Raw genomic sequence first — 54,730 nt, forward strand, 5'->3', positions numbered from 1 at the left:
TAGGGCTGGAGGCAGCATACCCATGGGAACAGATACTGGAGAGGTAGGTCATCTCTGCTATCTGAGAGAATAGGGCTCGAGGCATGACCACTCCTTACCATGGTCCACAGGCCTATCTCAGAGAGCCCATGGAAGTCTTTATTTAGAGAATTTTTACATTGTCCTTCACTGAGGGCTTACAGTGTTGCAGTGTATCAAACACTGCTGTCACATGCAGGAATTTCAATCTATCAGCCATTGTAGAGTTTGCAGCCTGCAAAGTTAGGTCATAGGAAAGTTTAGGTACTCAGTGCACAGCCACCCTCTGTGTGTGAAGCTTTCCCAGGTGAGCAGAGAGCTGCTCACAGGGGAGGAAGTCCACCCACAAAATAACATGTATCCTCCTCTCTCAACCTGAAATCCCACCAAGGAATATCAGTCCTTAGGCTTAAAGCTTTCATGGTCCTTCAAAATGTCAGTAAGAGAGGACATTTTCTTTTTAAATATCAGTCACTTAGACTGTTTTAAGAATAATTTTCAGTTTATTTAATAGCATCATAGAATGTCAAGATGGGGAAGGACAACACCACCTCCAGGAGAGGTTTGAACTTCTTTATCCAAATTCTGCTCAAACAGGAAGCAGTTAGCATTGCATTCAAGTCTCTCTCTGCTGCTTCATGTGCCCCTCTGTGCCTTGGGTTGTTTAGAAATCTTTTACAGGAAAGAGAAAAGCAAACCTATAAGATTGTCTGAATATTAAATGAGCTAATTATAAAGTATGACTGTTTTTAAAGGTTTATTTATTTATTTTAGAGAGAGAGAGCAGGAGTGGGATGGGCAGAGGGAGAAGGAGAGAGAGAATCTCAAGCAGACTCCCTGTGGAGCATAGACCCTGATGCAAGACTCAATTCCAGAGATCATGACCTGAGCAGAAACCAAGTGTCAAACACTTAATTGACTGAGCCAAACAGGAGCCCCAAGTATGGCTGATATTTTGAATGGATAGACTGAAACCAGAGAGCAACCTTGTTTTGTCTTCCACTGTCATTCATTGAACACTCCCCATTCTTCCCAGGCCCTGGATGAGATGTCAGGTGGGTCTCCTGCCTTCGCTGGTCTTCCCTAAATCTTCCTTAGGCCCATAGATCTGCAGACACTGGAAATCAAGAAACACACTTTCAATATGGTAATTAAAATGTCTCCACCAAGGTCCCGGTGAGCAATCGAGACTGAATCCATTGCAATCCATTGCACAAGGACCAAGCAAGTGTCCACGTGGTTGTGAATGATTTTCAGTATCACCCCTGTAGTCAAAGAAGGAGTGGTGGTCTGTCTAGAAACATACATATTTCACACAACCAAGCAGATGTCTCTATTATTAAGAAGTTGAAAATTAACAGACTAGTCTACCTAGATGTACTCAAGCTCAGCTCAAGTTGTGTTTTGTGAAATTGATGGCTACCACCCTAAATAAGAACTCTTGTCCCAGAAAAGATGAGTGAAAATATTCTCTTTTTAAAGATTCAAAAAATTAATTAATTAATTAATTTATAGGGATCATGAGCAGGGGGAGTGGCCGAGGGAGAGAGAGGGACAGAGAATCTCAAGCAGACTCCACACTGAGGGCAAAGCCCAACACAGGGCTAGATCCCACGACCTGAGATCATGACTTGAGTCAAAATCGAGAGTTGGAGGCTTAACCCAATTATTGTTGAAAGCAAGAAAAAAACACTAATGTGGATTATCATTTTGACTGATTCAACAGAACACAGTAACTAAGGTAGATAGTAATTAATTCAACATTATTTATCTGCTTCCACCCTGTCTCATGTCTCTGTGTCTTATCTCATAGATCATGTACTTTTTATTAAAGACTTTATCAAGGTATAATTTAAATGCCACAAAACACACTCAATGTAAGTGTACAAACAAATACTTCTTAGTAAATGTGTAGGGTTTTGCAACCATCACCGTGATCCAGTTTTAGAATATTTCCATCACCTCACACAGTTCTCGTGCTGGTTTGATTAATCCCCACATTCATTTCCAGTCCCAGACAACTGCAGATCTGCTTCTTGTCTCCATATGTTTACATTTTTAAAAAGTTTTATGCAAATAGAAAGTAGAATAAGCACATATCAGCAGTCTATTTTACAATATTTACAAAAATTCTATTGTAAGGAATTTTGTTAATCTCTTCCACAGTTAGGAAAAAAAAAAATCTCTTCCACAGTTAGGGATTGTTTTCATTTTCTTGACTTTATAAATAAAGCTGCTATTAATAGTCACATACAAGTCTTTGTGTGTACATCATATATTTTGATTTTTCTTAGGTAGGTACCTAAGAGGGAATTTGCTAGTATATGTGGTAAGCATATGTTTAACTTAAAGGAAACCCAACTGTTTTTCAAAGTAATTACATTTTACTTTTCCACCAGCAATGAATGAGGGATGTAGCTTCTGCATATTTTCACCAACACTTAGTATTGTCAGTCTTTTTCATTAACCATTACAGTGGGTCTCTGTGGTATCTTATTGTGGCTTCAATGGGTAGATGTGCTCATTTCACTAATGGCTGATGATATTGAGCATCTTTTCATGTGCTCATTCCATTTGCATATCTTCTTTGGAGAAATGTCTATTGAAATATTTGCTCCTTTAGAAAATGGGATTGTTTGTTTTCCTGCTGAGTTGTAGTTCCTTATATATTCTGGAAACAAATCCTTTGCCAGACATATGATTTGCAAATATTTTCTTCCAATTTGTGGCTTTTCTTTTTATTGTTTTTGCACCTAGTGCAATAGGGACACTATTATTAGTGTCTTTTGCAAAGCAAACATTGTGATTTCAATGAAGTCAAATTTATCAAAGTTTTCTTTTATGAATTGTGCTTTTGATGCCAAATCTAAGAAATTCTTTGCCTAATGGAAGATCACAAAGAATTACTCCAATGTTTTATTTTAGAAGATTGATAATTTTAGCTCTTACATTTAGGTATGGTACATCTTGAGTTGATTTTTTGTATATGGGATGAGATAACAGTCTAAATTTGTTTTTATGTTTTTGCATATGATTATATGGATAGTCAGTTGTTCCAACACTATTTTTTTTTAAGATTTTATTTATTTATTCATGAGAGACACAGATATATATATAGAGAGACAGAGACACAGATAGAGGAGAAGCAGACTCCATGCAGAAAGCCCCACATAGGACTCCATCCCGGGACTCCAGGATCATGCCTTGGGTGGAAGGCAGGCGCCAAACTGCTGAGTCACCCAGGGATCCCCCCAACACCATTTGTTGAAAAAACTATCCTTTCCTCCATCGAATTGACTTGGTAGTCTTGTAAAAAATCAGTTGACTGTAAATGGAAGGATTTATTTCTGGACTTCCATTCTGTTCAATATATCTGCATGTTTGTCCTTAAGCCAAAACCACACTCTCTTGATTACTATAACTTTATAGTAAGTTTGGAAATCAAGCAGAGTGAGTATTCTTTCTTTATTCTTTACTTAGATTTTATGTAGAATTTTCAGGATTTTCTGTGTACAGATTCACATCATCTGTAAATCTGTGAACAGGTTTACCCCTTCCTTTACAATCTGTATATATTTAACTGATTTTTCTTGCCCATATTACACTGGGTAGAGACTCCAGTGTAATGTTAAACAGAAGTGGTGAGTGCTTCTCATAATAAGATAATAAGGGATCTGCCTTATTCCTGATCCTTGGTGGGGAAGGATCTGGTATTTTATCATGTCTCTTACCATTATGTATCATAGTTGTAGATTTCTTACCGATGTTTTTTTGTAAAGTTGAGAAAGTTTCCTTCTTTCTCAACTGTTTCTTTCTTTCAGTTTCCAAGTCTTCAAAATTTATTTATTTATTTATTTATTTATTTATGCATTTATTTAAGAGAATGTGAGTAGGGGGAGAGGCAGAGGGAAAGAATCTCAAGCAGACTCCCAGCCAAGTGCAGACCCCAAGATCATGACCTGAGCTGAAAGCAGGAATCAGATGCCCAACCAACTAAGCCACCCAGATGCCCCAGTTTCTTAAGAGTTTAGTTAAAGCACAGTTGTTGGTTAAGCATTTGACTCTTGTTCTCAGCTCAGGTCTTGATCTCAGAGTTTTGAGTTCAAGCCCTTCAATGAGATGTACTCTGGGTGTGGAGCCCACTCAAAAAGTTTCAATCATGGTTTTGTTGAACATTTTTCTGCATCTGTTGAGATGATTATATTTTTATCCTTAATCTCTTAGTATGGAGTATTACATGCTTTCATTTTGGGGTGTTAAACTAATCTTGCATTTCTAGGATAAATCCTTTGTAGCCATGTTGTATAAACTATTTAATATGCTGCTGGATTTGGTTTGCTAATATTTTGTTAAGATTTTTGAACTTACTGCAACAGAGATGCTGATCTATAGTTTTCTTTCTTTTTTTTTTTAAGATTGTATTTATTTATTCATGAGAGACCTAGAGAGAGAGAGAGAGAGAGAGAGAGAGAGAGGCAGAGACACAGGCGGAGGGAGAAGCAGGCTCCATGCAGGTAGCCGGATGTGGGACTCGATCCTGAGACTCCAGGATAGCGCCCTGGACCAAAGGCAGGCACTAAACTGCTGAGCCACCCAGGGATCCCCGGATCTATAGTTTTCTTTGATGTCTTTGGTTTTGAAGAGTTATAGAATGAGTTGGGGAGTTGTCCCTCTTCCTCCATATTCAAAAGGAGTTGTGAAAGATTGCTATTATTTCTTCTTTATTTATTATTTTATTATTATTATTATTATTTTAAAAGATTTATTTATTTATTTTATGATAGACATAGAGAGAGAGAGAGAGAGGAAGAGACACAGGAGGAGGGAGAAGCAGGCTCCATGCCGGGACCCCGAGGCAGGTCTCGATCCCAGGACTCCAGGATCGCGCCCTGGGCCAAAGGCAGGCGCCAAATCGCTGAGCCACCCAGGGATCCCCTATTTTATTATTTTTTAATTTCTTCTTTAAATATTAGATAGATTCACCAGTAAAGTTACCCGAGCCTGGACTTTTCTTCATGGGAAGAGTTTTTTTCTTTAAGATTTTATTTATTTATTCATAGAGACAGAGAGAGAGAGAGAGAGAGAGAGAGAGAGAAAGAGAGAGAGAGAGAGGCAGAGACACAGGCAGAGGGAGAAGCAGGCTCCATGCAGAGAGCCTGACGTGGGATTGATCCAGGGTCTACCAGGATCAGCCCTGGGCGGAAGGCTGCCCCAGGGTAAGAGTTTTTAACCATTATTTCCATTTCTTTACTTGTTAAAGATCTGGTCAGGACTTTCAGTTTCCTCTAAGTCCATTTTGTCAATTTCTTTCTTTCTAGGAAATTTTCCATGTCATCTAAGTTGTCTCGTTTGTTGGCATAATGTTGTTCATACTATCTTCTTATAATACTTTTCATTTTGTAGGGTCAGCAGTGATGCCCCTCTTACACTTCTGATTTTGTTAATATGGCCTTTTCTCTTGGTCAGTTTAGCTAAGAGTATATTGATATTGTTGATCCTTTTTTAAATTGTTGATCTTTTCTAAAAACAGTGTTATAATTTCCTTGAGTTTTTTTATTCTTCAATGTTCTAGTTCATTAATTTTTGCTCTGACCTTTCTTTCTTATTGCTTTCTTTGGATTTAATTTCTTTTTTCTTTCTTTCTTTCTTTCTTTCTTTCTTTCTTTCTTTCTTTCTTTCTCTCTCTCTCTCTCTCTCTCTCTCTCTCTCTCTCTTGGTCTCTCATGTTTTTGTTTTTTTAAGATGGAAGTTTAAATTATTGATGCAAGAACTTTCTGCTTTCCCAAGTCCTATCTCATCCATTTTGATACATTGTATCCTTGTTTAATTCAGCTTAAAATATTTCTAATTTCCATTGTGATTTTTCTTTGGCTCCTGGATTATTTCTAAATATGTTGTTTAATTTCGAAACACTGAGATTGCCCAACTTTCTTTCTATGATTTCTAATTTAGTCCTTTGTGGCTGGAAAACATACTCTGAATGACGTAAATCCTCTTAAATATATTGAAATTTGTTTTATGCCCTAGTATATGATATAACCTAGAGAACATTTAATCTACTTTTGAAAAAAAATGAGTATTTATTTTAGATAGAGTGCTCTAAAAATGTCCATTTGGTTGACAAGGTCATTAAAGTCTTCTGCATCTTTGCTGATTTTCTGTTTAGTTGCTCTATGAATTACTGAAATAGGATATTGAACTAATTGTTAAACTATTTCTTCTTTCAATTCTATGCATTTTTGCTTAATAAATTTTGAGGCTCTACTATTAGGAGTATTACATTTATAATTGTTATATTTTCCTTATGTCTACTATTAGGTGGTATTATATTTATAATTGTTATATTTTCCTAATGTATTTAGCCTTTATCATCAGTCTGACTGCATCAGTCGAGATGCAGAAAGAGGAATAGGAAATGTTGACAAGAGTCTTTATTGTGGAAGGAATGAGTAAGGCCAGATAAGGAGTCTGAAGATTGCCTAGTTTGAATAATTTCGGCAGGCTCTGGGGGCATAGGAGTATTCCCAATTGTCTGGTATCTGGCCCTGTGGCAATTAGAGAAGGTAGGTAGTGGATTGGAGTGTGAAAGTCCCATAGAGGAGGTGATTGGGTGTTGGCTCTGGATTGGTTGGCTTGTATATGAAAGGCACACTTGCAGGCAAGTTGTTTGCTATCTCTGGGAATTGATTAGCCCTGGGAGGAGGAATCCCTCCAGGATCAGCAAGGCCTCAACATGTTAAATATCAAATACAGAAACTAGAAAACACTGTTATTGCATATTGCTCCTATCACATGCCTCCATTGCTGGATGAGCTCAGGGAAGGGTTGAGAAGTGAGAGAGGAGACCCTTCCCCCCTTCCCTTCCCCTTTCCCTCTCTGCACATCCCTCCATTCCACCTCCCCTACCACAAGTATATAAATAAGAAAATGAGAACTAGCATTTACTGAGGCAATATTGTGTTATTTCCCATTATTCCAATTTGGTGGGCCAAAATAAGGCTTCTTTCCTGCTCTGTTCTTCTTCATCATGGTAGAAATGAATGCAATCCAGACTGATACAAATCTGGACTCCTGAAAAGAAATAACATTGCCCCTGGATCTTCTGACTCAAAAGCTTTAGACACAAAGAATGGATTGGACAGAGACTGACTACTTAGTTACCACCTCTTGGAAGAGGAAATAGGGATTTTCATATTGTTCCACTCTTACAAGTAATCATCCAGAATTCCCTGAGGTTTGCCCCCAATAAGGAAACATCTAGGATGAGGAAAGTGTTTAATTATGATGTCATACCTTTCCATTTCATCTCAGGCTCCAATACATTAATAAAAACTTTGTCCTGTATAGGATATTTGAGTATAATGATTGACACTCCACACCCCAAACCATAGTTCTGTGCACTGATTTACACTTTTGACAATTGGTATTGGAAAGAGATGGTGAAGGTAGGGGGAGAAATTGCTAGAAATGCCTAAACCTGAAGGTAAGGCACTGGTGGTGGCATCAGCCTATATTAGGACAGTGCTTGTACAAAGAAGTAGCATAAAATCAGAGATCATAGCTGAGTCCATTTCACTCTTCCAAGATTAAAGTGGTGGGGCAGGGGGATGAGAAGGTTGGATAATGGGAGGAGAGCTCTACACCAAGAAACATTCTGAAGTTCATGGCCCAAGAGCCAAGACTCAGCTGGACAGACTGTATCCTTGCCAGGGAAGCCTCAGATGTTCATTGTCAAGTTGATGAACTAGAAACAAAAAGAAAAAAAAAATAAAGTGAAGAGTTGATTATTCCTCTACTCCCCTACCAGCCCTGGTTTGTTTATGTCACAGCAGTTCTGCATCCAATCATATTGCCTAAAATATGGACTTCGCCTTCAACATGAAATATTTTAAAAAATGATTCCAAGCATTTTCAGTTTTCTGGAGGCCCTGAGCTCTTTCTGAATTAGCTCAAATCAAGTGCAGATGGTGAGAAAGAGAGTGAGAGAGAGAGAGAAATGTGCTTTCTTCCTGGCAAAGCAGACAGCATTCCTGAGGCACCTCAGGCAGGACAGTACTGGACTCATGGGGGAATTTAAAAAATATCAATGCTTGGGCCCCACCCTGAGAGATTTGGACTTAATTGTTCTGGGTTATAGCCAGGCCATTGGAGCTTTTAAATCTCCTGAGGTGATCCTAATGTGCAGCCAGAGTTGAGGATGATGGGCTTGAAGGGAGAGAGAGGGAGAAGACTCAAAGTTTTGTCCAGTTTTGTAACTCACAGTTCTCCATGTTTTAGAGATGGACAACTGTGAGTTACAGTGTATCCAGGGATCTGAGATACACATATGAGAACATTGGTGATGAGCCCACACAGTAAATGGCCAAATTACATGATATTTTTAGAAACCAAACTTTTGGTATAAGATTAAGGTCTTGATCTCTCTGCAGATGGGGAAACTGAGGCACCGAGCAGGTGAATTGACCAAAACCAAGGCACAGAGGGGAAGTTCCATCCCATTTACTGCACACTTATCAGCCTCTTTATCTTGATGGTCAATAAAGTAGAACCCAAATCCCAAGTTGTTACTGAATTTGGAAATGAGCCAGGGTTTGCAGTGTGAAAGTGGAAGACATTGGGGAGGGGGAAGAGCTCAGAGATGACAGGAAGGAGACATGGGCTGCCAGCTTTGCAACCCTTCTGTCTGAGGAAAAGCAGAGCTGGACAGGAAGTCATGGAGCAAGAATGGGAAAAAAATGGGCAATAGAAATTCTGGGAACCAGCAAAAGGAGGTGTTCCGTAGTTTCCTCCCTGCTTTTGGTCAGGAGAATGTCTAGCCAGCAATCTCAGACTTTAGTATGTGTAGGAATCATTGGGGATCCTCCTAAAACAAGATGGGATTTAGCAGGTCTGGATGGGGCCTCTGCATTTTTGTTCTTTTGCATAATTTTTTATTGTATTTATTTTTTTGACTTAACTGACATATAACACTGTACAAGTGTGAGGTGTACAATGTGCTGATTTGATACATTTATATATTTCAATGTGATTGACTAAGACCTCTTTCGGGTCACATGATTATCATTTCTTTTTGTGGCAAGAATAATTAAGATGTAGTCTTTTAGCAACTCTGAAGTTTATAACAGTATTGTGGACAGTTCCCCTAGGTGACACCCAGGCCACTAGTCCACAGACCACACTTTGGGCAATGGGGAGAGGACGGTCCACACCTGGGATGCCTCTTCCAAGCCTCTGAAACTCGGATCCTTGTGCTTCCCTTCATCACATTTGCTGTGGTTAGCCTTGTAACTGGCAAAAGTTGTATCTTTCTCAGGGTTTTTGAGGTGTGTGCACACGTGCGCATACACACATGTACGTGCATGTGCAGGCCAGGCCCCCCTCCCCCGAGGATCACAAGACCCACATGATAACATGAGCAAGGGGAGTGCACAAATAGGGAGCGAGAAGGCAGGCAGGCTAAGGAACCCATATGGCAAAAGAAAGAGAAGAAGGCAGGTTTTGCTTGCTCACTCTGTTCCAGGTGATTAAGCACCTTATGCCTCAGTTTCCACTTCTGCCAAATGGGCTCTCTGTTAACCCTAAGCTCATAGGAGTATCGTAATGATTGCATTGGCTGCTGACTGACTAGTACCTAAAAAATACTAGCAGTTTCATTGTTGTTACTACGCCCATGGCTAAGGGTGACCTTCGCGTGCATTCAGCAAGCATTCAGAGAGCAGGGCTCTGCGTAGCCTGGCCGGATTGTACCTCATTTATGTTCAGATGAATGAACTCCTCGTCCTTGTCCTTCGTACTGAGAGCCTGGAACACCCCTAATAGGAGAGACACAAGAAAGGCATCATTGTGGGGACGGTTCCTTCAACAGGTTTCTTTCTTTCCCAGTGACCTCGGGGCCTGCTGGGCAGCCCATGGAGGAGCTGCTCCATCTGGTGGTAAGCAAGGATCTTCTAGAATGGCCGGCCTAGACTCAGGCTGACTACATGGGATTTTCTGTCACTTGGTGGAGGTTCTTGAATTCCTGGGACGGCAGACCTGGTGGCCTTAGCATCGGGTGGCATGTGCTGTCATCTACAATACACCAGTCAGCCAGCCAGATCCTGGACCCCAAACATTCCCTCTATGTTAACTTTTCGGGGAGCTACAGAGCCCTTCTTTTCCACAGGCCTTCTCCCCAGAGAAAAAGCACATGTGCATAAAATTTTTCATGAGTCTTGAAAGCTGTTCAATCTCTACGAGTCCCTGATGAGCACTGTAGGTGCCCATACACGTAGGTGGAGCTGGGGGAGGACAGGAGCTGGCCGGACACCACAGCTGATGCACTGAATAACCTGAAAGTTACTTTCCTCTCTGGACCTCGGTCTCCCCATTTAGTTAAAGTGGCCAAGCCAGGCAATCCCGGCTTCCCCTAAGAGTTACACAGGAGTTTTTTTGTTTGTTTGTTTGTTTGTTTTTGTTTTGTTTTATTTTTAGGATTTTTAATTTATTTATTTGATGGAGAGAGAGCACACGTAAGAGAGCACAAGTAGATGGAGCGACAGGCAGAGGGGGAAGGAGAAGCAGAGCCCAACTTGGGGCTCAATCCAGAGGACCTGGGGTCATGACCTGAGCCAAAGGCAGATGCTTAACCCACTGAGCCACCCAGGCACCCCAGGAGCTTTAAAAATATAACGAAAAAGAGGAAGTGGCTGCCATAGAGCAAAGGAGACAGAACCCAACAGTCAAGTGCAGCAACTAGATCCTGAGACGAGCAAGCAAACGTGGAAAGATGGCCTGGGGATGTTCAGCGTGGACCAGGTCTTAGGTGATGTTGAGGGCTTACGAGAATGTTGTTGGGGTGCAGACGGCATGAGGGCTGGGTTGGATAACAAGCTTGCCTGTTAGAGATATTTACAAAGGAAAAGACTGGATTTCTGAGCTTTGTTATCAAATAATTCAGAAAAAAGTACTTGTTAGAAGAACATACAAAAGATTAGCAGGATGATAATTGTTGAGCCCGATGTAAGGCGCTGGAACTATCGGGGGGACTTTTATAAACATCAATGCTGCTTGCCACTCCCTACACTCTAATGGACTGGCCTCCTGTCCAGCCTGGTCATCACAAAACATCTTTGACTCCCCTTCCCCTATTTTGCCCACCCCCCACCCAAGGTCATCGAAATTTTTTAAAGCTACCCTAAGGGGTTGTAATAAGTGGCAAGATTTGGGAACACTGGTGTGGGGCACACGGGGACTAATTGTTATTCCTTATACTTAGTTGTATGATTAAAAATTTCGAGAATCGGGACACCTGGGTGGCTCAGCAGTTGAGTGTCAGCTTTTGGCTCAGGGTATGATTCCAGGATCTGGGATCGAGTCCCACATCAGGTTCCTACAGAGAACCTGCTTCTCCCTCTGCCTGTGTCTCTGCTTCTCTATCTGTATGTCTCTCATGGATAAATGAATAAAATATTTTTAAAAAATCAAAAGTTTAGATAATCCTAGGATAAAGCCCTAGCCTTGGTATTTTAAAAATGTTCTCCAGGTGGTGAATGGAACATGAAGATCCTGGAGTAGGATGGTGTTAAGACTGAAGTGACTTTTCCTTTATATTCCTTGAATATAAGAACTAGTTTGTAAGAACTAGCTGAGAGCCCCCTGCCTGGAAGGATCAGGCTGAGGGGATTTAGAAAGGACAGGGACAGTTGAGAGCAGAGAAGCCAGCAAATCTCATTATTTCTAGGTCAGTTTTGACCACTGTGTCAAACTTAGAAAGTCCCTACCTTTCACGAGGGCCCTTCTAAAATGCACCTATTACTAGCTCATGGTGACCACCTAGAGAAGCCCAGCCTTCTGGCTTGGTTGTATAAGGCCTTTTGCACCACTTGCCTCTCTCAAATCATCATGATTACCCAATACATATGCCTCACATGTCCACGAAGTGTGACCCTCCTGGTGATTACAGGCTCAACAGGTAATCACACATGTTCTAAGTGTCACAAAAGAAGTAGAGGGAGCTCTGGCACCAGAGATCCAAGGAACATGGACTCTGCCTTGGCTTAGCAAGTGCCTTGGGGTCACTTTGCAAACATCCTTTAGAAGATCCCAGACAGGATGAGTCCATCATTGGTGAGGCCCAGTGCAAGATGGAAATGTGGGATCCCTTCTTAAAAAGTGATTAAAATTCAAGATTTGACACCAAAGTGTTAAACCAAGCATGGGCCTCCTCAGAGGTGCAGGGCCTGGGCACTGACATATTTTGCTCCCCGCCCCCCACACCCAACCATGGCAGCCATCCTGGATGGTGCTGGGTTCCAGGCCCCTAGATGTGCTTCACTGAGCTTCCACTCTGTGACAGTGTGACAACAAACTACAAATTCTAAGGACCCCCCTACACATAATGTGTCTTTTCTTGATAACTGGGTCAGCCCCTAGGGCTTACAAAACACAAAGGTAGGGTGGAGGGAGAGGGAGGGAGAGGGAGGGAGAGGGAGGGAGAGGGAGGGAGAAGTTGGGGGGAAAGAGGATCTTTGGATTCTATGTGCTATGATAGATTTGACCCCAAATGGGACCTTTCCTCAGATGTGAGGCGGGAGTACCCCCTCCACCTGGTCCTCCTGCAAGGACCCTAGAATGTGCCCGCAGAGAATGACTCTTAGCAAGCTGAGTGGCCAGCAGAAGTGTGCTGGGCTCTAACCCAGAGTGGTGGATGAGAAGACTCCTAAGGACTGCAGGCAAAGACTCCTGCCCCCCCCCCCACACTAACCACACACACAGCACAGAGGTCACACGGCGGCGGCTCCCTGGCCTATTCTCCCAGGATTTCTGGCCAGCTGTCTCTCACCCGCTCCTGGGAGGGAACTGAGAGGACAGGGACCCTCCCCCAGGGCCCAGGAGACACAGCCCCACCAGACACTCACGGCTGGCATTCTCCAGCCGGACCAGGCAGTTGAGGAAGTCATCGAAGGTTAGCTGGAGGCCCTCGTCCGCGTACCTGAGGACAATCAGCTGCAGGAGGTGACAGCCCAGCTGGAAGCCTGTGGGGAAGGGAGATGAGACTCGGCCTGTCCAGACTGGGCCCCATGGGGCACACCCGGTCAGTGCTCTGTCAGCAGTGTGGGTTCCCGGGCACAGTGGGAGCCACTGTCCCCAGCATGGATGCAGCATGGCAGTGTGTGTCGACGTTAGGGGGGCTATTGGTGGACTCGTGACGTCATGCTCTTGGTTTTAACATTCACTTACCCATGGTATCTTGCTGACTTTTCAGGAAGCCTCACTTGGGAAGAACTTAACACTGAAGGGTGTCTGAGCTCCATCCCCGCCTTCCCTTGCCTCCATTTCTGGAGAGCATTTTAACCCAAAGATGTTGAGGATTCTAGAAATCGTGTTTCTAGAAGGGATGCTGCTGCCTACAGTGGGTGACACATGGTGCAGGGTCCCCTTCACACACCCAGGCTGAGCCAGGGTGGTTTGCTTCTCTTCTTTGGGATTCGAGTCCTATGGGTTGGTTGAGGGCTTTAGACAGGTAAAGTCACTTTAGATCCGATATTTAAGGCTTCGATGTCTAGCTACATCCCAGGGAATGGCCTCCCTTTGGCTTCAGTCTATGTGCTCACATTCCAGGCAATGTTCAGCATACTGCATAGAAGTCTCCTGGGTCTGTCCTGTTCCTCAGTTCCATCCCAGACAGAGAGGAGGCCAGTCAGGCACAGAGGGCAGTGTCTGGAGCCAGCCAGTAGCCAGTTGTGGCCGATGTCCCAAATCCTGGCATCCACTCTCCATGGGGCTGGAGGAGGGGAGAGAGGAGCACCCCTACCCCCCATGTCAGGCTAGTGAAGACCCAAACACACCCTCCTCTCTGCAGGGCTCCCTTTGCTCTCTGCTCCGTCCTCCTCTCCTGGATATAGGACCCAAGATGGTCCGGATTTTAGACATTCTTTATCAGACCATGAAGCTGACAATGTATCCTGATGTTTGGCTCACCTGGGAGGGAAGCAGATTATAAACTCTGGCAGGGCCCGGGGGTGTTTTGTGAGACACACCACACAGCTTGGCAGGGGCTGGGGACTGCAGTGGCCTCAAAACCACGACTGTGTGCAAAAGACCTCAGAGCCCCAGAGACTCAGGTGGCCACCGTAGTGACTGCCAGGGGGTTAGAGACACCACCTGGATCCCATCCTTCGTGTACAGAGCTGATAGGAACCATGACTGAATCATCTGGTTTAGATTCAGTCTGTTGGTGACAAAGCCAGGGACAGAGCTGCAGGTGGCAGAGGAGCTCAAATCAAGGGATTTGAGCCCAAATCATGGGATCAGGCTGCCCTTCCTCATCCATGATAATCATCACCTGAAAGCAGCAATTAGAGGTTTGGACACACTGGGCCTGCCACCAAAGGGTCACATGTGCTTCTGCTTGGCCAGAAAACGCGGCCAGAGGCTGGGGAGGGGGTTGGGCTAAATTCACCCTTAGTGGATACATTTTAAAGCTTCCTGCCAATATTGCACAGTGGGTTAAAACATGGGCCTTGGCGTGAGTGGGTCCCGAGCCTGAGGCCTGGCTCTGGCACCCACAGGGCTGTGTCCTTAAGAAGCATGAACTGCATGGTTCACCGAGGTCAAGGACTGGCCAGCTTCCAGGGCCTGAGAAGCAAGTGGCTGCCCACAGACAGTACCTGGCATGTAAGCAGCCCACGCCGGACATTCAGGCTGTGCTTTACCTGCGGCTTTCAGGGCAGTCCGCAGCTCGTAGGAGGACATGGTGCCAGACTTGTCCGTATCGAACTGATGGAAAAGGTTCTGTGGGAAGGAGAGGGCGTTGAGAACAGGGGGAGGGCAGCCGAAGGCGTCATCCGTGGCAGTAACTGCACGGTGCCAGCACAGGACGAGAGGCCTCATAGGGCCTGGCTGCATTAGGCCTTTTGCTTTCCTTCTCATTTTGGAGGCAAGCACCGTGGCACTTTCGTAAGCATGAGAAGGGAACCAGGGAATTCCTTCATGAATCCTTCCCTCCTGCCCTTTCCCTCGGCCACTTAGAATCCCCTCCTGCTCTCGGCTTGTGCGATCCCCAGAGGCCATGGTGCTGGGTCTCGTACTGTCCACTTCTTCAGCTTGTCCCAGAACACTTTGAACTCCTTGAACTCCAGCTTCCCATTGCCACTGGTCTATGCCGAGCGCGTCAAGGAAGAAAGGAAGGAAGAAAGGAAAGAAGATGAACAGGGTTTCAAACCAAGGTGCCTCACAGGACTTTAGGGATGGGAGGGTAACAGGCTGGCCTTGGGGACTTGTAACATGGATTCAAGGCTTCTAGGGAGGGTGGCTTAATCATCAAACCACGCACCTCTGAAGAGGGGAAAAGGCAAGAGTGAGGTGGGGATGGCACCAGAAGGTTGCAGAAAGCGCATAATAAAAACACACTTTAGGGATCCCTGGGTGGTGAAGTGGTTTAGCGCCTGCCTTTGGCCCAGGGCGTGATCCTGGAGACCCGGGATCGAATCCCACATCAGGCTCCCGGTGCATGGAGCCTGCTTCTCCCTCTGCCTGTGTCTCTGTCTCTCCGTCTCTCTCTCTCTCTGTGACTATCATAAATAAATAAATAAAAATAAAAAAAAAACACACTTTATTCCCTTAGCTGGGACATACAATTGTGGCAACAAGACCCCCAAGTGGCAACAAGACCCCCAAGTCCCTTCAAAAGCATTCCCCCCACTGGACAGTCTGTGCCTCTTGATTCTGTTCCAGTTCTAGGGGCTCCTTGGTCTTTGGATATTCTCTGGGAAAAAGGCTATCCTGCCAGTTAAGGGTGTCACATCCTAGGAGGGTCTGCAGAACAGGAGAACACAGCTCTTTCTGCCCACAGATTTGGAAGGATACATCCATTAGAGAAATGATGTTTTTACAGGAAATCAGGCTTAGCTTCTTGAATTTGAAGTCCTTTTCTGAAATCACACAGGAAAGCAGAATTCATCTGGATATGTGATAAGATAAACCTATTCCCGGCTGCTGAGAGTCCAAGGGTATGGTCAGATCTGGAGCTGGTGAAGGGGGAGACAGGCTCACTCTCAGGATGCTGGTGAGGCAAGAAACTGACATGGCCTTTTGGGAGGAAAATTTGCAAAATATAAAAAAATGCCTTAAAAATGGGAATATCTCTCCATTAATTTATCCTAATTTTAAGAATCCCAAGAATTACAAATTAATTAAGATCTTTATCACTTGATTACTTATAATGGCAGAAATTCAGAAATGACATAAATGACCAATGGAAGGGTAGGAGCAGCAAAGGTTATATGTATAGGATGGACTGTGACACAGTCCTTAAGAACCATGTTTTTGAAGCACATTTAATGACCTGGGGAAATGATCATAAAACATCAGTTTAAAAGGCAGGATTTGAAATTACTGAAGAATTTGAGCATTCACAAATGCTCATAAAAGAGTCACTTTGGAAAAGAGTCGGACAGTTCCTTAAAACAGAAAGTATAGAGTTACCATGTAATGCAGCAAATGTCTTAGGACACCCAAGAGAGGTGTCCACACAAATAACTCGTTCACAAACATTCACAGCAGCATTATTCATAACAGCCAGAAAGTGGCAATAAATTGTATGTCATCTGTGAGGAATGGAGAAACAAAAGCTAGTATATTCCTACAGTGCAGTATTATCAAGCCAATAAAAGGATTAAATTAGTCCTGGCAAATACTACCGTGGATAAAGCTTGAAGACGTCCTGCTCAGTCAAAGAAACCAGTGGAAAAAGACCACCTACTACATGGGTCTTTCTATGGGAAAAGTCCAGGATAGGCAAGTCTGTAGGGACAGGAAGTAGATTAGCAGGTGCCAGGGGCTGGGGGAGGTGGGGTCTGACTGCTCCTGGGTACAGTTTTTGGAGTGACAGGTTCTAAAATTGGTTGTGGTGATGGTTATACAATGTTACGAACACATTAAAACCCGTGATGAGTGAATTGTATAGTATGTGAATTATATCCCAAAGCTGTTAGGTTAACAAATAAAATTGTATCTATAATTTAAGGACCATTATTAGGTGTGTGTTCATATATACACACTGAGAGAGACACACATACATGAAGTCACACACGCACATCTTAACAGTGGTTATTTCTGAGTGGTTAGATTATTGGTTTTTGTCTTTGTCTTCGGGCTTCTCTGCATTTTTGTGGACTTTTCTACCATTATTGGCATCAGATTTGTAATCAGGAAATAAGCAATGAAAGCTATTTTAAAGTCTACCTAAAGTCAGCCCTGGAGAGCAGGAGCCTTGGGATGCTGGAGGAGACCCAGTGGCATGAAGTCACAGGTCACACGGCCCCTCCATTGGAACCCTGGGGTCTCCCATGTGTGAGTGGGTGGGTGGGGGTGGTAAGAGCACTTACTCTTTTGCAGCACAGCATTTAAAATATATTCTAGTTCCTCCGCTGTCACCTCCATATCCTGTTGAAGGGGAGACAATTGCTTTTTACGGCCCTTAGAGCCTTTGTTACTTGCTTCCAGTTCTGAGCTTGATTTGGCTCAAGTCACAAGCCTGGCCCTCGAGGACCCGGCTGCCAGGCCCAGGTGCCCATCTCCTGTGACTTCAGTCTGCTTAACTTCTCAAGGACTCACATGCCCAGCCTAGAAAGGATGGAAAAACTGGGCCAGGCGAGGCAAGCTTCCCCACTCCCTGAGCTAAGCTCCCTACATGGCACTTATGTTAGAGGGCCTTCATGTCTGGGTTTCCAGGCCCCTGCATGCAGAACAGCCCAGAGAGTATTAAAAATATCCCCACTGGGGACTCACTCCAGGGACCATTTCAATCAGGAGATTGGGAGGATGTCCCATGGATTATTTTCAAAACCTCTAGGGTGAATTCAGAACCACTGATCTGAGGCCGTCCACCAAGTCCACTAGATCTCAGCACCCACGGCCCTTAGAAGCTTATCAGAAATGTGGCGCTCACGGCCCTGCCCCAGACCTCCTGCAGAGGAAATCTGCATTTTTCCAGGATGCTCAAGAAAGTTTTATGTGCATGACTATTTGAGCAGCACGGACCGAGGGCTCCTTTGCATCCAGGGTTTTGACCTACTGGTGTGAAACAGTCTCCTGTGAAGTTATTTCCACATGTGCCCACCCAGGTTCCACCCCTGAAGCTTCTGAGGCTTGGGGGATGGGGTTGGGGTGTTCATCCCTAGAGGAGAAATTACAGATGCAGCCCCAGCCCCCATGGACCAGAGCAGTCCTGACAGGCAGAGCCACCTGCCCAAGTCATGGGGCCAGTCCGAAGAAGAGCAGGACTGGAACCAGTGAGCTCAGTCTACAGGTCATTAATGATGTTTGAAAGAATCTCCTGCAATATTCCTTTGCCTCCTTTCCAAACCCGGATCTTCATTTCTGGGAACTTTTGTCACTCTTCAGCTGTGAGGAGGCCCTTACCCTGGCCTGGCCTTTAGCAGGCGCCCAAAGCTGGAAGTTCACCATTCCTGCCCCACCTGCCCTCTCTGTCCTGCAGTCTGCCCTGCAAAGAGCAGATGGCCACCTTGCCTGCTGTGGCTTATATAAAGTCACACGAATCCCCATTTTTTTGCATCCGGACTGCTGTGCCCAAGTCTCCCTGCCCTCCTGTTTCTTACACCACCCGAAATCCCACCACCTTCTGCCCCCAGGTGCAGGCAGCACACCTCTTTTACAATTCAGGAGCCCTGAATGGAGTCATCAGCACCTGCCACGAAAGGATTAATCAGGCTTCGAGGGAGCATGGGTGGGGCAGTTTCTCCTGGGGCAAGAGATACCCAGGGCTCCCAAGAGTGACCAGGGCCCCCAACAAACAAGCTGACGACCGAGCAGGCAAGAACGGGGTGAGGGCGGAGGGCAGGAGGTGAGAGACAGATTCTCTCCTTCCCCAGCGGCCAAACCTGGCCAAAAATCACATTTGCAATTTCATGGTGACGTCCTCCAACAATGCCACCTTCCACCAGAGCAGAGAGAACATTCTAAAGGCAATGGTTTGTGGGCAGAGTTCAATGAGCCACCTCTGCAAAGTTCTCTCTAGCTTTCTGCAGAAAGCCCCCAGGGCCTGGCTTTGGGTGCCCCTGCCCCACCGATGGTGGCAAACTGGCATGCGGGGGCGGCGGACGAGGCAGTCTGCAGAGCCTCCCAAATGGCCGGGCCTGGTCTCCCATCGGATTTAGCTTCACCAGCTCCACCAGGCCTCTGGGAAGTGTGGCCCACAAACACCCTACTGCACCCCCAGGGCAGAGGAAACTCGGCCCCCCAGCACTGCAGGGGTCAAGGCCAAGCGCAGCTTGCGGCCATCCCTACCTCCCCAGCGATTTGGTCAAACAGGGCCCGGAACTGCAGTTCCTCCTCCGTCTCCTGGCCGGCTGGAGTGGGCTTCGGAAGCTAAAAAGCAACCAGAGGAACTTGCATTGGACCCACAGAAGAGAAACTTGGCATTTGCTTTCCCCAAGAAATAGCAAGAAAAAAGAGGTCTGCAGCGGAGATGGCGCGGCCTGCGGGAGAGGCTGGGACCTCACTCCGCCAGGAGGGCCCTGCTCTGGCCGCTGCCTGGAGCATTAGGCTCACTTGGGCAGGCTCTTTAGATGGAGTATCTGGAAGGACCAACGAGGGGCTTCTGCAGATCACAGCGCTAAGGGAGGCGGAGTCCTGACCTAGCAGGGGTCCAGCCAGGGTGCTGGGCGCTGCCGGCACCTCCTCTGTCTGACCCTCGCCACTCTCAACTGTAATTCCTTGCTGAACCATGTGTCTTGACAGATGGTGAAATCTTTGAGGGCAGGAGTCTGTCTCTGGCAGGCAGCCCTGGGTCTAGCACATGGAGAGAGCTCAGCAAACGCTTGGGGTGTTGTGGTTTCGTCTTGTGCAGATTGGTGCTGCCTTTGGAAGTGTCAGACTGTCCCAGATACACCTCCGCACCTCTTGAAAGTCTTCCAGCCCTTGGACGAGTGTAAGACCCGCCCCGCTGCTCCCTTATCAGCACACATATTGTAGGGAAGAAGTCGGTGCTCCTCCAAGTCCAGTGCAAGAGAATCTACTCGCCACTCTCATTTTCTTCCTGCTGATTTTTCTTAGACTACATGCATTTTAAAGACATCCCATCCCCTTCAGAAGCAGCAGCCACCTCTCCGGGAACAGAGCCAGTTGGTGGCACAGAAGAAAACAAAAGCTCTAAACAAAGCTTTCCTCAGAGCACCTCACTCGTCCCTACACTGGGTCCTGGTGGGATGTGAGAGACTTAGAGGTACAAGACTTGGCCTCCAGGAGGCTGGAATGAAGACCTACCTGATTGCAGATAAGCCATTCCCTGAACCTCAAAGTTCTGTAGGACGCTGTGACTGAGGAGGCTTTCAGGACAGTCACAGAATCCCACCCTCCAGGGTAACATGTGAAGGAAGGCTCACCTCTGGAAGGTCAATGTCCACATCTCCATCCATGTCCCTGGAGGGCAGAAAACACGCTGGCTCTCTTGGGGATTAGCTTCCTCCCTCGGATCTGCAGTCCTCACGGGACCAGAGGTATTGGAAGTTTCTGGCCCATTGAAGCCCTTCTTTTTCCGTGATGTTTACATTCCACAGATCCTTGCGGACCCCCTGCACTGACCTCCCTCCATCTCCCCTATCCTCCGACCCCGCCCAGCATGAAAAGAAGAGGGAGGCAGTGTAGCCGCCAGCCAAGGAGAACTCGTAAGTTCTGGACTTCCAGAAGTAAAAGAAACTGAACCAGCTGCCACCCACTGTTTCCTGGATGCCCTTTACAAGGGATATTTATGAAGTGTGACGTAGGATAGCAGAGCCCCAGAGGGCCCACCAGCCCAGCAGATTCACCACATACTCCCCCTGAGCTCTACATCCCCGAAGGAAATTCAGTTCCTTGGATACGGTCATCCTGTCTACTGAGAGTGGGTTATTTCTGGGGGAATTGAAAAAGATTATAGAGCAAGTTAAGTCAGAACTTAAAATTCCCCCCAAAGCTCCAGCCTTTATCCCTGGTGCCTCCCTGAAGGTGTGTGTCCCTGTTCCCACTGTGGGTGTTGGGAGTGGGGCAGGCTCTGTGTGTGCTCATGTCTGGGGGCACAAACAATGGAAATGTTCATTTTCCTGTTCATATATTTAGGGGAACCTACAGTGTTTGAGAAGTGGTAATTTATTGAGAAGAGAAACAGGCTTCTGCTTTTGGTGATGCTAAAACATTTGGAAGACTCCAATCTTACAGAGTAAACATGAAGCACTCCCTGAGAAAAAAACGCTAAAAATTCAAAGGGAATACCAACAAGCAAAGGTTAAGACGGAACGGGGCTAGTTCACCCCTTCTTCCTCATCCCCTGGGCATGCACAGCAGAACACTTCCAGAGGTTTTTTTCTATCATTGTTTAGGATCCTTTCATGAGGATGAAGCTGATAGAAATAGAGCTTCGTGTGGTTCTTCAGTCACTGAGCTACAGAGTTGGTGCTTATGCTCCAGATCACAGCAGATTAAAGGACCGTGTGTGTATGGACTTAGCTTTGCCAAGTGTAAGCATCAACGGAGGCCCAGGACTCTGACCGCACCCCGATACTGGGACAGGGAACACGAACTGTGTGAGGGCCAGAGCCTGGCTTCCTCCTCTTGTCCTTGCCACCCACAGGAGCTGCCAATCTGTGTGCCTCTCGTGTGGGTGCTTTTGTGTGAACAGATCCTGGGAAATTCATCCTCAGCTTGTACCAGTGTCTCGGAGATCAGCCTCCAGCAGAGTTTTTAACAATTAAAGATCGTATTGCTTCTATTTAGCTGAGGAGAAGGAACTATGCTTTTTATCATGAGCTTGGGACACCCAGCCAGACTGGACAACTGGGAGCATCCTCAGTGTCTACCACCAATCCAATCCTATCCCACTAGACCAAAGATAAAACCGGAGGCCACAAAGTCACAACTGACTCCTTCTTGTTATAGAAGGCTGGTCCTCAGTTGGGGATGGATCCAGCTCAAATGCAGAATGAGCTGGTTTTGCCATTCTCTGTGCTCTCTAGAATGTCTCTATTGGGAAAACAAGTGAATGCGTGTATCTTCAACCATTTTTTTTTCCTCTGCCCCAGAGAACTGATGGCAAAAAGGCAGTAGTGGGAAGTTTTTCATAGAAGTATCTAACACAAAATAATTCTGCTAAGTCACTGCAAAGGGAAAGTGGTAGAATGTGGGGCAGATAAAACAGAAGGCAGCCTGTGTAGTATAAGCACCCAACAGTTTGCTTTTTGGATTGTAATGTAAGTGCCTGACATTAGGTTTTTGACTGTCAAGGCATCCAGTTCAAAGACATCTGTCTCAAATAAACACTGCCAGCTATATAGCTAGATACAAAGCCCAGCCACCCTACCATCAAGTTCCCTCTTTTTTTTTTTTTTTTTTTTTAGAAAGCTCTAGTAGACCATTTGATCCACTACTTACTTTTCCTTCAAATACTTTAGTTCCTGCTTTTATGTTTGAAGTTCACCAATAGTGAACCTGTGAAACCCTAGGCCCCTGCCCTCGACCCCAATAAAAGCAGAACTCCAGGCCTGTGGGCACACTCTCTCTCTCTCAGAATCTCATCAGGATTTCTGTGTGGCCTTAGGTATGCTGTGTACTCTCCAGAACCTGTAAGTAATAAACCTCGTCTTTCCAAAGTTCCTTGAGTTGGGCACCTGGGTGGCGCAGCAGTTGAGCATCTGCCTTTGGCTCAGGGTGTGATCCAAGGTCATGGTACTGAGTCCCATATCGAGCTCCCTGAAGGGAGCCTACTTCTCCCTCTGCCTGTGTCTTTGCCTCTCTCTGTCTCTCATGAATAAATAAATAAATTTTTTAAAAAAGTTCCTTGGATTATTGCTGAGATGCATCTTGTAATCCTAAAAAGATCCACAAGGGTCAGTCTGACTTCAGCATTGGCTCCAGTTGGGGATATGTCTCTAGAGGCTCACCACAGGCAGTACTGGCGCAGGTGAGTGCCCTTAGGCATTCCTAGCCAGTGGCATTGCTGTCCATAAGCTGAGGCCAACCCCAAACAACCTGGCAACATTTATTTAAACTAAAGCTGAAAGAACAGGTCATTCTGGAAACTTGAAACAGTCCCCGCTTCACTGTGCTCAAAAATAAGTCTCACACTTCTAAATGTGGGTCCCACTCCAGAGGTTTCCTGAGAATTGGGTCTGGAAGATGAAGGGCTCCACCCAAGAGGGTCTGGTGAGACTGATTCTGGGAGTGGTTGGAGAGAGTAACTTTTCAATGGCTTTTTCCGGGGAGGGAATGAGCAGAACCAAAATGGAAACATATCCCGCTTTGCAAATGGGTTAAGAAACTCTCCTGCCTGATTTCTTAGGTGGATCATAGAGAAGGGAAGAGAGGGGTCATAGCTCCAATGAGCCTGAGCCTCTAAATGAAGAGGAATTCTTGAACCTGTTACTCACCGGGTGATGGCTTTCTTCTCTGAAAAGATCCTCAGGCAGAAATCAGCTTCCTGATGGGGCTCAAAAGTGCTGGGAATCAGGATGTACTCCCCAGGCGGCAGCTTGAAGCGGTCGGAGACTTCTCTCAGGTTGATGAACGTTTTGCTTCTGGCCTGGGAAGCATGGTACCTGAAGAAGTCTTTGTTCAGGTGCTCGTCTTTGCTGGGGCTCTGCAATGGGAATGTTCTATAAGGAGGGCCGTTGGTCTTGGGTATTTGGACACAGGTGGGGAACTGGCCATTGAGTCTTGGGCATGTGGACGCTTACCACTGGAGGTGGCAGGCTCCAAAGAGCGGCTTGGGTTCTACCCACCTGGTAAATGGCATAACCAATGGTCAGCATGTCAGCTCCAAACCTCTTGAGTTTCCTTCGATCTTTCTGCATCAGGGCCACGAGGAAAGTGCAGTCCTCTTGCCCCTCATCTTTCTCAGTCAGGGACAATTTTATTTGTGGATTGGTCCAGAAGGTGTCTGCCATTTGAAAGAAGTGAATTATTTCATCTTTCTTTGAAAAAAAAAAACAAAACAAAACACAAAGGACATGCATATGCATCACACACACACACACACACACACACACACACACACACTCTCTATCCACCTCCACCACATCCTCCCAAACCCAAGAAAGTCAATCATTTCTTCTCTCCCTGTTCTGATGGCCCTTGTGCCCTACTTCTTTAACCCCAGTGAGAAGGCCAAGTGTTCCCCTTTCATCTCCCCCTTCTCTTGAGCCTTTTCCCACTCAGCTTTTTAAAGACAATCTTCCAGATCTGTGGTTTGTTCCATATTATTTTTCCCACGTGGTATTTCAGAGCAGAGTACGGTGCCCCCATGGCTGGGCAAATTGAACAGAACCACTCCACACTCAGCTCTGAGGGTAAATGCTGACTGGTTCACCCTAGCTCCTCTTGCTGTGGACAGTTGGAACAAAGCCAACCAGCCCGCAGCAGACACTAGGCTATATGAGTTCAAGGAATTCTCAGGGAGAGGGAAGTTGAGGACTTCCATTGGGTGACCCCAAGAGATCTCGCTATGCACACAAATGAGGGCTTATGAAGCCCTGGGTGCTGCTGGCAGCCCAACCGTGACTATAAGAGGACAGAGGAAAGAATTACAGACAAATGGGCTGACCACACTATGCCTGAAGCGCACCCTACTTGTCCTCTGAGCTTTCCAGTCATGCAAGGAAAAAATCCTTTTTATTGCTAAACTCAAGTGAGTTATGTTTTCTATTACTTGTCATGGAAAATAGCCGGAATGGCTAAACAAGAGTTTCCCTGAGCAATTCTTATCCGACTTGCTGCAACATCTCTGTAGCCCTCACCAGCCATCCTGGAAATCCTACTCATTCCACACTTCAGGCTTCCTCTAGCGTCCTGGCCCTGACCCCCTGATGTACCCCAGGCTGGACTGGACACTTGGCAATGACAGAGAGTGACAGGCAGTCTACCAACCCAGGAAATTGCGGCAGCCCCCGGCCGTGGAGCCCCGCACCCAGCTTCCTTGATGGACGGTCACCTCCCACTTGTGGAGGGCATCCTCCTCCAGGGCGTCAGGAGTGAGGTTGCAGATTTCTACTTTGTCAAAGTGGGCTTTGAAGTCTCTAAATGCCATCCTGCAACGAAGTGGGGAGACACCAGACATGGGAGGTGATAGTGATGCCATAATCCGTTTGTTCGCTTAATCATCTAACCAGCCAGTGGTGAGTGCCTGTGCCCGCCCCCAAGGATGGGGAGAACTCAACGGAAAACACACTGACAAAACTAAGGAGAACCCACGTTCAGGGACTGCAGCCCACCCTTTGCATCTAGAGTGGGATGTAAGCAAGGGTGTGCAGGTCAAGGCTCTCCGGAAGTGGGAGTATCTCCTCTGATTTGTCCTGTCTTTCCTCTTCTGCTGGTTCCCCACACATGGCTGTGTGACCCCAGTGGTTGGTAGAGCCACACAGAGGAAGGGGCTTGGGTCCCAGAATCACTGCATGGAGTGAGCCGTCCATGGAATAGGGATGTCCTCTTGGACTGTCACAATGAGTGAGAAATAAACTTTACTGCATTTGAGTCTTTATCCGTGTTAAGTCTATTTGTTACAGCAGCTGGTGTTACCCTAAGTCATTGGTGTATGGAGCCACCATGACCGAATTCTAAAACATGTGCTATCAGCTTAGCACTGGAGCAGGTTTCAAGGAAATACTGGAGCCGGAAAATAGGTATCCATGTTACACATGGCAATATATTTGTTAAAATTGTAAAAATATGGAGGACAGAGGCTGTGCTCCAGGGGAAGAGGATGGAAAAAGCTAGACTATTAGTGAGTGCTGGTTTTTGCTTGTTGTATTTAATAAGGCATAGAAGAAAAAAGTGAGCTCAGATGAGAACTGACTGGTTTGCTCAGCAGGGAAGAAAGCCGGACATCAGAAATGTGTGGTCTTGCAGAATTGGAAGAGCCAACTGTTTTCTGGACTGCACAGGAAGAAAAAAGATCAAAAAAATCTTCCAGAGACGAAGGCTCATTAAAAGCTCACAGTTAAGCAAAGAGATTCCGCCCCTGTAGAAATTTTAGAAATTCTATTAGGAATGTTTCCTAGTAAACTTAGTTCTATATTTTGGGATGATTTCAAGGTCGCTGCCTTCAGGGGCCCTTGTCATGAAGTTGGACTTCAAATTCACCATGCAAACTGGGAGGACGGGTCTTCAGAGGAGGGCTGCTGGGCTGCAGCCCCAGGCTCAGCCCCATGTTCATTACACATTCTCTGCCAACCTGGGTGCCCCTGATGGGGCTTGAGACAAATGTATTTGGTTTACCAAAGAAATCAAACAAACATAGACAGGAAGCAAGCAAACAAGCTAAGGGCTACAGGGCACGCTCACACCTGTTATGTAGTTAATACAGAAAGGAAAATGAGATGAGCACTGTACCAGAACTCCCCGTCATCCAGAGCCGTGTGACACAGGCGCTTCTGCTCAGCTGGGCCAACGGAACGCCACTCGGAGGAGCTAGGAGTGAGCAGAGTCAGCTCAGACGACACTGGCCTTGGCCAACAGGGGTGTCCCCTCCTGAGGAGCCAAGGTAGCGGCCAGGTGGGGAATGATCCCAGCCATGCCCACTCCCCGGGCCCCAGAAACTTCCCAAGGGACCTAGTTGGAGGCTGGTTGGAAAGGCTGGTTGGAAAGGCCACATCCAAGGGCAGCTGATGTAAAAGGTCCTCCGGGTCATTTGATGCCCCTCCCTAGTAGGACCATCACAGGATGTTGAACACCAGCAAGGCAGCAGACCCTTCCAACTGGAAGCCAGAAGTGGACTGAAATGTGTGCCCTGGAGCATCTCCTGATCTCTCCTCTTCACTTGTTCTGAAAACTGATAATAATATCTTATGTTTGCTTGGGCTTGACACTTGACCCCCAGGTGAACTCGTTAGGAAGCCGCAAGGGTACCGTGTCTCTGTGACCTCCTAGCCACCTCCACACAGTTCACGCTGAGTCACCACCAACGTGGCCACCTCATCCACACCCTGCGGATCTTGACCCAGGAAGGACCAGGGGAAGCCCCTCTCCATGCCCCCCGCCAGGGTCAGAGCAGCAGAACCGAAAGCTGTCACCTTCCAAGTGGCTCACAGTCAGTCCATAAGGGGCCTGCAGAGCCAAGAGCACTTTCAGCACTTCCCTCCTACGGGTGGGGGTGGGGGTGGTGTGAGGATGGGGATCAGGATAGGGACACGCCCTCCGGCACCCCTGAGGCTGAGTGGGAGCCCGAGGCAAGCTCGCTTCCAGCCTTGACCCCAGGAAATGCACTTTCCTTAGTTCTCCCTCTTGTCTTTTTTCCCAGGAGAAGGAAACAGCGGCCCTCACCCGTCTGCACACTGTATTCTCTAAATTGAAGGACACTACAAGTCTGTATGATACAAAGCAATCCCAGTAATTCTGATTTCAACATTTCTGTTCTTCCCATTGCTGCCAGGAGAGGGAGGCCGATCTCTTCTCTCCTGTGATGTTGTCTGGAGTGAATCCATCTCTGCCAAAGCCCTGGGCTCTGAGAAGGCGAAGTTGAATGGGGGTGGAAGGTGGTAGGTCAAGAGCAGTGAGGGGATGACGAGCACCCCCAGGGGTGTGTGGTGCACACTCAGACTAGAGTAAGGTTAACAGAGACAGACACACTGATGATGGGTGACATGGTGGCTCTGTTGTGATCTGAGGACAAACACACCTCGAGTTCCTTTACTCAGGCTCTAGACTGGCTCTAGGTGTCCCAGAGCCCCGCAAGCTGTGAGCAGGCAGGGGTGGGACAGCAGGACCCCAAAATCCCAGAGTCCTGGCTGAGGGAGGAGGCAGCGTGGGGGCAGGCCCTGCCCAGCGCATCTGAACATCCCCTGATCCTAGCCACCTGGGATACGTCCCAAGGGGTGAGGAGTGGACACACAGCTGCAAGGGGGACCTTTCTTTACAACTGGGGGGCCAAATAAATAACCCTGGTTGGCTGTTCTGTAATGGATGGATTTCCTGTTCCATTTCCTGTCTCTCCACCCAGCCACCGAGCCTCTGGACAGTGTGGCCAGTGACTTACCAGAAAGAATCCTATAGTGACCTGCTTGGCAATATTTCAGGGATTCTCACACCTCAAATACTCATGGCCACTCCCCCCCACCCCCGACACACATACACCTGCACACACACACACACACATACTGCACTGGAGCTACTCATCACTGGAAAGAAAGCCTTCACCAATCACAGGGATCTGAGAGTTCCCCATGGGAGGAGATACATCCCCGGACATAAATATAATAATTGGAAAGGTTAAAAGCTGTTATAAGGGTGTTCAATGTTGACTGCACGGTGGGCCCGAGGGCTGCAGAGGGAGGAAGGCCACCCAGCAGCAGGACCATCCCCTGAACGAGAGCGAGGAGGGAACTGCAGACAATGTGCTCCTTCTTCACATGCCCCCAGAAGCCAGCCTCTGTCCCCTGTGCCCCAGGAAGGCAAGGAGGCGGGGACGCACCTGTCACTCCAGGACCCGTTCCACTCAACCTGGCCCCAAGGGTTCCGGACTCGGATGAGCTCCATTTTCTGGCCTCGGAAGTTTACCTAGAGGGAAAAAACAGGAGGGCAACGTGGAAAGATGCATTCATGCGTGAGCTCCAGGACACTTCATCTTCAGCCCTGACTGGCTTTACTAAAAGCCTCTTGATGACAACACGCTAAAGGCATGTCAAAACTCATCAATTCTTTTTTTTAAAGATTAAAAAAATTTATTTATTCATGAGGGACACACAGAGAGAGGCAGAGACATAGGCAGAGGGAGAAGCAGGCTCCCTGTGGGGAGCCCAATATGGGACTCAATCCCAGGGCCCTGAGATCACGACCTGAGCCGAAGGCAGACACTAAACCACTAAGCCACCCAGAAGTCCCAAAACTCATCAGTTTTTAACTAGCCCTTGGAATTTTCTAATTCCTGGTGAGCACAGTGGCTAACATTAACAATGATGTTATATTGTTAACCACCCCAGAATGGATATGCTGAATCTGAGATAAAGTAGAATTATAAATAATAAGAAATTGTTCCATGTGAATCTTCAGATGAGTGAATTTTCTTTCTGGACTGGAATCTCCCTAGAGGCAGGGGCCAAGTCTATTTTATCATTGTATACTCAACACCGAGCACAGTGAGAGGTAAAGAATAGTTTGTCCAAAGTGCCCATAAGTGAGTTTTCTTCCTCCTTAATATCTTACTCACAAATGAATGAAAAGTATATAGGCACACGCTGGAAATTTAAACAACAATAAACAAAAACCACTTCCAAGTCTTCTGAATCCAGTCTTTCCCCCTTTCCAGGTGTCAGGTAAGGATTTCTGCTGTCCATATGGAGAACCCTTGAGCCAGTACAGAAAGATGATTCAGTCGTGCCCCTCATGCTCTGCCCCAGACCAGAAGGGGCCAGTACATTTCAGAAAGACTTTGGAGGAAAGCGAGTGTAAGTAAAAGACTTTTATTCATCAACTAAGCAGAAATTTTAGCTCAAAACACTTTATCCTCATGCATTGGGCTCAAATTATATTTTTGATGTGTAAAAATTTAGTTAGTATAACCTCTCCAGAGTCCAGGATGCAGCTTGCAGCTCCTCATTTAAGATGTTCATTAAGTGAAATGTACAGATGGAGAGAAAGGAAAAGCAATTGAACAGATGTGAAGGAAGTTTCTATTACTGGAAATAATATTTGAAAGATGTAACATTAAAAAATCCTGTGCCTACTAGGGCACCTGGGTGGCTCAGCCGGTGAAGCATCTGCCTTCAGCTCAGGTCATGATCCTGGGGTCCTGGGATCGAGCCCTGCATTATTTGGGGGCGGGGTCCCTGTTTGATGGGGAATCTGCTTCTCCCTCTCCCTCTGCCTAACCCCCTGCCCCCACTCATGTTTTCCTCTTGCTCACTCACTCTTTCTTAAATAAATAAATAAATAAATAAATAAATAAATAAATAAATAAATTTTTTTAAAAAGTCACATGCCTACTCAAGTGGGTGACTAACAAGGCATTATGGGCAGGGAAGGAGGTGGAAAAGAGTCTATGCAAATAGTTCAGTTCTAAAGAATCCCATTGCATCAGCCACCCTAAATGCTCTGCTCACAATTCCCTGGTGAGGAGGCATAACAGGCTTCCTTCTAGCACCCGTTACTCCCCACTCCTCTGGACTGTGTTACTCAAAATGTGAGCAGCCACAAGACAGACCAGATGTACCTGTGTCCTCTACCAACTGTGTTTGAGACTTGTGTCAACTTGGCTTGGCCACTGGCACCCAGATACTTGGTTATACACTATTTTGAGTGTGTCTGTGAGGGTGTTTCTGGATGAGATTAGCATTTGGATCGGGAGACCGAATAAAGCTAAAGCAGATGGCCCTCCCCCGTGTGGCTGGGCCTCATCCGATCAGCTGAAGATCTGAATAGAACTCGAAAAGGCAGAGAAAGAATTCACTCTCTGTGTCTGGCTACCGAGCTGGGACTTTGGTCCTCTTCTGCTCTTAGACTGGGACTTGTACCATTGGTTCTCCTGGTTCTCAGGCTTTTGGCCTAGAACACCACCGCCAGATTTCCTGGGCTTACAATTTACAGATGGCAGATCACAGGACTTCTCAGCCTCCATAATCATGTGAGCCAATTCCTCATTATCCATCCATCTACCAGTCATCTATTTATCTCATCTATTGATAGCTCATTGGTTCTGTTTTTTAGAGAACTCTGATTACCCCAGGACTGTTGAAGAATTAGGGGGGGAAAAAAGGAAAGAAAAGAAAAAACAAAGCCCAGGCTCTCACAGCAGCTAAACAAGGTTGGTACCGTGGTGGAATCACATGTTTCTCTCTCTGTCTCCCGTTTTGCTCTTTTGGATTCCAGCCTGCCTCCTTTAGATGAGACCTTCTCTAACATGTCTGAAGATATGGTTTAAATTGTGATGCACTAATAAGTATAAGAGACTAGAGATGCTGAGTCTACTCCTGTACCCCATCCACGGGGGTTCACATCGCCTACCTGGTCAATTCCTGTCACACTGTAGGCATGGCCCTTAATGAGACCGAAAGGCGTCCGGGCTTCAGATTCTGCTGCATTTCTGGTCTAAAATGTGAAAAAAAAAGCAGCGATGGACTCATTAGGTAAGTCAAGTCTTCCCTACCTGCCCAGACCCAGCTCTGTGCCTGGCCCGGCCCCTTCTGCTCCCCCAGGTGAGAATCATGTGCCTGAAGCATCTAAAGACACCCTTAAGCTGATTAGTGACATACAGCAATTCCCAGTCTCTTCCAAGGTGAGGAGACCCTCATTCCTAGCTCAGACTCCAACGAAAAGTTTACTTTTTTGCCCCCAAACAGTGTAAGTTGACCCCACTCCCCATCATGTAGGACAGCACAAGAGAGAAGTATGATCCCGTACACCAAAGAGAGCATAGGAAGCATTTAACAGTATCACATACAACTCTACGTCACAAATTTGAATGGATAATTTAGCAGCAAAGAATATATTCCCAAGATTAATCCAAGAGAAAACAGAAATCTCAAATAGGTTCTAAGAACTAAGTGAGGTAAGACTATATATGTGTGTATGTTTGTATGCATAAAAACATTAGAGAAATACTGTTAGATTCCTATCTACCGATATGAATGTTTTTAACGATATATGAAGTAGAAAAAAAAAAAAAAACAAAGTTTCGGAAAGGTACAGAGTAAGACTCCATGTAGGAAAATCAAACCCGTCTTCTCCCAGGTGGTGTGTATATGTGCATGCCTGTTTGCACGAGTAAGGAGGGGGTGTGAAGGATGCACGCTGGGTGTCACAGGGCTGGGACCTGGGGAGGGATACCAAAATATGCCTTTGTAGATCCAAGGATTGTACTGTCTGATTCAATGAGTATGCCCTAACTTTATAATTTAAAAAACATTGAATTAAAAATTTTGTTCTAATGAAAATAAATAAACATCGACACCACCGCAGTCACCTGAAAGTCATGCTCCTCCTGGAGCCGGGCCAGGACACCTGCTGAGGACAGCAAGAGGCATGTGAACAGGCAAGTGAACGACTTACATCAATGGAGCAGCCCACCAGAGAGCCCCTCTTCAAGGCCTTTTCTAGAATCTCGTAGAAGTTCTCGGGAGCCTCTTTAGTTGCGAAGGTCTCTGCTACACCCCCCGTGAAGTCTTCCATGGCCTCGATGGTGCTGCCCCCCTTCAGAGCTTCGTAGCTACCGTTCAGCCTGTCAGGGCGGCAGGGAAGCACGGACGCCGCTGCAGGGAACAAGGAGGGCCACCAGGTGGCGCCCCTTGGCCAGAGATTTTCTAACTTTTGATTTTTTTTTTTTTATTATTATTATTAGAGTGCCAACATATATACAGCATAACACCCAGCGCTCATCAACTCTAAGCAGCGTCTCTCCTGGAGGTGTCCTGGGTTGGGTGGTGTGGAAGATGGGGAGCAGGGAGGCGCCTTGGCTTGGAGCTCCCAGGACCCTGGGCTCTCTCTGGGATGGCCAGTGCCCGTGGTGGAAACAGCCTGGACCCTGGTCCCTGACTGGCCACAGTTCCAAGTGCCAGATCCACAACTTATAAACTGAGGGCTCTGAGGACAACTCACTTACCCAGTGCTTCAGTTTCTGAATTTGCAAGATGAGGGTGATGGGTGTATGCTCCCTCCCAGGATTACTGTGAGGTGGTGGTTTTTTTTTTTTTAAGATTTTATTGATTGATTGATAAGAAACACAGAGAGAGGCAGAGACACAGGAAGAGGGAGAAGCAGGCTCCCTATAGGGAGCCCGATATGGGACTCGATCCCAGGACCCCGGGATCACGCCCTGAGCCAAAGGCAGACGCTCAAACTCTGAGCCACCCAGATGCCCGTGCTGTGGTTCTGTCTCTGTCTCTCTTTTTCCCTCCCTCCCTCTTTCTCGCACGGAACAGGGAACAGGGCTCGACCGTGAGGGTGTTAGTTATCCATAGACTGAGACAAGGTTGAGTACCTTTCTCTTCCTTTCTGGACAACTCCCCAACCATTTTTTCCCTCATAGTTGTCTTTTTTCTTAATATAAGTTGTTTATACATATATAAGCATTATGCTTGAATTTTAAAATAAACTTTTCTGTTTAGAACAGTTTATAGGATTTATAGAAAAGTTTGTAAATAGTACAGGTTCCCATATACCCCTCACCCAATTCCCCCAGTGTTAACGTCTTTCATCCGTGCGGTACACTAGTTACAGTGACGGAGCCCAACCATTGCTATTATTAAAGTCCCTACTTTCTTCTTATTTCCTTAGCTTTTACCTAAAATGCTTGTTCCAAGAACCCACCCAGCAAATCACATCACATTGAGTCCTCGTGTTTCCTTAGCCCCCTCTCGGCTATGGCAGTGTCTCAGATTTCCCTTGTTTTCCATAATCTTGGTGATTTTGAGGAATACTGCCGGGTGTTTTGTAGAATGGCACTCAATTGGGATCTGTCTGCTGTTTTTCTATTGATTAGACTGGGGTTATGGCTGTAGGGAAGGAAGACCGCAGAAGTAAAGTGTCCTTCTCATGACGTCGCATCCAGGGTCCATGCTGTCATCATGACTTATCGCTGTCAATGGTGCCTTGAGCACCAGGCCTTGAGCACCAGGTCATGTCCGATAGGTTTCTCCCTTATAAAGTTACTCTCCCTCCCCCTGTCCACACTGTCCTCTTTGGCAGGACATCATTAGTGCAGCCCTCCCTTAAGGAGCAGGGGGTTTTCTCCACCTTAAATTACTTGCAGTTCTTCTATATGGAAGACTTACTCTTTTCCCCAATTTATGTATTCAGTCATTTATTTATATCAGTATGGACTCATGGATATTTACTTTGTACTTTGGTTTGTAAGCCAATGCCACTTTACTTATTTTATTGCTCAAACTGTTCCAGCTCTGGTTACTTTCAACCTCTTCAGCTGGCTCCTGTGTACCTTTGACATAACCCCATTAGTGTGTGTGTGTGTGTGTGTGTGTGTGTGTAAAACATTCTCTCTCATGGTACATCTTGGTACTACAAGATGTTCTAGGCTCATCTTGTGAACTTCCCACCCCAGTCCTAGAATCAACCTTAACTCCAAGGATCCCTGGTTCCTTTTATTGGAAAAATAGTATTAGAGACCAAGACCCGTGAAGTAGGGGTGCTCGTTGCTGTGGGGTTGCCATTCTTTCTAGGCCCTCTCTGTGGACACAGTGAGGAAATGATATGTGTACACTGACCTAGTACAAATACCTGTATCTCTATTAAACAAAACATGAATTCTGAAGTCTCCTACCCTAAGTAATGACCATAGGCATCATTCTAGCCTCCTTCACTTGCTTCTCTGTAACCTCCTTCTCAACAGTGAGAAACCTAGCTCCACCACCTGCCATCCATTCTCCTTAATTGTTCAACTCAGTATATACATATAATGGTATCAGAATTGTTGTCCTTGCTCCTGTGAGAAGCAACTTAATCAGCCTGAGTAGAATACTTGCATATGATTCCTTTTGATTTTAATCTTACAGACCCCATTCATGCCCACAGCTACTCAAGTCAGCTCCCTTTTCTCCTGCCCCTGCAGTGAGTGTGTTGCATAAATTTGCAATGCAGTTAGATGAAATGCATGATCAGGATTTCATCCTGGGATTCCTCATCCTTCTCGATGATTTTTAAATCTTCATGTATTGAGCTTCATTCTTTGTGCTGTAAGGTTTTATGGGTTTGATAGATGAGTGGTGTCATGTATTCACTATTACAGTGTCATATAGAATAGTTTCACTACCCTAAAAAAAGATTTCCTTGTGTTCCACATATTCATCCTTAACTCTGTCCTTCCCTCCCCATGAGCCTCTGGCAACCACTGATCTTTTTACTGTCTCCATAGTTTTGCCTTTTCCAGAATGTCATATAATTGGAATCATACAGTATGTAGGTAGCCTTTTCAGATTGGCTTCTCTCACCTAGCAATATGCATTTAAGATTCATCCGTTTCTTTTCATGACTTGATAGCTCATTTTTTAAATCACGAAATAATTTTCCATTGCCTGGATGTACCACCATTTGTTTATCCATTCGTTTTGAAGGACATCCTGGTTACTTCCAGTTTTTGGCAATTATAAATAATGGCACAATAAACATTTGTATGCGGGTCTCTGTGTAGACATAGTTTTTATCCAACTCATTTGAGTAAAAGTGACCTTTTACCAGACTCATTTACCAAGGAGTGGGATTGCTGAACGATTAGGTAAGACTATGTTTTGTAAGAAACTGCCAAAAGGGCTTTCAAAATGGCTGAACCATTTTGCATTCCTACCACGAATGAATGGGAGTTCCTGGTCATTGGAGCAAAGATGCTCTCCATCTTTGTCAGCAATTGATGCTATGTGCGGTGGTATTTTGCTATTGTTTTAATTTGTAATTTCCCAATGACAAATAATGCTGAGCATCTTTCCATGTGCTTATTTGCTATCTGTAGAACATTTTTGGTGAGGTGTATCCCAATTGTTTTTGGCCTCTTCTAATGACTAAAAATAAAGATTTTCTTTTTAGGAAACTTATTCTTCACTCTTTGGGTGAATACCCTTCATGTTCCACTGGATCCCACTGGCTGGGATCCCTGACCCAAGCCATTTCCACTGCTGCAGCGGGAGGATGTCCCTGGGCTGGGGTAACCGACGATGGAGCCATGCCCACCCAGCCCTGGAAAGGACAGATGCTGGCCCTGGAGAGGATCTTGCTGAGGTCTCCTGGTGGGGGACTCACCATGTGGCAGAGCTGGGGCTGGGTTCCCTGGCTGTGCCTATGCCCCTTTGCCCACCTGGAACCTGTCAGGTGGCTCTGAGGGGGTGGACGCAGATGAGCATGGGGAGGTGTTGCGCTGTACACCTTTGGCTCTTCTTTGATGGCTTTAATTCTGTCCTGCTGATTATAGGATTAATTAAACCTCTGTTTACCTTCTCTTAATTTTGCCACTTGCCAGAGTTAGAAGCACAACTGTTCTTCTCAGCTCCCTTCTCTGAAGACAGGGTTCCCATGGCTTAAAGATCCAGGATGAGCCCAAGAGGGACTCCCAGGGTAGCTCTACTCTCAGGTGAGTACAGAGCTCAGGCTACTGTGGCTTTTTGCTGACAAGCCGAGGGCCTACAAATCAAGAGTGCTGGATGGAACTAAGTTCATGTGATAGGTGATTAAAAATCACTGTCTGGATTCCACATACCCTGAGCTTCCTCAGCTCATTAAATCCACAGAGACAGAAGTCAGCATGGTGCTTGCCAGGGACTGGGCACGGGGGGGGGGGGGGGTGGTGGTGATGGGGAGTGGGAAGTTAGTGGGTGCAGAGTTTCAGTTTTCCAAGTTCTAGAGGTAGATGCTGGTAAGGGTTGCACAGCAATGTGAATGCATGCAATGCCACTGAGCTATACACTTAAAAGTGATTAAAGTGGTAAAATTTACCAAACAGACCAGATGTTGGAGTCATGACAGTGCTTGGTGGGAAGTAGGGAGACCAAATTCTCTTAAGACATCTAGATTTTCCTCCATCTACCCTCCTAGCTCTTTGGAAGGCCAGACACAGGAAGGACATGTGTTGCCACTACAACCAAGGATTGGCACAGCAAGGCCAGGCCAGTAAAACTGTCCAGGCTGCTCCTGACCACCCTCCAACCCTGGCCGAGCCCCAGGCCTATTGGCCCCATTGAGCTACACCTGTGAATCTGGAGCCTCCAAGTCCCTACTCATTGAAGCTCTCTGAAAAGGCCCCAGGGGTGGAGACCTGTTTCGTGGACAGAGCCTGCCCATGCAAGGGGGCACTCACTTGGCGTAGGCTTTTTCCAGCAAGGCACTCCAGAACTCACTGTGGTCAGCGGAGTGGAGGAAAATCAAGCGGTCCCTGAAGGTGGGCAGCCGGTCATCGATGACCACATCCAGCCATTCACTGTGCTGCCAGAACTGTAGGCCAGGATAGAGACGGAAATCATGGGGGTGAGTCACAGGGGAGGGCCAGCCCCATCTGTACATATTTATCACTTGGCTCTTTCTCCCTTGGATCAAACTGCCCTTATGGTCCTACAGAAACTCACACGTGGCTTCCGTGATAGGGCCACGTGGACTGTGTCCACTGAGCCACTGACTGAGCACCCATCCCACCACTGACATCCACTTGAAGACCCAGTGTAGACCCACCAAAGCCAGGGGCCAGTGGGACAGGGTGACACGTGGACACTGCCGGGTGGGCGGAGTTAGTTCTTCTTTTTCACCAGGAGTGGGTGTAGTGCGGGGTTTGCTCTGCTGTTGCACAGCGCAGTTCTCTATGTCCCCCTGTCAACCAGTTTCAGGGTGTCTCAGGTGTTCCTTCATCTTGAGTTCCCTCCTTGCCTGGGGGTGGAAACTCTAAGACTGATTTTTTTTTTCTTTTTGGTCACACATTTTTTTTTCCACACACAGAGAGAGGCTGTTATGAGGCAGGTGGTCACTGGTGCAGGTGTGCAGACCTGAGGTGTGTGTGCATATGTTCTTATGTGCTTACACACGTGTCCATGTACATGTGTGCACGTGTTCACATGCATGTATTTGTGTATTGCGTGCATACATGTATGAGTGTGCGCATGTATGTGCTTGTGTGTGTGTGTGTGTGTGTGTGTGTGTGTGTGTGTTCCTTCTGTTCCTTCTCATCCAGTTGGCCCAAGAGAGATGCTAAGGTAAGAAGAAAGAGGGAAGCAGAAGGGCCTTGGGAGCTGTTTATTTCCAGCGTGGCTGGGGCATCCTGAGCGGCTCTATGTCAGTGATTCCACCCCAGTCAGACCAGGCCACCCAGTGTCTGGCCCAGATTGTGTGTGTTTGAAGGAATACTCCCCTGGGCTCCCAGTGATGGGCCCTAAGGGGTGTGTTGGGAAGCAGCACAGTGTAGGACCTTACTACCACCTGCCCTAGCTGGATTCCCACTTGGGAGTTTCACCCTTCCAGCACAAGTCACTTCAGGCTTTCTTGGGGGCATTTGTGACTTCATGTTCCATGGAGGCACTGCCCCGGCCTCAGAGGTTCCTGAAGCAGGTGCAGGTTTGGGGAGGGTGGCGGTACAGGGGACAGAAGTGCATGCCTGCCTCATGCTGCCTCCTTCATAGGACCCCTTTTAGTTCTGCGAACCCCACAAGGTTGATGTCAGTCGTTTTTCCAGGCAGCATGTGAAGGCTGGGCGTGCCAGGAAATCTGCCCAAGGTCACCCGCATAGGTATGGGGCAGGGCAGGTGTCAATGTGTGCTCGGACCCCGGGCAGGGACTGCGGGAGGAGGAGAGGACCGGGGCTGGGGCCGTGAGAAAACCATAAACCAACTCCCAGGCAGGCTGTGCCCGGAGTGTGGCTCTGCGGGGGGGCCCACCCGGGTGACGTGTGTCCTCCCGGGGCCCCCAGCGGGTGATGTCTCAGTGCTTTTGTCCGTTTCTACTTCTTATGCTTACTCATATCTCCAAATCTGTATTTCTTCAATAGAGAGGATGTCCCAGTTTATGAGAAATAATCCAGTTCCTGGGAGATAGAATCTTTCTGGGCCATTTCCTCTAAAAGCACCACCTATTCCAAAGACGAAAACCCATTAACGTGGACCTCCAGACTTGCCGAAGTAGTGCTTGAAGCCTTACTGCATACTTTCCGAAAGGGCTCACCACGGGATGCCTGTGCTGTCCTTCTAACACACTCAGAGGCTATCCCTTGACACAACCTGGTTTGGGGTGCAGTTTTCACACATATAGAGTCAGATCCCTTCCAGGATTACCAAGCAGTTGAAGAGGCGCATGACGTCATGCTGGGCCCCAAAAAGCTAACTCCACTGGCCAGGCTCCCTCTTACCTGGAAGTGGAATATCCCGGCATAACCAGGTCCAAAGCTTTGGTCCTGGGGAACGACTCTAGCCAGAGCTTTTTCATTAAGTGTGAGGGAGGCAATGGCAGCTAATAGCCAGCAGTCGCCTGCAAAACGAAAGCCATAAATCACCGTCTTCATCGCCAATTTACAGTGAATGGGGAAACGCTATGCCAGAAGGAGAGGTGGGGCGTTCCAGATGTGGCCACATCTTTTCTGCATTTCAGAAAATGGACAGAATGCCAACAAATGCCTCTGTCCTCCCCTTCTGCCTCCCTTCCTGGCTCTTCTATTGCCTGGTTTATCATGCACAGCTGTTGCCGTCCAGGCAATGTTATAGGATATGCTTACTTGGGTTTCAGACATATGCTCCATTATGCATCAGCTCTGTGCAGTTCCAGAGGCCAAGGCTGCATACATTAGTATCAACAGGGCTGGGCAAGTAGGCATTTCATAGCTGCAGCCCAAGAAATTGGGGGTCTTCAGAAATGGGGCACATGCCACTGGTTCCTAACACATCAGCTGCTCTTGGGCAGCCTGGGGTCCGGCTATGGGGAGATGCTAATGAGAAGGGACACAGAATCTTTCAGAATCATTTGTTCATCAAACTTCACTGAGTGCCTCCCCGGTGGAGGTCCCTGCTCTCAGCTCTGGGGTGGTCAGGGAGTCTGGTAGAGGGGCCCCTTCATGTGTGCCGACCTCCTCCCCATTCTTCTCCAAGTTATGGCTTTGCTCAATGTAGGAAAGTGTGTTTCTTTTCCTAGAGTGAAGCAGCTTATGTCTATTCAGCCAGGAATGCCCTGAAGGGGTGGGGGCATTCAGAAGCCAGTGCCATTCATACCATTTAAACCAGAGGAAAAAAACTCAACAACAAAGTGATATTGCTTTCTCTTTCTGCTGGGCCTGTGTGGATGCATGGTATTGGTCATATCAGTGCTATGCCCAGAGAGGGTACCTCTGAAGGTCAGTTCATCAGGCAGCTGGGCGGATAATAGCATACAGCGGCCCACTAGCAGGAAGGGCAGGTGATGGTGTTGGTGGTGTTCTAGCTCTTATTTCGGGAGGCAGGTTCACAGTTGTTCATTTCATGGTTATCCTCCATAGCCTATACATACAATACGTACAATTACGTGCAATATTTAAAAGTAATAAAAGTACTACTAAGTGGAGCACCCAGGTGGATCAGTTGGTTAAGCAAGTCATAATCCCGGGGTCCTGGGATTGAGCCCCACATCGAGCTCCCTGCTCAGCGGGGAGTCTACCTCTTCCTCTCCATCTCCCTCTGCCTCTCCCCACTGCTTGTGCTCTCTTTTTCTCAAATAAATAAATAAAATATTTTTTAAAAGTGTTACAAAATAATAGTTACAATCAACACCAACCAAGGTTAAATATGCAGTTGTAGTTCCAAATAGATGTTTGCACTTATGCTACAAACCAAAATTTTGAGACACACAGGAGCCTGTCCTATGCCTTTCTATTGAATAGCAAGATAGGGTTAAGGAGGGGGCAGTGAGGGGAGGCAGAGAAAGAGTTTGGGGGGAGAGATGAGAGAGGAGATGAGGAAGGGGCAGGCAGAGTGTCCCAGAGAAGGCTTACCCCCAGCAAATGAAGACCAATCTGAAGGTAATTTTTTTTCAAAAGGTCAAAGGGTGTGTAATTCTATCGTCTATGCACAGTTGACCCTTGAACAACATGGGGGGAAGGGGCACCAACACCCCGCCCCCACAGTCAGAAATCCATGGATAGCTTTTGATTCTCCCAAAACTTAACAACTGACCTGAGTCCTTACTGATAACATAAATAGACAACTGACACGAGTTTTGTATGTTCTATGTGTTCTAAACTGCATTCCTGTAATAGAGTAAGCTAGCGAAAAGAAAATGTTCATAAGAAAATCATAAGGAAGAGAAAATCCTTTGATATAAGATATATCATATAAGATACTATATATCCAAAAAGAAATCCACATATAAGTGGGCCCATGTTCAAGGATCAACTGTGTCGTGGGTCAATTGATCAATTGATTGATCTATTTATTATCAACTGTCGTCACTCTAGGTTTGGGACTCTGGGCTCTGTGTTTGGAGTAGCTGGTTGGTGAGCACTGAGGCTACAGCATGACCCACAGCAACCATTAGACCCTAATGGTAACACATATAGAGTCAGTCAGCCTTATAGGCCAGGCCTCATAAGCTTGTGGCTCTACTGGTGATTTTTTTTCTTTTTTCTTTTTTTCTTTTTTTTTATGTCTTTTTGTTTTCATAGATAGAATAAAGGTAACCCAGTTCAATTTTGGACTAAATCTTGAAATGCAAGACCCAATTTAATGGACTTGGGGGCACACTCAGGCAAATTTTAGGAAGGAGATTGTGAAGCTCCTGGGGGGATTCCCCAAAGTCTGAGCCCCTGGGGGGCATTATGGCCTAATGGTTAAGAGCAAGTTCAGATCCTGACTGCCTAGCTATCACTCCTGTGACTTAGGTTACTCAGCCTCACTCAACTTTCATTTCTCATCTGTAAAATCAGAAGGGTGACTGGGAAGATGACCCAGTGACCAAGTTAATGCATGAAAGTTATTAGCTGTGTCATGGTACAGGGAGCCAGACCAGCACCACTGGGTATCTCCATTCTCTGTGAACTTCTGAGCCTCACACAGCAGGCGCATCCACCCCCAGGAGATCAAGAGTGCAAAGAGCCTGGGGTCCACTGGGCTCCATCTGGGAGAGCAGACTGGCAGACTGGGAGAGGGGAGAGGAGGAAGTAGTGGGTGGTAGCAGCAATGTTCCCCCAAACCCTGTCATCGTGGGCTTCCAGAGGTCCCATCCTGCTCTTGCCATGGTGGCAGCTCAGAGGTCCTATCCTGCTGGCCCCTAGGGGTGCCTTTCGAACCCCCCTCTCTCCATGCTCCATCCCCTCACACTTACCAAGCTCCCCCTGGCAGATATCTGTCCTGGTGGCCCCTCCAAGAATGAATTCTGGGTTTTTCACTATTTCCTGGAAGAACAAAGGCGTTACTGGGCCAGTGTGATTGGAGCGGGCTCACAGTCTCTCTCCTTTCTGAGAGCAGAAGGCTTTCTTCTTGTATTTGATTCTGTTTCTGTGAAGCGATGCCACACACTCAGGCCATTCTCTGGCAGATGGCACCACCACCCCCTAGGGAGATCCTGCCTTCCGGGCAGCCCCTCAGTGCAGTCCTCTGGCCAAACAACTCCTGCCTGGCTGCAAAGGAGGACCATGAACTGAAAATTCTCATTGCCACCCAGGCCCTTGGGCTAGCAGTCAGGGCTGGGGGCAGGGGGACGGGGGCATAAGTTCTCTGTTTATGGGCATTTTTCCTTCTATGGGCTTCAAATTTCTCATCTTAAAATGAGGTAATACACACACCACAGACCAGTGCTTAGGATTAAATACAAACTTACCCTTACCCATCCAACTTCTTTTTTAAAATAAACATTGTGCATGTATATACACATACATATATACCTATATATAGACACTATATCGTGAGATATAAGTGCACATATCTCTCATGTAACTTTACCTCAATGCATTACATATATTTTATTCTGTATTACACATAATTATATTATTATAGACCATAAACAAGTGAACGGACATACAAGTTCAGGAGTGGTAAGTACCAGGGTGGATAGTGATAGGGTGAGATGGAGGCTATTTTAGCTGAGCAGTCAAGGAGGGCCTCTCAGGGAAGCACATAGTTGAGTAGAGAGTCATGTGAGGGTCCAGGGAGAAGAAACAACAAATCGTGAGACATAGAGGAAAGTTCTGTCACACAGTGTCGATGCTCGGTCATTTTAATAGGATCTGGACTCAGGCTGAGTCAGGGATTCTTCTCGAATATTTCTCAAAACAGGACTGGAGGCAGAAGTCCTTACCAGTACCTGGGTGGATGCCACAAGCTCTGCCTTGAATAGTCTCCCTCAAGCTCCCCAGGACCCTACTTCTCTTCTGGTCTGTGTCAGCGGGGGGTGGGAGCCAATCTCCTGGCTGGCCCATGCAGACCCTCTCACACTGCTCTCCCCATCCTGTGAGTCCGGCTCCTCGGGGTGTTTGCAGGTGGCTCTGAACTATGCTCCTGGGAAGGTGCAAACAGGGAAAATATGCTCTCCACAGGAGTCCTCTCTGATCAATAGAGGGGCTCTGGGCAGGCCATCCAGCTTCTGAACCAGGCTTTGTTTCCATGTGTCATATGAGACATAGACCACCTTTTTCCATCTTGGACATTTAGGGATAGGTGCACAATGTGCATTGGAGCCCCTTCCCCGAAGAACACCTCAGTAGTTCCCACAATGCTCCCTACACAGCCAGCCCCTATCAGGGGAGCACTGTAGGGCTCTAGCCAGCAAAACTCCAACCCCAGGGCCCTCATCCCTATATGGACATAAAATGGACTCTGAAGGCTGGCAGATCCTGCTCGGTGGGCTATGACAGACGCTGGGCCTCCCAGGGGTCAGATGGGCTGTAGGCGAGGAGGCCCCTGGCTCCCCCTCACAGCCCTTCCCTCCTCCGCCTTCAGCTGGCCCATCCTGCCAACTGTGCCGGCAGATGCCACTGCCTCTCAGCTACATCTTGCAGTTAGTTGTTTCTGTCCAAGAGAGTTTTATCAAATTGCATCAAACTGGATGGATGGAGAAAAATACAAAAGGAGAAAACTCAGAAGCTCTCATGAAGTGAACAGGAATTAGCCATCCAGGTGAATTGGTGAGATCTGCGATGCATGGCTGATGCATGGGCCCATCCAGTGTTCCTGGGTGTCGGTGAATCCACGAGCCATCCTGGGGTTTCTGTGAATGAGCGAGCAGGAGGGGTAGCTGCGCTGCCCCGGGCCATGTGGCCGCATATGCTGACAGATGCAGGTCTCACATGTGGGGAGCCTGTGACTTGTGTAGGTGTGCATGTGTACGGTCCAGGCATATGTCTCCCAGGTATACTGGTGAGAGCATTGCATTTGTGCCTGGGCGTCTGTGTGTGTGTGTGGGGGGGGGGTGGTGGCGGAGGTGCAGAGGTATGTGTGGTCTTGTGAAATGCTGTCTGGGGCCTTGAGGAAGAGGGTTACCCATTACAGTCATATGACAGGAAGACCAGAAGAGTCTGGACAAACCCGAAGTGAACCCAGACTGAGACTGGGGTAGCTGGGGATGGAGGCAGGAGGTCCGAGGCCAGGGGTCCTGGCATGCACTGGGTCTATTCTGTTCACGTTGTACAGCATCAGGGGCTCAGCCATGCTTGTAGACTTTTCTTTACTTAGTAATTACATTGAGGGGAGAAGAATCACATTTCTAACAGGTTTGAAGAGGCTGGGCCCTATGACTGACAGCTGTGTGCTACTCGAGGCCTTGAAGTCACGTGCCACTGTGGTCACTTGCCACTGTGTACACAGGCTACCAGAGGGCTGTCAGCCTTGACATCTTCAGCAAAGAGGTATCCCGGGTGAGAAATTAGGGAAGGAATTGCACAGAAGAAAGTGGATGGATGCAGGCAGACGGGGAGTGGGGGAGACAAAGGTCGAAGGAAGCCCTTCTGAGCTGAGGAAGTCAGGCTTCGGGCCCAGGAAATCAGGCCCTAGGCTGGACTGCACCCCGGCTGCTGTACCCCAGACCTGCTCCTCCCCACTTTGACACACGGCCCTTTCCAAGAGGCCCACTGCAGGTGATTTCACCTCTCCAGGCAGAGCCTTTCGCCCCACCCCGCTGCAGGCCCCCAGGTGATCCCCCTCAATGCCCGCCTTGCCCTGGGCTCCCTGGAGGGCCAGCCTGGAGGCCCTCTGATGTCCCCCTGACTTCAGAGAACCGCTGCTCAGGTGCTCACTTCACACCCCGCCCTGCCCACAAGCACAGCTGTGTTTGACAAGAAGGTGGTGCTGGGGAGGGCACCCTGCCCCACAGTCCGGCCCCACTGGGCAGCTCTGCACTTGCTGTCTGAACATGCACCACCTAGGCGCCCAACACCAGAGCAAGCAGCACCCAAGCCACAAAGGCCTTCTGGAGGGACGCTGGCAACTCTTACCATCATCCCTCCCACCAGCCCACCCCCATACCAGGGACCCTGGACCTCGGTCCTCAAAGCTCCCCCCTCCCGACCCAGCCCCATGCTCCCGATTTCACAGAAGCCTGTAAGAGGTCTGCAAAACCCCCAGCCCCCGGACAGCAAACAGCTCGGTGTATTCCTGGGGGGAGGACAGAAGGGACAGTGTCAGTTGCAGGCAAAGCGAGAGGCAGAGCAAATTCAGAGAATGAATCCCTAGGAAGGAGAGCAACAGTGGGCCCGAGTTAGGTAATAAAGAGATCGTAGAGGACCCGAGTGGGTGGCGGCCCCACCCATCATTTGGGGCAACCCCTAGAGGTCAGTAGTGACGAGGAGCACCTCCTAGAGCCGAGATGGGGAACTCTGGCATCCCTCGGAGGTCCCGGGGCCCGTTACCCTCCACCGGGGCCAACAAGGCATTCTCCACCCGGGCCTGTGTGCCTTGAGCTTTTATGTTGCAGAAATTCCAATTTTGGCAAAGAAGGTGACTTGTATGCGGCAGAGTTACACGTTAAGTCAGGAGGTGGCGGAGCAGACCCCAAGGGCAGGGCGCCCTCCTCCCCCCGGGGATGCTGATGCGTCGGGTTACAATTCCAGTGGCGGCAACCGCAGGCACGGAGGCATATTTAAGGCTCTTTTCTGCATGCTCTACACGTCCACGCAGTCATCCCTGCAACAACCCTGCAAGGGAGGTGGTATTATGACCCCCTTTTGGGGTGCGCAGCTCAGGCCCCCCAGCAGCAGGGATGGGCTGTTCTCTCTGGAGAGGGTGCGAAAAAGCTACCTCTTCTAAGATCCTGGCTTTCAGGGGTGCCGTGTCTGGCAACTCAGCGGTGAGGGGCACAGACACGGGTGACCTGGTCTCCCCGACACAAGGCAACTGAGGGCCCCTTCCGGCTCCAGAGTGCCCCCTGTAACTGGAGGAGGCTTTCATGGGGCCACATCATAGCCCGGAGGCTCCTGCTCCCACTCCTGCTCCCTGTTTGTCCACAGGTATTGATCCTGAGAGCACCTGTGATCACCTGCTAAACGTCCTGCAGGCACTATTTGTGTGGGGTCTGAAGAGGACATGTAGCCACCGTTGGTGGTGTCACTCGGAGGTGACACCCATAAGGGTAATCATGACAGCAGCTGCCATTTACTGCAGCCTCTTGCTGGATGTTGGATCTACATTGGTCATTACTGTTCCCACCTCACGGGTGAGAGGACTGAGGTTTGGAGAAGTTAAGTGGCAGGACCACAGTCTTGGGACAAGTCAGCAGTAGGGCGGGACCGGCACTCATGGCCTCACCTTTTGTCCAGCCCTCTTTGCACTCTCCTTGTCCATAGCAACCTGTCCCCAGAGGAGCCGCCCCCCGGGGCCAGTCCCCACCTAGAAGGAATGACAGCCCGCAGCCCCCGGGCGAAGGTCAAGGCCTGGCTAACCCAGCACAGCAAATATTGACTCCTTGTGTGAAGCACCAGCTGGCACCCCTGGAGCCCATCACCTCCAGACTGTTGGGGGTGGGGCAGCGGGGACCCTGGCCTCTCTCTGGGAAATGAGACAAGTGGTTTGGGCAGAGGAGCCCTGCTTCCTGAGGGTTCCATCCATCACATGCGCACTGAGCACTTGCTGTATGAATGTCCACCCACGGTGAGCATCCTGGGCTGCAGCCAGAAGCGAAGGGACAGTCCACATGCATCCCAGCGGCATCCACACTTGGACGAGCCTGCCTCCCACCCAGCTCTGCATGTTTGCCTTGGGTTCCCGTAGAATGTGTCACCAGACACTTGTCTTGGACAAGCCTTGGCTCCCACTCACCACTTACTGACAAGCCCCTCTCTAGCTCCGGGTCCCAGCCCCAGGGTCACCTTGGTGGGAGTCAGACAGCTGAGGGTGGGGTGTAGCCAGGCACATTGGGCACGGCCCCAGAGCATCCCTGGCCTGCTGGTGTTTGCCCCCTGTGGGGCATTCTCTGTGCAAACTGCACAGCATCTCAACAGTACGCTTGGCCGCCGTGCCCGGCAGATGCGTCTGTGTACAACACGCCCCCCCCCCTCCTTGCTACCCCCTGCGGGGCTGCTGGGTCCACACCCCTGCCTGCGGTTTCCACCACTTTCTCTTGCACTCACCCCTGGCCGTTTCCACACGAAGGGGATCTGGGGTCTCTCGCTATAGAAGAGAGAGGAGCTGTTGGCTGGGAAGTCTGGATCCTCAAACAGGATGCCCTTCTGCACACACTCCTGCCTCAGTTGCTCGAAGCTCTGGCCTGAGGAGTGGGTGATGCGGGCGTCCTTGGGAACTGGGTGCTTCTGGGGCCCTGGGGCCCGATAGAGGTAAGGCATGGCTGGTCCCCTGGTGGTAGCCCCTGGTCGGCGATAGGTGGGAAAAAGCAAGACGAGTGTGCTAGTCAAGGAGCCAGCTCAGAAAAACCTGGGCTCAGTGGCCCTTGGCCTCTTCCTGTTTGCCTGGGAACCTCCCTGTTAAGACTGGAGTGAGGCACGCCCTGATGGCAAACTGTAGAGAGAGCTCTCTGCCCTCCCAGGGGCTCCTGCAGACCCAGGGGGAACACTGAGCCTGGGCTGATGCTGGGCAGAGGCAGCAAACTCTGCTTAATGCACTGGGGAGACCCCATGAGAGAGGATTGCTTTACAGGGAAAGAGAACGAGAAACCAAATTGGCCCTGGAGGCGGCAGGCAGCGTTCGCTTTGCAGGAGGAGATGCACTGTGTGTTCTTGAATCACGTCTGAAGGCAGAGAGCTGCAGGGTTTTGTAGTTGGAAGGGAGCCTAGTGAGCCGTCGTGGCCCCTACGACATGACCAGAGCTTACCCCGCTCTCTCAGACTCCCTCATTCTGATTTAGAGCAGGGTCAGCAAACGTTTCCTGTAAAGAGCCAGCTAGTCAATACTTTTGGTTCTGTGGGCCATATGGTCTGTGTTGCAAATACTCAGTTTGGGGGGTTGAGCATGAAAGCAGCCGTGGACACTATGTGATGAATCAGCATGGCTGGGTGCCAATAAAACTTTATTTACAAAAGCAGATGGGGGCCGGATGTCGTCCAGGCGGAATTTGATGACTGACTCGATACAGGCGTGCTCACAGAGGGCATCAGCTCCTCCTCCCTGTACAGGTGCCTCCGTTCTCCAACCTTCCTGGCAGCAGGTGTCAGGAAAACATTTGCAAAAACAGATATCATATTAATACAATTCCATGTCCTGTAAACTCTACAAAAAGCATTTCACATCTGAGCAGAAAGGAAGTTCAGGGGTTGGAGGCAGTTTAATAAAAATATTAGCTGCTGTGTGAAGCCCCTGGTCTTCTAAGGACTTTGCACCGATTTCTCTGCGCTTCTCCAACTGGTCGCGGTGGCTGCTGGAGTCGCAGGGCCTCGAGCTAGTGGGTGTAGTGAAAAGCCTATGACGTGAGTTTTTCAAGGACCTCTCAGTTCCCAGGAATGTCCATTTAACTCTACACACTTTCCGTCGAGTGGGTCCTGCATATTGTTTTGCAGGGAATGTGTAGGCATCATAGTTGGTGACATCTGGTTGAGCTCCCAGTTTTGCCAGGAGTGACTTGGGCAAACAGTCTGTGCCTATTTCCTCGAGTGAGTCAGGACAACAGGGTCTCCCAGGGCTGCAGGGGGATTATGGGATCAAAGCAGCTTGCGGAGCCTGGCATATATGTAAGATCAGGAGCTGCAGGTTCATCCCACCCGTCCTGTCCTCTCTGTCCCCTGCCCCATCCCACAGACATAAGCTCTCACGAGCCTCCTTTGTTGTGTCTCTTTATCCGGGGTCAGGAATGATTCTGTGCTAGAAACGGTGTTGTTGCCCGAGTCCTGGGTCCCGCTGTCCTGTAGACAGCTCTATTTAGAAGTGATTAAGGACAAGAGCCAGGGAGACAGATGTGACAGCATGAGGGCCATCCATTTCTGGATCATTTCAAGGCAATGATCACCAGCCCAGGTTTCTGAGAGTTTCCCCTTCAGATGCCCCAGCAAGGGGGGAAAGGAAGCCTGACGTGAGATTCAATGCTGTGGAGAGTCGTGAAGGGTCCCCTTCCTGTTGGACCCTTCCCAAGCGCCATGAGGCTGTGTCCTTATTCCGTTCCCATAACAAACCCCTCTCTGGGCAGGAGTCTCTCCACCTGGTCTCTCCTAAATGGAATGGAAGAAGCAGTCCTTTCTTCTGGAAGCCTATTTTAGTGACTGGGAAATCATAGCATTGCCAACGCCTTCGGGTGAGAAACACACTGTCGGGGCTCACCTTGCACCCTGCTCCCCACGACCATGTGCCAGCGTGGGAGACAGGACAGCAGCCAGGACCCTGTCTGAGTGCTCCCGCCACCTGCTCGACCCTCCCAGCCCCGTCCCAAGGGACGTGTCATGCAGGCCGCAGTGCCCCGGACTTAGGGCTGCATCAGAGCCCCCCTGAGCCCGCACCCAGCTCAACCTGACCCTGAGGACAAGGTACAGGCCCCCTGGCTGGGTGATCTTCCAACCAATGTGTCAGGAAAGCAGATATTGTTCTTGAGCTTCTCGGTTTAATTTTCTAAATCTTCACTTCTTCTCAGGGTAGAAACTGGCTGGAGGACCGTCAGCCACATCTGGAGGTCTGGAGGCCCTGCACACCTCCTCCATGCAGCCCCTCACTCACCCTAGGAAATGCTCCGGACACCTCGGAAGGGAAGGTCTGTGGGTTTGCTCATGGGAATGGGGTGCATTTCTTGTAATAAAGTCTGCTTGTCACCAGCCTAGAGAGAGACCTGGGTGGCTTCGAGCCCTGTGAGCCTCAGGAGGCCCATTTATCATTTGAGCTGTATTTCCTTCCTCTTGACAGAACAATCTGCTGAAGTGAATTCTAAATTAATTGGTTCTTACCAGGGCCTCGAAGGGCCTACTAGTCCTTTCCCTCCACACCCTTGGCCTGTGCTGAACATGCTTTTTTTTTTTTTTTTCCCTTTCTCCACGGGAAGCCCAGGTGTGTTTGTGTGCGGGGCAGAGGGATGCAAGGATCATGCCTGGGATGGCCTGTGATACATGGGGGCAAAACTCAGGAACCCACGGTCTGACCCCTTCCCTAGCTGCAGCCACTTTGTCCTAGGACTCGAGTGGACTTGGATGCTATAGCAGGGCAGACTGACTCATCCATCACCAGGTCTTGCCAAGCACGCAAAACAGAGCTGATCCCGGGAAAGCGATGGTTCTGTTTTCCGTGCCCCGCTCAGCGGTGGTGGATGCTGTTTGTGGAGAATGGGTGGAGGAAGATCCCAGAGGGCAGGGGAGCCAGGGCGCATGCCCAGGTGTCCAGGTGCGCGGGACCACGGCTTAGGCCAGGTGTGGTAGGAGAGCAGATGAGAAGGGACAGAGTCTCTTTGCAGATTACTGTCAGGGCCTCCTCGTGGGGTGCTAGGATGGGGCTTTCTGGTACAAGGACGGTTGAAGGACAGACCTGGAAGTTCAAAACTTTGCTAGGTTGGGATGAAAATGCTCTTCTTGCTGCTGCTGGGAGGATAGAGTGTTAACTATTACAGCTTTTTTGGAGAGCAGTTTATTATAAATCTATCAAAATTACAAACGCTCAGATGCTCAGACCACCCCACCTCCACCCCAGAGCCAGCTGTTTCCTCCTAGCAACTTCTCCTATAGATAAACCTGCACCCCTGAAAAGTGAAAGATGTGCAAGCTTATTCATTTCACTGCAGCATTATTCACTTTAGAAAAAGGTTGAGAAGCACCCAGGGCCCACTATTAGAGGCCAGGATCAAAAATGAGGGCCCAGCCAACCATGCAACAGGACACGGTGCAGCCGCAGACCGGAGCGGGGAGACTCCGCCGTGACACCGATGTTTGCGTGAAAGGTCCACGTGCAGCGTGGCGTGCTGCACCACGGCGTGGAGTCCGCCACCGTTTGTGGAGAAAGGGGGAAGAGGGTATGTATTTCTAGCTGCATAAGAAGCTCTTGGAAAATGCATGAGGCATTAACAAGAGGGTCCCCTCTCCTGGGGATAGACTGAAAAAGCAGAGGCTAAGATGTCAGGGAGACTTGTCTAGCTGCCTTTTTATAGCTCTTTAATACTTGTTGCCTTTTGCACGTAGTTGGTTGAATTTCTAAGTTTGAGATGCCCAGGAGATGGCCAAAGTGGACGTCAAGTGGGCGGCTGGACAGCGAGCAGGGATGCAGAAGTGGAGGCCCTGGCCCGTGAATGCCCCCATCCCCCTCCCTGGTAGCTCCCTGCAGCTACCAGTCCCTCTGGCTGCAGGAGCCTGGGGTGCTCCCTCCCCTCAGCATAGAGTGCTCTCCACTTCCCCCTCTCAGCTCTCCTCACAACTCCCCTCATACTTGAGTCCTGTGCCCCAGCATGTGACACCCACAGTGAGTACGAAGGGGCTTCTGCAGTCAGTGCTGGAGGGGAGTGAGGGGGTCCCACATGTGCAGAAATGGAATTCCCTCTCTTCTGGTGCCTTCACCCCTCCTGGGCCTCAGGACCTCAAACTGCATGAGCACACGGTTATCCTGCCCCTTTGCAGGGCTTTCTAGCACAGGGAGCTTGCAGCCAGTCACTGGCTTAGTGACTCTTTCAGGCCAAAGCAGAGTCCTCTTGAGGTAAGCACTGTCTCCAGTGTCTCTGCCCCTGTCTCCTTTTCAGGGACAGGGATATGGGCCTCCATGGTGCCAGAACCAGGCCAGATGTCCCCAAGTCTTCTGGCCTCTGGTGGATCTGTCCTCCTCCCCTGACCCCTGAGGGCTTTCTTTCTAAGGTGGGAATGACCCTTGTGCCACCAGAGACTCTTAAAAGTCTAGCTTGAAGTTCAAAGCCCAGCAGTGGTGTCTTTGTTCTAGAGGGGCTCTGTCCTCCGCCCCTGCATCTCATCCCCCAAGAAGTCCGTGTGCTTGCAAAGGAGGTTCAAGAGTGGTGCTCATGAGTGCCACCCCATTTCCTGGAAGGCAGGAGCTAGTGCTCCCTCTGTTATTTCCTAGGTTCACGCTGGGAAGCCCAGGTCCCCGGTGAGACTCTCACTTCCTCCCCAAGGATGAGTCCTCCCCAGAGCAGCCCCCATTCCACACCCCTCTTCCCCAGTGGGGCGTCGGCCTCCCGTTGGTAGGGATGAGCCTCCCGTCAGCATCACATCACGGGACAGGAGGTCATCCTCAGGCACTCAGCCCAGACCTTCCCCAGACACCCTGCCCAGTTTCTGACTGCGGAGAGGTTCCAGCTTGGAGACACACACTCAACAGTGACCTAATGGATCCTTCTCCGTTTCCCAGAACTGCTCAAGCTGCCTAGGCTTCCTTCAGCTGCGGGCTTGCTTTCTGGCTCGACTGTGGAATATAGTTTCCTCCAAGGCCTTGTCACCCCCAATAAGCACTAGGCTCCTGCGCTATGGCCCTAGGTGACACTGTTAAAATTGCCTTTCCATCTCTGAGAGATTTCACTCTAAAATTTCAGTGTGGGGGCACCTGGGTGGCTCCGGCAGTTAAGCATCCAACTCTTGGTTTTGGTTCAGGTGTGATCTCCGGGTCATGAGATCAAGCCCCATGTAGGGCTCCATGCTCAGCGTGGAGTCTGCCTAGGACTCTCTTTCCCTCTCTCTCTGCCCCTCCTCCCTGCTCTCTCTCTCTCTCTCAAATAAATAAATAAATAAATAAACAAATAAACAAATATCTTTAAAAAAATAAAATAAGGGCAAGTGGGTGGCTCAGATGGTTGAGCATCTGCCTTCAGCTTGGGTCATGATCTGCGATCCTGGAATCGGGCCCCCAGGCTCCCTACTCTGCTTCTCCCTCTCCTTCTGACTCCTGCTCCCTCTTCTAGTGCTCTCTCCCCCTCCCCCACACTGTCAACAAATAAATAAATAAAATCTTAAATAAAATAAAATAAAATGTCAGTGTGAAAAAAAGACTAATGTCCCTGGCTTCCTTCTGCTGACCCTGCAGCATCTCTTCTGTCCCTACAGTCTGAGCTCATTCCAAGAGGACAGCTTTCAAGGCCTCCCATAGGAGCTGCAAGTTGATGCCATGCACAGATCTTGGGATGCCTTGAACCCCAGGCACAGCAGAATGGAAATTTACTCTCTGTGGTTTAGTGTGCAAACATTCTAACTTGACTTTTTAAAAACTATACATCTTGTCTCCTCTTGCTCTGGAGCCCCCATTCCCAACCAGTAGTAAAAATGCAATTTAAATTTTGCTGTATGACACCCTCTTTCATTTTAAAATAGTCTTTTGTTCTATAAAGGAGAAGTCACTTCAGAATTCAAACACCCTCGGAGTTTCTTCCCACTCGATGGTCTTCCTCTCCCTTCTCTCCAAAAGTGAGTAACAGCTGGAACAGAGGGATCTGACTTATCCAGGGCACCGGGGCAGGAGCCTCTGGGGGCCTCCGGGACTTCACCTCTTTTCTGACTGTTTGCTGCTGGAGGCTCACAACTAGAATAGCCTGTGTTTCCATTTCTTATCATGGACGATGCTTTGCAATTCCCTGGGGACGGAGCATGGCTCCAACATTTCCCCCTGTCAGGAGCCCCTCCGCCTGGGTCTCTATGAGCCCCTCCATCTCTGGCCTCAGTTCCCTTCCCTGGCTGGGCTCTCGGCGCTGCGGCCTCCGCTGTTCACCTCCTGCCCACTCAGGGCAATGCCTTGATTGCAAAAGTGACTCTTGATTCTCAGCCATCGCTTCCCCGACAGAGGGGATTGTCACGTTCGCACTGTACGGCATCATTTGAACACCCTTCTTCCAACCAGAGAGTTTCCATTTCATAAATCCCATTTCCCAGGGGTGGGAGCAGACCCGATTCCCAGGTCTTCCTGGCTTCCTGGGCTGCGTGACTCAGGCTCTGCTCCTCAGACGCCCCCGTGCGAGACTGATTCAGAGCGAGAGGTGGAGAAGCAGGAGAGAAGGAATTTGGTTATGGGTGCAAGGCGGTGATGGGGGCAGTCCGGTCTTTGTGGCCTGTGTGGCAAGCTTTTGGTGTCCACTTGTCAGCATCTTGTGTGAGACTCCAGCATGTGGGCCCGAGGAACAAATTCTCCAGCAGCCAGCGACTGTGAAGATGGCATTTCCCCAAAGCAGCCTCAGGATGGCGATGAGCATCACTGCTGGCTGTGTTCTTCATGAGCCTGGGTCTCTGGCTTCCCTAGAAACTGTTATCTCCCTATACCCTTTGGTAAATGTTCTGCCGTAAGTAGGAACTGTTGCTTGCGACTAAGAATCCTGGGCCCTGTGGGCACCCTTGGCTTATTTCCATGTGACAGTTGGGTCCTGGAACCTGGGTGGGCTCACGTGCTTCCCTCTATCTGCTCCTTCAGATGCACGCAGAACCGGGTGCACGGTGCACTGTTCTCAGAGTCTCCCACAAACATCTGGAGGTTTTCCACTGCTCTCTCTCTGCAGGTTTAACCAAGAGGAGTGTTGGGGTGGGGCAGGCAATGACTTCAGACGTGAGAGCTCCAGTCTCACCTTCAGCTTCTCCCACCCCCGCCTCCCCAGCCTGGGCCTCTGAACACTTGGGGACTTCTGCTCTGGTCCTGAGAACCCCTCTGGCAACGCGCCCACGAGCCCTGGCCAGTGTTCTGCTGAGAGAGGGTACAGTCATCCCAGCAGTCCAGAGCATCCCAGCTCTGTGGTCTCCTTCCGAGCCAGCTCAGGTGCAAACATCAGAGCCCACCCAGAACCAGACACCCCAGTTGAGTCTGATGTAAAATGCCAAGTACAGACTCCTGAAAAACACATATTCTTTAAAATCCTTAAGTTGGAGGTGGTTTGTTACGTAGCAAAAGCTAACTGATACACCTCCCATGAAACAATAACTATCATGGAATTAATGGGACAACCATTATGAGGCAGCTAGGAATTGAGCATGACTGGGAGTAAAAATATACTGGTTTGGGATTTA

The 54,730-nt window shown here is 48.4% G+C and overlaps 1 protein-coding gene across 1 annotated transcript; it reads right to left on the reverse strand.

Moving 5' to 3' along the window:
- Nucleotides 1-7,276: 7,276 nt before the first annotated feature.
- On the reverse strand, nt 7,277-47,282 carry CAPN9 (calpain 9). Its single transcript, XM_077894539.1, has 20 exons — nt 46,967-47,282; nt 41,734-41,803; nt 38,798-38,916; nt 36,770-36,903; nt 32,023-32,191; nt 30,979-31,062; nt 28,451-28,536; nt 26,374-26,451; nt 24,913-25,073; nt 23,769-23,926; nt 23,418-23,626; nt 20,403-20,439; nt 19,306-19,386; nt 17,385-17,442; nt 15,865-15,929; nt 15,087-15,155; nt 14,712-14,790; nt 12,915-13,031; nt 9,766-9,830; nt 7,277-7,762 (listed from the first exon to the last, which is right to left on the reverse strand). The coding sequence occupies exons 1-20, from the start codon at nt 47,177-47,179 to the stop codon at nt 7,736-7,738; spliced, it is 2,079 nt and encodes a 692-aa protein (XP_077750665.1). The 5' UTR covers nt 47,180-47,282; the 3' UTR covers nt 7,277-7,735.
- Between the last annotated feature and the right edge of the window lie 7,448 nt (nt 47,283-54,730).

The sequence above is a fragment of the Canis aureus genome, chromosome 4, assembly GCF_053574225.1.
Source record: "Canis aureus isolate CA01 chromosome 4, VMU_Caureus_v.1.0, whole genome shotgun sequence".
NCBI lineage: Eukaryota > Metazoa > Chordata > Mammalia > Carnivora > Canidae > Canis > Canis aureus.

Coding starts and splice junctions, on each gene's coding strand:
- CAPN9 (XM_077894539.1), bottom strand. CDS start 47,179: ATGCCTTACCTCTATCGGGCCCCAGGGCCCCAGAAGCACCCAGTTCCC. Junction 41,804..46,966: donor TCGTGTGGAAACGGCCAGGG/GTGAGTGCAAGA, acceptor TTGTTCTTCCAG/GAAATAGTGAAAAACCCAGA. Junction 7,763..9,765: donor TTCATCTGAACATAAATGAG/GTACAATCCGGC, acceptor TTTTGTTTCTAG/TTCATCAACTTGACAATGAA.